A 72,089-nucleotide genomic window follows, 5' to 3' on the forward strand; every position below is an offset into this window, starting at 1 on the left:
AGGTGTCTATGTATGTTGTCATGAAAATATAAGGCAAGTGGCAGCAAATATGATTTAGTGGTCCCAGAAATTCAGTGCTGTGTGCTTTCTGCATGACATTAATTTTAATTATGTGGACACAGAAGGAGAAAATTTAAAACTTAAATGTCTTATTATTGCTAGAAAAATAAAAGTTTTTTCCCTATGAGTTAGAAATCTTGATCTCTGCGTTTTTCTATGGATCGATTCTCAAAGTTTGTGCAAATACAGTTGGTGTTTCTTTCTAAGTGTCTATGAACTAAGGATGTAACCAACTCCTGCATATGAGGTAAAGGGATGAGGCAAGAGAGATCCAGCAACAGGGTGTGGTTTTTTTTCAATCTTTGGCAACATTTTTCTTCGTGATGTCAAAAGTAGTGAACTCCCTGACTAGGGTTTCAGACAAGGGCTGTTCTAATCCACCAAACACCAAAGGGCTGGGGAAGAAGTGATTTGGATATGGATAACCAGTGTCACCTACAACATGGAATGGAGGGTCATCAAAGTGGTCTGAGTCACTTTAGTATGTGGCTGGAGAGATGTCAGAACAACAGAAAGAGCCCTCAGGAGGCATCCCCACCCAAGGTCAGTGAAGCTCAGTGCAGCTGCGGGGTGTGGGGTCATAGGGTGACCAGGTGACAGGGCTGATGGGGAGGAGAAATGCTCTGTTAAGGGTGTTGTCTCTGTCACTTCTTCAAGAAGCAGCACAGTCTCAGGCACATGCTCCCTCCTGTCCCCCACTGCCCTCCCACCGACCCACTGCAGCTCTTCCAAGCTTCTTCCCTGCATTCTAGGACCTCCCCTTCCTCCTGAGCCCCTGTGGCCTCTATCTTACTCCCTCTCCCCAGTTCTTTGTACCTTCCTCCTCTCCCTCACTCATCTCCCCTCCCATGCAAAGCCCCTACTGGTTCCCCCTTCCCCACTTCACCTCCACTCACACTCCATCTTCACCCTCCATTCCAGTCCTTCCCTTCCTCTCCTCACTCTGACTCCCCTGGTAAACTCACTTCCCATCCCCTCTGTCCATGTCCCTGCCTCAGTTTACCTCCCTTCCCCTCTCCTCACCTTCCTTGGATGCACCTGACCACTCCTGCCTCCCTCCCCTTCATGCCCTTCCTTTCTTCTCTCTCCCGTTCCATCTCCTCCAACATGCTCCCCTCCCCCTTTCCTTCAGCCTCTGTTGACCTCTCCACCCTCCCAGTCCCCTGCACTCTCCTGCCAAGGCCATCCTTCCCAGCCATCCCCACCCTCCTCACCTCACCTCGGTTGGCTCCATGTCCCTCAGCTCCCCTCCCCTCCCTCTTCCCTGTCCGGAGAGCCATCTGGGTTTCCTTTCCAGTCTCCCTCTGCTCGTGTGCTTTCTTCCCCTTCCCTGACTTCCCCTGCTTTGTCTTCTCCTCAGTTCCCCGCCCTCCCTCTCTGCACCTGCCCGGTTTCCCCCATCTCCCCTCCATGCTCCCTTCCTCGGTTTCCCTCCCCAGCTCCTGAGTTGGGCCACCTCAGCTCAGCGCCCTACTTCCTGTGCCTGCCCCTGCCTGCTGCCCACCCTCTCTGCACACAGCTCACTTCTCCCTCTGACCCTCTTGCTGAGCAGGTGGCTCCCCCACTGCCCTGGGTCTGCCCACCTTCCCCAGCCCCCACAGTCAAGGCTCTCCAACTCCACACCACCGGGGTGAGGGCAGAGAGGCACCCTCTCCAGGGCTCTGCTTCCTCCAGCAGGTCCCAGATCCTCCCTCCAAGCTAAGCACCATGGCCCATCCCTGCCCTGGGGGTGACACCACAGGGACCTTCTGCCCACCTTTCCAGGCTTTTCAGAGGCCTCGAAGCTGTGGTCAGGCAGGCAAGTGGGGAGCAACCCAGGGGTTACAGATCCAGAGCTTGCGGCAGTCCAGGCAGTGGGGGCTGTGGTCCCCTGTGACCACTTCTGTGACCTTGCCACTTGAACCCTCCAGGGCCTATGTCCTCACCTCCAACGTGAAGATCAGGCTGGGCCATTATTGCAGAGCTGTGCTGAGTGTTGACAAAGGTGCGTGTCACGTGTTATTACAGGTAGCTGGTGTTTCCTGAGCATTTGGAGACAACGCTCTGTAAAATACTGTGAACTAACCGCAGAGCTGGGCACAGCATGCTTCATGATCTTATTTTATACTGACGTGTTTTGTCATCGTGCTGTCAAGTATTCTCCAGCCACATCATTTGTTTGTAGTTTGACCTGCAAAGGAGGGCGGTATCACCCTCCTTCCTGCTGTGCTGATTTCAGCGAGGGCCGCCGGACCAGACCGCCCCGCGCGCCCCCTGTTGACTAACCCGGGAACCGCTCGCCGCCTGCCCTGAGCCTTCCAATGTGGGCCGGACTGGGCTGCCTGCGGGGAGGGGCGGTGCCAGGCGCCTGCTGGGAGGGGAGGGGCCAGGCGCCTGCGGGAGGGGAACACGCCCAAGATCCCAAGATCTAGGAGTAGCTCTGTGCAGGACGGAGCCAGAGTTCACACCCCTGGCTTGACCTGCAAGTAATGTTTTTTTTTTTATACTTTAAGTTCTAGGGTACATGTACACAACGTGCAGGTTTGTTACATAGGTATACATGTGCCATGTTGGCTTGCTGCACCCATCAACCTGTCATTTACATTAGGTATTTCTCCTAATGCTTTCCCTCCCCCAGCCCCCCATCTCCCCGACAGGTCCTGGTGTGTGATGTTCCCCAACCTGTGTCCAAGTGTTCTCACTGTTCAATTCCCACTTATGAGTGAGAACATGCGGTGTTTGGTTTTCTGTCCTTGTGATAGTTTCCAGCTTCATCCATATCCCTGCAAAGGACATGAATTCATCCTTTTTTATGGCTGCATAGTATTCCATGGTGTATATGTGCCACATTTTCTTAATCCAGTCTATCACTGATGGACATTTGGGTTGGTTCCAAGTCTTTGCTATTGTGAATAGTGCTGCAATAAACATACAGAACTACATGTAAATTAACCGGTGTGTGTCAGGCATAGATACCAGCCAAGAAGAAAAGACAAAGTCGGCGGGGGCAGCTCCAGGACAGCGATGACCTGGGTCACTTCATTCTGTGCCTGGGGAAGAACCAAAGCCACTTGGAGATTAATGCCATGACAAAAACGAGGGAAGACGTGTGCAGTTGTGGGTTTCATGTTTACTTTCCACGACTCTAGAGGATTTGTCCACCTGTTCATACATAAACCAGTGCCCAGGGCCCCACTTCCCAGTGAGGTCTCCATCTCCCCCATCACCCCACCCCCTGCTTAGCTCCTGGCCCACCCCAACCATCCCTTCGTTGATGAGTTGGTGAAGCTGCCCCCTTTTTCCTCCCTATACCCTCTCTTCTCTCCCCCAGATCCTGCTGGGCCACAGTCTTTGGTCTCTCTGCCCCACCTGCCCCAGGACCCCCCTGGTCTCTTGGGTCCTCACCTGCATGCTCCCGAGCGCACCTCCAAGTTGATCTGCCCTTCACAAGGCTGGCCCCCTGCAGCCCACCCCTCACCTGCGGCACCAGGGCCATCCACTTCCTCCATTCTCCTCACACCCCCGAAGTGACTCAGAGCTCCCCTGAGCAGCTGGGCTGGAGTCCTCCCACCAGCTCCCTCAGTTATACCTGCTCCCTTCCCCTAAGACCCAGCCCCCCCGGGTCTCCAGACCCATTCATGGACGTGGCCTCCTAGGCCTCTCAACACTCACCTCCCAGCAACCCCTCAGCCCTGCCCTCCCCAGGCACCAACTTGGGACCCCCACAGAGGCAGAGACACCTATTCCCACTTGGGCTCATGTCACCTCGGCTCACTGGGGATGCTGAGCCTGTGAGCCCAATCTTGCTCCATCCCTCCAGTTCCTTTCTCCAATCCAAGTCCTCTCAGACCTGTGGTGTCACTCCCGGAAGCCATCTGGACACCCAAGGCACTGCCTAACGGAGATGGCCATGCTCTTCCCTGTAGGGATGGACAAGGGACACCTGCAGTGTGCAGGTCACAGTCTCAACCTTTGGAATGGTGTGGCAGGCTGTGCCCTACCAGGGCCCCCACCAGGGCCCCTGAATGGCTGCTCCCCATCAGTCACAAGAAAGACCCTTGATGATCATCCCCACTGCCTCTGAGATGGGCCTGGAAAGGCATGAGCTTCTCAAGCACCTGGGTCGCCATCTGGGAAATGGCAGTCATGATCAAGTCAATCCCTTGTGCCCCAGAGACACTGTAACTCCCCAGTAGAAACCCAGAGGGACTGAGGCCACCCTGGGCAACATAGCAAGGTTCCATCTCTACAAAAAATAAAAACGTAGCCAGGAGTGGTGGCACACACCTGTAGTCCCAGCTACTCAGGAGGCTGAGGCAGATGGATCACTTGAGGCCAGGAGTTCGAGGCTGCAGTGAGCAGTCATTTTGCTACTGCACTCCAGCCTGGCTGACAGAAGGGGAGGGGAGGGAGAGGGGAAGGGAGGGAGGAGGGAGGAGAGGGAGGGAAAGGAGGAGAAAGGATGGGAGGGAGAGACAGAAGGAGAAGAGGGAAGGGGAGGGCAGGGGAGGGAGAGAGACAGAAGGAGGGGAAGAACAAGAGGAGGAAGGAGAAAGAAGGAAGAAGGAAGAACAAGAATCCTAGAGAGTAAAGAGCCACCAAGGGTATCCCCACACTCTGTGCAAGCGTCTATCTGCCTGAAACAAACATGTGTAAAACTCACTGTAGGCAGCACAACCAAGACAGAAAATTAGACCGGAGAGCAGCCTCTGTGGTCTTTGAGAGGGACCCAGGGGATGACCAGAGGCAGGGAGGCTCCATGGGAGGGAGAAACACAAGTGGATGGCCTTCTCTGTGGCTTCCAGCCTGGGGCAAAGGGTGGTCAGTCTCCAGATGCCCAGTAAGGGAAGGGCTCGTGTGGGAAAAGGGAAATTGAAAATCCTGCATAGCACAAGGGAAACACCCAAGGCTCCAAAGGGTCATTACTGTGATGTCTGTAGCATAACATCCACATCGCTGTAACATCCACAGGGGCCTCCTTAACACCATCAGGCTCTGGAATCGGAGAGCAGAAGCTTCGTAGCTGGAGCTGAAGTGGATCTGCATACAGACTAATCTCTGTTGTGCAGCTTACTATTATCCCTCCTTTAGGGACATGGTCATTTTAAAATATTTTATTTTGAAATAGTTATAGAACTGATGGAAAACTGCAGCAGCAGCATAATGGGCAACTGCTCCCTTTGCCCAGCTCCCCCAGGGCTTCTAGTTTTGCCATGTGTCCCCACCTCACTGACCAGCCCCAATAGACGGCACCAAAGGCAGGCAGGATCACACACTCCTCTTAGCTCAAACCACTCAGGGTTCCTTCTTGCCCCTCACACCCTCTCCATGCACCCACATTCTCTGCCCAAGGGTGGCCTGGCCCCCAGGCCCTGCCCATCCCCGGCATGTGGCTCCTTCCACTCAGGCTGTGGATCTCATGTATTGCAAATGTAGTTTAAACTTTGAGAATGGCAATTCTGGTTTCTAGGAAAAACTGAGGATCTAGGCCTTTGCAGTCATGCACATGTTCGTATTTTAAATACAGGCCAATGAGCTGCTGCCTAGTGTGCCTACCAGAGACACACCTGTTGTTAAACTACAACTGGATTTACTGTTTCATTCTGCAAGAATATGCCATGGTGCTGTGAAGGGTGCAGTGAGAGGCTTGGAAGAGCCTTGCCACAGGCTGTGTGTGTGTGCCAGCTGGCCATGGGTGGACTAACTGGAGAGGGGCTGGCTCTCAGTTGAGCACTGTTAGGAAGCAGGAGGAGGTATGTATGCACTGGAATCTTCATAAACCTCATCCTTCGGGAGGCCTGACACGGGCAGGACAGGCTGTCACCAAGGCCAAAGCAGCAGTCACCATGTGGGCTGGGAGAGGACACGGCTGGCACTCCTGGCCTGAGAGATGCTCCCATCTGTCTGTATTCAGACAGGATTCTGGAGTGGCTTGTCTTTGTCTTGATCGGACCATCTGGGGTCTTGCCTGCTGCTGGTGTCCTGAGGGATGGTTTCTGTCCTCCAGGAGAGCTCCACAACTTCACTGAGGGTGCCAGCCCAGCTCCTGGGACACAGCCACCCTCCTCCTTCTCAAGCTTTAATGAGAAACGGGCAGGAGGTGGCCGGAGAACCATTGTCCATCTTCCCGGGTGCTAGGGGTGTCTGCTCGCAGTTCCGGTCTAGGGCAAAAAGAGAAGGGAAGGGAAAATCTCTCAGAAAATAACGGAATCACAATGGGGCTGCAGGCGAGATGAGCAAACTGGGCTGATAGCATCCAGGGCGTTAGCAAAGAAAAAAGCACCAGTGTTCAGGCAGCCAGGGAGCCCAGCCGCTCTCTTAGGGCCAACCCCTCCCAGTCCCTCCAGGCGCCACCCTTGCCCCGCCCTGCCCCAAGAGCACACCCCGCGCCCCTCCCCCAGTCCTCTCCCTGCTGGGCTGCCCCCTCCCGCGGGTGCATCCCTAGTCAGTCTCTGAGACCGTCCAGAGGTCAGCCCCTGGGATCAGGCTTGCAGTGTTGGGCCACCCTCCTTGCCAGATGCCGCCCTGGAGAGGGCGAGGGCGCAGAAAGGACTGAGCGTCCCGGGTCACTGCGTGGCCCAATGGCATGTGAGCACATTCCAGGAATACGGAAACGAGAGGAGTAGGCATTTCTACCGTCTAAGGCATTTTGCATGAAATCCCGTGGCACTGGAAAAGTAGTTGAAACAAAGTAACGCTGGCTTTTAGGATGCAGATAAAGGGATAAGCGGCGTAGGACTCAAGTAGGAGGGTTCCATGCACACCAGGCGCAGCCCAGCGGGGATTTGCCTGCGCGTCCCAGCGCACAGGGAGGTCGCCGAGTCCCAGGGAAGCCCCCTGGGGTCGCGCTACACACTCGGGCAGCCTCTGCTCCTGCCTTACCGCTGGGCACGTGCTCCTCCGGGGAGGCACAGCTTCCTCCAATTTCCCACTTCCTCATCCGGCCCTTAATTCACTAAAGACTAACAGGGAACAATGTTCATTACCAAAGTGGGTGCTCCCCCTAGCGTAGCACAGAACGCGGCGCTGTTCTCACTATTGAATTGGAATAATATTTTTAGTATCAAAAATTAATTCTAGAAATCTATTACAGTTCATTTTCCAGAGAACAAGGGTAGCAAAAATAATATAGGTTTGTTTCTTAATTTCTTTATGACACACATCACTGGTTCATGTGATAACGTGTGGATTCTCACCCGGAAGACACACGAGGAAGAAAATCACCCATATTTGAAACTCTATCTCAAGTCTCTCAACATTTCAGGCTGTGCTCATTCACACACTACAGAATGATGAATATTCAGAGGAAACTTTTGCAGAACAATTAAAATTGCAAAATCGGAGCCGGGCGCGGTGGCTCATGCCTGTATTCCCAGCAGCACTTTGGGAGGCCGAGGTGGGAGTATCGCTTGAGCCCGGGAGTTCAAGACCAGCCTGGGCAATATAGTGAACCATCATCTCTAAAAAGATAAAAATAAAAATAAAAAATTGCAAAATTACCTAAAATAAAATGTATACATTGAAATGCACACAATTATTATGAGAATTAAAGTTAATATTAACAACATATGACATGAGCCACAAGATTTACATTAAAATAGTCTAGTTGACAATAACTTGAATATTTAAATAAAGTCCTCTTTATCTCTAAATAATATATTTACAGTCTGCCATTATATGAATCACTTAAAATTCAGATGAGGATATTAATCAATATTGACAATTTCTTCAGGAATATCAAGTGAATAATAATGATTTTACTTTTTGATTTCATTTTGTTTTTGACATAAGATCTTGTTCTGTTGCCCAGGCTGGAGTACAGCAGCAGGATCGTGGCTCACTACAGCCTCTGCCTCCTGGGCTAAAGCAGTCCTCCTACTTCAGCCTCCTGTGTAACTGGGACCACAGACGTGCACCACCAGGCCCAGGTAATTTTTTATTTTTTATTTTTTGGTAGAGACAGAGTCTCATTATGTTGCCCAAGCTATTCTTGAACTTCTGGGCTCAAGCGAGCCTCTCACGTCAGCCACCCAAAATGCTGGGATTACAGGCATGAGTCACCATGCCCAGCATAAAGATTTTATTATGTGGAAATAAAAAGACATTAAAATATAACTTGAAATAACCCATTTCTTGCAAATGTTTATTTTTCCACCAGTTAATCAAATAGTGCCAACACTAGACACCAACCCCACTTCCATTGGTAATCCCACTAACACACTCACCAAGACTTCAATTCCTGACCCCCATGTCTCAGGATACTCCTCAATAGCCATTGCAGTAGTATATCCAAAAACAACCATCATACCCCCTAGATAAATTAAAAAAACCTTTAAACCCATGTAACCTCCCCCATAATTCAGAATAATAACACATCCAACTACACCACTAATAATCAATACTATACCCCCATAAATAGGAGAAGGTTTAGAAGAAAACCCTACAAACCTTATTACTAAAGCCACACTTAATGATAATAAAGCATATGTGATTAATCCCACGTGGATTACAACCATGACCAATGATATGAAAAACCATCATTGTATTTCAACTATAAGAACACCAGTGACCCTAACACATAAAACTAATCCACTAGTAAGTCAACCACTCACTTATCCATCTCCCCGCCCCATCCAACATCTCCATATGATGGAACCTCGGCTCACTTCTTGGTGCCTGCTTAACCCTTCAAATTATTACAGGACTATTCCTAGCTATACACTACTCACCAGATGCCTCAACCGCCTTCTCCTCAGTCGCCCACATCACTCAAGATGTAAACTATGGCTGAATCATCTGCTACCTCCATGCCAGTGGCACCTCAATATTTTTCATCTGCCTCTTCCTACATATTGGCCGAGGCCTGTGCTATGGCTCATTTCTCTACCTAGAAACCTGAAACATTCACATCATTCTCCTACTCACAACCATAGCAAAAGCCTTCATAGGCTAGGTACTCCCATGAGGCCAAATATCCTTCTGAGGGGCCACGGTAATCACAAATCCACTGTCCGCCATTCCGTACGTCAGAACAGACCTGGTCCAGTGGGTTTGAGGTGGTCATTCAGTAGACAATTGTGACACTCTCACACAATTCTTCACCTTCCACTTTATCCTACCTTTCATTATTACAGCCCTAGTAGCCTTACACCTACTATTTCTCCATGAGACAGGATCAAATAACCCCTCAGGAATCTCCTCCCACTCCGACAAAATTACCTTCCACCCCTACTACACAACCAAAGATATACTAGGCCTATTTCTCCTCCTTCTCATCCTAATAACACTAGTACTGTTTTCACCTGACCTCCTAACTGATCCAGATAACCACACCCTAGCCAACCCCCTGAATACTCCACCCCATATTAAACACGAATGGTATTTTCTATTCACCTACGCAATCTTATGATCCATCCCCAACAAACTAGGAGGTGTACTGGCCCTCCTACTATCAATCCTCAACCTAACAGCAATTCCCACACTTCACATGTCCAAACAACAAAGCATAATATTCTGTCCACTAAACCAATTCCTATACTGACTCCTAATTACAGATCTCCTTATCCTCACATGGGTTGGAGGACAACCAGTAAGCTACCCCTTCATCACCATCGGACAAACAGCATCCGTACTTTACTTTGCTACAATTCTAGCCCTGATACCGCTTGCCTCCCTAATCAAAAACAAAATACTTAAATGGACCTGCCCTTGTAGTATAAACCAATATACCAGTCTTGTAAACCAGAAATGGAGACTCTCTCCCAAGGACAACTCAGAGAAAAAGTACTTGACTTCACCATCAGCACCCAAAGCTCAGATTCTAATTTAAACTACTCTCTGTATTCTCATGAGGGAGCCATTTTGGGTACAACCCAAGTATCGACCCATCCCACAGTAATTTTATGTATATCGTGCATTACTGCTAGGCACCATGAATATTATATAGGACTATAATTGCTTAACTGTACATAGTACATATCAAACCAAACTCAACAACAACTCCTCCCCACCACGCTTACAAGCAAGGACTAGAATACCTTAACTAACTCTAACACATTAAACCCACCCTCCAAAAGCAACTTCTCAACCACAAGCATACCAACAAATACTATATATCCTTAACAGAACATAGTATATCTAATCGTTCATCGTACACAGCACATTCCAGTTAAACAAGTCCTCGTCAATACGGATATCCCCCTCAGAGAGTGGTCCCTTGTTCACCATCCTCCGTGAAATCAATATCCCGCACAAGAGTGCTACTCTCCTTGCTCCAGGCCCATAATACTTGGGGGTAGCTATAATGAACTGTATCCGGCATCTGGTTCTTACCTCATGGCCATAAAGTCAAGACTGCCCACATGTTCCCCTTAAATAAGACATCACGATGGATCACGGGTCTATCACCCTATTAACCAGTCACGGGAGCTCTCCATGCATTTGGTATTTTAATCTGGGGGGTGTGCACGAGATAGCATTGTGAAACGCTGGCTCCGGAGCACCCTACGTCGCAGTTTCTGTCTTTGATTCCTGCCCCATCCCATTATTGATCACACCTACATTCAATATCCCAGGTGAGCATACCTATCACAAGGTGTTTATTAATTCATGCTTGTAGGACATAACAACAATCAGTAAACACACCCGCAGCCGCTTTTCACATCAACTCTACAATAAAATTCCGCAAATCCCCCCTCCCCCATCTTTAGCCTCATCAACCCAGGAAAACACATCTTTGCCAAACCCCAAAAACAAAAGGCCTTAATCCAACTCGATCAGAGCCCAAATTTTTATCTTTAGGCTGTATGCATTTTTAACAGTCACCCCTCAACTAACACGTCTTTTTCCCTCTTAGCCTCACTTCACAGACTCTACAAATTTAGTTACCCCTTTTTCAGCCATCCCATTCAACGCACACCCAACGACTGCTAGACCGACACCCTAAACTAACCCAACCCCAAAGGCAAGGCTTTCCCCCCTACCCATTGCTTGTACGCCCATCCCCTAGCCTTGCTTACACTGCAAAATCACACAGTCTATGTAGCTTAATTACCCAAAGCAAGACACTGAAAATGTCTAGATGGACCTACACTGCCCCATAGACAAATAGGTTTGGTCCTAGCCTTTCTATTAACTCTTAGTAAGATTACACATGCAAGCATCCCCGCCCTGGTGAAATAACCCTCTAAATCACTACGATCAAAAGGAGTAAGTATCAAGCACTCATTAATGCAGCTCAAAACACTTTGCCTAGCCACACCCCCACGGGAGACAGCAGTGATAAACCTTTAGCAATAGACGAAAGTTTAACTAAGCTATACTAACTTCAGTGTTGGTTAATTTCGTGCCAGCCACCACGATCATACGATTAACCCAAGCTAATAGAGACCGGTGTAAAGAGTGCTTTAGATTATCCCTCAATAAAGCTAAATTTCACCTAAGTTGTAGAAAACCCTAGTTGATATAAAACAAACTATGAAAGTGGCTTTAATATTTCTGAATACACAATAGCGAAGATCCAAACTGGGATTAGATAGCCCACTATGCTCAGCCCTAAACTTCAACAGTTAAATCAACAAAACTGCTCACCAGAACACTAGGAGCAACACCTTAAAACTCAAAGGACCTGGCGGTGCTTCACATCCCTCTAGAGGAGCCTGTTCTATAATCGATAAACCCCGATTCACCTCACCACCTCTCGCTCAGCCTATATACCACCATCTTCAGCAAACCCTGACAAAGGCCACAAAGTAAGCACAAATATCTACATAAAAACGTTAGGTCAATGTGTAGCCTATGAGGTGGCAAGAAATGGGCTACATTTTCTACCCCAGAAAATTCTATGACAACCCTTATGAAACCTGAGGGTCCAAGGAGGATTTAGCAGTAAATTAAGAACAGAGTGCTTAATTGAATAGGGCCATAAAGCACGCACACACTGCCCATCACCCTCCTCAAGTATATTTCAAGGACTATCTAACTAAAACCCCTGTGCATTTATACAGAGGAGATAAGTTGTAACATGGTACGTGAACTGCAAAGAGCACTGGGATAAACCAAGGTGTAGCTTAACATAAAGCACCCTGCTTACACCTGAGAGATTTCAATTTAATTTGACCACCCTGAGCTAATTCTAGCCCCAAACCCAACTAATTCTACTACCAAATAACCTCAACTAAAACATTTACCCAAATAAAGTAAAGGCGATAGAAAGTATATCTCGGCGCAATAGACATAGTACTGCAAGGGAAAGATGAAAAAACATAACCAAGCATAAAATAGCAAGGACAAACCCCTATACTTTCTGCATAATGAATTAACTAGAAATAACTTTACAAAGAGAACCAAAGCCAAGACCCCTGAAACCAGATGAGCTACCTAAGAACATCTAAAAGAGCACACCCGTCTATGTAGCAAAATAGTGGGAAGATTCATAGGTAGAGGTGACAAGCCTACCGAGCCTGGTGACAGCTGGTTGTCCAAGATAGAATCTTAGTTCAACTTTAAATTTATCTACAGAACCACCTAATCCCTTTGTAAATTTAACTGTTAGTCTAAAGAGAGACAGCTCTTTAGACACTAGGAAAAAGCCTTGTAGAGAGAGTAAAAAATATAACTTCCATAGTTGGCCTAGAAGCGGCCATCAAGTAAAAAAGCATTCAAGCTCGACGCCCAACCACCCAAAAAATTCCAAACACATATCTGAACTCCTCACATCACATTGGACCAATCTATCACTTCATAGAAGAAATAATGTTAGTATAAGTGACATGAAAACATTCTCCTCCGCATAAGCCTACATCAGACCAAAATACTTCACTGACAATTAACAGCCCAATATCTATAAATAATCAATAAAACCATTATTACCCACACTGTTAACCCAACACAGACATGCTTACAAGGAAAGGTTAAAAAAAGTAAAAGGAACTCGGCGAATCTTACCCCGCCTGTCTATCAAAAACATCACCTCTAGTATTACCAGTACTAAAGGCACCGCCTGCCCAGTGACATATGTTTAACAGCCGCGGTACCCTAACCGTGCAAAGGTAGCATAATCACTTGTTGCTTAAATAGGGACTTATATGAATGGCTCCACAAGGGTTCAGCTGTCTCTTACTTTCAACCAGTGAAATTGACCTGCCCGTGAAGATACGGACATAATACAACAAGACAAGAAGACCCTAAGGAGTTTTAATTTACCAATGCAAACAAGACCAAATAGACCCGCAGGCCCTAAACTACCAGATCTGCATTAAAAATTTCGGTTGGGGCGACCTCGGAGTATAACCCAACCTCCGAGCAACATGTGCTGAGACTATACCAGTCAAGGCGAATATCCACATACAATTGACCCAATAATTTGACCAACGGAATAAGTTACCCTAGGGATAACAGCGCAATCCTATTCTAGAGTCCATATCAACAGTAGCGTTTATGACCTCGATGTTGGATCAGGACATCTCAATGGTGCAGCCGCTATTAAAGGTTCATTTGTTCAACGATTAGAGTCCTATGTGATCTGAGTTCAGACCGGAGTAATCCAGGTCAGTTTCTATCTATTCTACATTTCTCCCAGTACGAAAGGATAAGAGAAATGGGGCCCACTTCATAAAGTGCCCCTCCCCCATAGATGATATTATCTCAACCTAATACTGTACCCACACCCACCCAAGAACAGGGTTTGTTAAGATGGCAGAGCCCGGCAATTGCATAAAATTTAAAATTTTACAACCAGAGGTTCAACTCCTCTTCTTAACAACATGTCCATAACTAACCTTCTACTTCTTATTGTACCTATCCTAAGATCTACGGCATTCCTCACGCTAACTGAACAAAAAATCCTAGGCTACATGCAACTATGCAAAGGGCCCAATATTGTAGGCCCTTTGTAGGACTATTACAACCTTTTGCCGATGCCATAAAACTCTTTACCAAAGAATCCTCAAAACCCTCAACATCAACCGTTACCCTCTACATCACTGCCCCAACCTTAGCCCTCTCTATTGCCCTTCTATTATGAACTCCCCTCCCTATACCTAACCTCTTAGTTAATCTTAACTTAGGCCTTCTATTCATTCTGGCTACATCCAGCCTAGCTGTCTACTCTATCCTATGATCAGGATGAGCATCAAACTCAAACTATGCCCTGATCGGCACATTATGAGCAGTTGCCCAATCAATTTCATACGAAGTTTCCCTAGCTATCATCCTATTATCAATCCTACTAGTAAGCGGCCCATTCAATCTCTGCACCCTCATTACAACACAAGAACACCTCTGACTACTCCTACCATCATGAACTCCAGCTATAATATGATTTATTTCCACACTAGCAGAAACCAATTGAGCTGCTTTCGACCTTACCAGAGGAGAATCAGAACTAGTCTCAGGCTTCCACATTGAATACGCTGCAGGCCCATTCGCCCTATTCTTTAGAGCCGAATACATAAATATCATTATAATAAATGCCCTAACTGCCATAATCTCCTAGGTACAATACATAATATTCACCTACCACAACTCTACACAATATGCTTCACCATTAAAACCCTACTCCTAAACTCTCTATTTTTATGAACCCGAACAGCATACCCCCGATTCTGCTACGATCAACTCATGTATCTCTTATGAAAAAATTTCCTACCACTTACACTAGCACTACTTATATGATACATCTCAATATCCGCTACAATTTCCAACATTCCCCCCCAAACTTAAGAAATATGTCTGACAAAAGAGTTACTTTGATAGAGTAAATAATAGAGGTTTAAATCCTCTTATTTCTAGGACCATAGGAATTGAATCCATCCCTGAGAATCCAAAATTCTCCGTGCCACTTGTCACACCCTATCCTAGAGTAAGGTCAGCTAAATAAGCTATCGGGCCCATACCCTGAAAATGTTGGTTATATCCTTCCAGTACTAATCAATCCACTGGCCCAACCTGTCATCTACTCCACCGTTTTCTCAGGTACACTCATTGCAATATTAGGCTCGCACTGATTTTTTACCTGGACAGGATTGAAAATAAACATACTAGCTTTTATCCCAATTTTAATTAAAAAAATAAACCCCCACTCTACAGAAGCCACTATCAAATACTTTCTCACACAAGGAACCTCATCTATAATCCTCATAATAGCTATCCTGTCTAACAATGTACTCTCCGGACAATGAACCACAACCAACACCACCAAACAATACTCATCATTAATAATCACAACAGCCCTAGAAATAAAACTAGGAATAGCCCCTTTCCATTTCTGAGTCCCAGAAGGCACTCAAGGAACCCCTCTAATATCCGGCCTACTTCTCCTCACATGACAAAAATTAGCCTCTATTTCAATTATATATCAAATCTCCCCATTAATAAACATAAACATTCTCCTTACCCTTTCAATCCTACCCATTATAGTGGGTAGCTGGGGTGGACTGAACCAAACCCAACTACGTAAAATCCTAGCATACTCCTCAATCACCCATATAGGCTGAATAATAGTACTAGCATACAACCCAAATATCACCATTTTCAACCTAATCATCTATATCATTTTAACGACCACCACATTCCTGGTACTCAACTTGAACTCTAGCACTACAGCCCTACTACTGTCCCACACCTGAAATAAACTAACGTGACTAATACCCGTAATCCCATCTACCCTACTATCACTAGGAGGCCTTCCCCTACTAACTGGCTTTCTACCCAAATGAATTTTCATTGAAGAATTCACAAAAAATAACAACCTCATTATCCCCACTACCATAGCCATTATTACTCTCCTTAACCTATATTTTTACATACGCTTAATCTACTCTGCTTCAATTACACTATTCCCCATATCCAACAACGTAAAAATAAAATGACAATTTGAAAATACAAAATCCACACCACTCCTCCCCACACTCACTGTCCTTACCACCCTCCTCCTACCAATCTCTCCACTTACACTACCCACCTCATAGAAACTTAGGTTAAACGCAGACCAAGAGCCTTCAAAGCCCTTAGTAAGTTAATAATACTTAATTTCTGCTGCACCCAAGGACTGCAAAACCCTACTTTGCATCAGCTGAACGCAAATCAGTCACTTTAATTAAGCTGAGCCCTTGCTAGATCAATGGGACTTAAACCCACAAAAATTTAGTTAACAGTTAAATACCTTAATCAACTGGCTTCAGTCTACTTCTCCCGCCGCAAGGGAAAAAAGGTGGGAGAAGCCCCGGCAGGATTGAAGCTGCTTCTTTGAATTTGCAGTTCAACACGAAAGTCACCTAAGGGCTGGTAAAAAGAGGTTCAGCCTCTGTTTTTAGATTTATAGCCTAATGCCTTGCTCAGCCACCTTACCCACTAATGTTCGCCAACCACTGACTATTCTCAACAAATCATAAAGATATCGGAACACTATATTTATTGTTTGGTGCATGAGCTGTAGTCTTGAGCACAGCCTTAAGCCTCCTTATTCGGACTGAACTAGGTCAACCTGGCAACCTTCTAGGTAACGACCACATCTACAACGTCATCGTCACAGCCCACACATTCGTCATAATCTTTTTCAAGGTAATGCCTATCATAATTGGAGGTTTTGGCAATTGACTGGTCCCCCTGATAATTGGCGCCCCCGACATGGCATTTCCCCTCATAAATAACATAAGCTTCTGGCTCCTCCCCGCCTCCTTTCTACTACTGCTCGCATCTGCTATGGTAGAAGCCGGTGCCGGAACAGGTTGAACGGTTTACCCTCCTTTGGCAGGAAACTATTCCCATCCAGGGGCCTCTGTAGACCTAACCATTTTCTCCCTTTATCTAGCAGGTGTCTCTTCTATTCTAGGAGCTATTAATTTCATCACCACAATTATTAACATAAAACCCCCTGCCATATCTCAATACCAAACGCCCCTCTTTGTCTGATCTGTCGTAATCACGGCAGTCCTACTCCTTCTCTCCCTTCCAGTCTTGGCCACTGGCATTACTATACTGCTAACAGACTGCAACCTTAATATTACCTTCTTTGACCTGGCCGGAGGTGGGGACCCTATCCTATAACAACACCTATTTTGATTCTTTGGTCACCCCGAAGTCTATATTCTCATCCTACCAGGCTTTGGAATAATTTCTCACATCGTAACATATTATTCCGGAAAGAAAGAACCATTCGGGTACCTAGGTATGGTCTGGGCTATAATATCAATTGGCTTCCTAGGGTTTATTGTATGAGCCCATCATATATTCACAGTAGGGATAGACGTAGACACAAGAGCTTACTTTACCTCCGCCGCTATAATTATTGCCATCCCCACTGGCATCAAAGTACTTAGCTGACTTGCTATGCTCCATGGGGGTAACACCAAATGGCCCACTGCAGTACTCTGAGCCCTAGGATTCATCTTCCTTTTTACAGTGGGCGGCCTAACCGGCATTGTACTAGCAAACTCATCATTAGACATCGTACTACATGATATCTATTATGTTGTGGCCCACTTTCACTACGTTCTAACAATAGGAGCTGTGTTCGCCATCATGGGGGCCGTCATCCACTGATTTCCCTTATTCTCAGGCTACCCACTCGACCAAGCTTATGCCAAAATTCACTTTGCCATCATATTTTTAGGTGTAAATCTAACCTTCCCACAGCACTTTCTCGGCCTATCTGGGATGCCCCGATGTTAGTCCGACTACCCTGATGCATATACCACATGAAATATTTTATCATCTGTAGGCTCATTCATCTCCCTGACAGCAGTAATGCTAATAATTTTCATAACCTGAGGGCCTTCGCTTCAAAGCGAAAAGTCCTAATAATTGAGCAACCTTCCACTAACCTAGAGTGGCTGTATAGATGCCCTCCACCCTACCATACATTTGAAGAACCAGTCTATATAAAACCTAGACAAAAAAGGAAGGAATTGAACCTCCTAAGGCTGGTTTCAAGCCAGCCTCATAACCCCTACAAATTTTTCAACAAGATATTAGAAAAACTATTTCATAACTTTGTCAAGGTTAAGTTGCAGGTTAAACCCCGCATATCTTAATGGCACACGCAGCCCAGCTAGGTCTTCAAGACGCCACATCCCCTATCATAGAAGAGCTAATCGCCTTCCATGATCACGCCCTCGTAATCATCTTTCTTATCAGCTTTCTAGTTTTATATGCCCTCTTCCTAACAATTACAACAAAACTAACACTAACATCACAGACGCCCAAGAAATAGAAACCCTTTGAATGATTCTACCCGCCATTATCCTAGTTCTAATTGCCCTTCCATCCTTACGTATCCTGTACATAACAGATGAAATCAATGACCCTTCTTTTACCATTAAATCAATCAGACACCAATGATACTGAACCTATGAATACACCGATTATGGAGGATTAATTTTCAACTCCTATATACTTCCACCACTATTCTTAGACCCAGGTGACCTTCGACTTCTTGAAGTGGATAATCGAGTAGTCTTTCCAATTGAAGCCCCTGTTCATATAATAATTATATCACAAGATGTCTTACACTCATGAACTGTCCCCACATTAGGCTTAAAAACAGATGTAATCTCCGGACCCCTAAACCAAACCACATTCACCGCCATACGACCAGGAGTATACTACGGTCAATGCTCAGAAATCTGCGGAGCTAACCATAGTTTCATACCCATCGTTCTAGAACTAATCCCGCTAAAAATCTTCGAAATAGGACCTGTATCCACTTTATAGGCTACCGCCCACTCTCTTAATAAGGTTCACTGTAGAGCTGACCCAGCATTAACCTTTTAAGTTAAAGACTAAGAGAATCACTGTCTCTTTACAGTGAAATGCCTCAACTAGACACCACCGTATGACCCACTATCATTGCATCAATACTCCTCACATTATTCCTCATCATTCAACTAAAAGTACTAAACACAAACTATCATCTGCCTACCTCACTAAAAATTATTAACATGCAGAATCACAATAATCCTTGAGAGTCAAAATGAACGAAAATCTGTTTACTTCATTCATTGCCCCCACAATTCTAGGCCTGCCAGCTGCAGTGCCAATCGTTCTATTGCCCCCCATGCTGATTCCAGCTTCCAAACACCTTATCAACAACCGATTAATTACCACTCAACAGTGACTAATTCAACTCACCCTAAAACAAATAACAACAATACATAACATTAAAGGATGAAACTGATCCCTTATGCTAATATCCCTAATTATCTGCATTGCTACAACCAATCTCCTCGGGCTCTTGCCCCACTCATTCACACCAACTACCCAACTATCCATAAACCTGGCCATGGCAATCCCCCTATGAGCAGGTGCAGTAATTACAGACTTCTGCTTTAAAACCAAAAATACCTTAGCCCATCTCTTGCCACAAGGCACACCCTCACCCCTCATTCCCATACTAATTATTATCGAAACCATCAGCCTATTTATCCAACCGATAGCACTAGCCATGCACCTAACTGCTAATATTACGGCAGGCCATCTGCTCATACACTTAATCGGAAGCGCCACACTAGCACTATCAACTATCAACTTCCCCACAACCTCAATCATCTTCACAATTTTGATTTTACTGACGATTCTTGAAATCGCTGTCGCCCTGATTCAAGCCTATGTTTTCACACTCCTAGTGAGCCTCTATCTACATGACAATATATAATTACCCACCAATCACATGCCTATCACATAGTAAAACCCAGCCCATGACCTCTAACGGGCCCTTTCAGCCCTCTTAATGACATCTGGCCTAGCTATACGATTCCACTTTTACTCTACCACCCTACTAACACTAGGCCTACTGACCAATGCACTAACCATATACCAATGATGACGTGATGTTGTAGGAGAAGGTGCATACCAAGGCCACCACACAATACCCGTCCAAAAAGTCCTTCGGTATGGAATAATTTTATTCATCATCTCAGAAGTCTTTCTTTGCTGGGTTCTTCTGAGCATTCTACCACTCCAGCCTAGCCCCTACCCCTCAACTAGGAGGACATTGACCCCCAACAGGCATCACTCCACTCAACCCGCCTAGAGGTCCCACTCCTAAACACATCTGTATTACTCACATCGGGAGTTTCAATTACTTGAGTTCACCATAGCCTAATAGAGAACGATCGTAATCAAGCAATTCAAGCACTACTTATCACAATCTTACTAGGCATCTACTTCACCCTCCTAAAAGTTTCAGAATACTTTGAAGCTCCCTTTACTATCTCCGATGGTATTTATGGTTCAACATTTTTTGTAGCTATGGGCTTCCACGGGCTCCACGTCATCATTGGGTCAACATTCCTTACTGTTTACCTTATCTGCCAACTATTATATCATTTTACATCCAAGCACCACTTCGGCTTCGAAACCACCACTTGATACTGACACTTTGTAGATGTAGTTTGACTATTCCTATATGTCTCTATCTACTGGTGAGGATCTTACTCTTTCAGTATAGACAGTACCGTTGACTTCCAATTAACTAGTTTCGATAGCACTAGAAAAAGAGTAATAAACCTGGCACTAGCCCTAACAGTCAACACCCTCCTGGCCCTATTACTAATAACTATCACATTTTGATTACCACAACTTAACGTCTACATAGAAAAGTCTAACCCTTATGAATGTGGGTTTGACCCACTATCCTCCTCTCGCATTCCCTTCTCCATAAAATTCTTCTTGATTGCTATCACCTTTTTATTATTTGACCTAGAAATTGCCCTATTACTACCCCTACCGTGAGCCCTCCAAACAACCAATCTACCACTAACAGTTGTATCATCACTCATATTAGTTACCATCTTAATCCTAAGTTTGACTTATGAATGATCCCAGAAAGGGTTAGGCTGAGTCGAATTGGTAAGTAGTTTAAACAAAAACAAATGATTTTGACTCATTAGATTATGACAGTCATACTTACCAAATGCCCCTCATCTACATAAACATTACATTAGCATTTACTATCTCACTGTTAGGAATACTAATCTATTGCTCACACCTAATGTCCTCCCTACTATGCCTAGAGGGGATAATATTATCTCTATTCATCATAAACAACCTCATAACCCTAAACACACACTCTCCCTTAATTAACATGATCCCTATCACCATATTAGTCTTTGCTGCCTGCGAAGCAGCAGTGGGCCTCGCCCTACTAGTCTCAATTTCTAACACATATGGTCTAGATTACACACATAACTTAAACTTACTCCGATGTTAAAATTAATTATCCCTACAATCATACTACTTCCAACAACATGACTCTCTAAAAACTATATCATTTGAATTAACATAACCACTCACAGCCTAATTATCAGCTCTATCCCGCTGTTATTTTTCAACCAGGCCAATGTCATTCTATTTAGCTACTCTCTGTCTTTCTCCTCTGACCCCCTGACGACACCCCTTCTAATACTAGCAGGCTGACTTCTACCTCTTATGATCATAGTGAGTCAATGCCACTTATCAAACAAGTCCCCCTTATGGAAAAAACTTTACCTGTCTGTACTAATCACCCTTCAAATCTCCCTGATCATAACATTCACGGCCACAGAACTAATCATATTGATTATTAGTGGTGTAGTTGGGTGTGTTATTTTTCTGAATTATGGGGGAGGTTGTATGGGTGTAATGGGTGTTTTAATTTATCTAGGGGCTATGATAGTTGTTTTTGTATATACTACTGCAATGGCTATTGAAGAGTATCCTGAGAAGGCAGGAATTGAAGTCTTGGTGAGCGTATTAGCGGGATTAGCAATGGAGGCGGGGTTGGTCTTATGAGTGAAGGAGTATGATGGGGTGGTGGTAGTGGTCACATTCTTTATTGAACAAACGGTGCCTTAAATAACTTCATACAAATACTACTGGGAAACTTAGCATTTTATTAAAATGTTTAAATTTCATATTTTTCAAAGTCTAACATATTAGTAATTATATATTCTTTTTATTCAACTTTAAAGTTCTATTCAAAATAGCAATTTATAATTTTATATTATTAAATGTCATTCATACAGTTTAATAATTATTTTATGACAGCATTAATGAAACCAGTACAGACAGTATAATGTTCATGATATTTTTGTTTATACGTTTAACATACACATACATAATTCAACATTAATGGCTTCCTTAATTACTCTACCATTAATATTATAATTTTATATTATCATTTAAGGTTGCCCTTCTATTTTAATATTAGATGTTTTAGCATCCATCAGTTCTATCAAGCTCTTCTCACTGGTTCTTCTTTGAATTCCAGACCTGGCCGCAATCTTCTCTTCTAAAATTCTAAAATCTGAGGGCTCTTGCTGGCTGGGTGCTGCTGGAAGAACTGTAACTTGGTTGTTACCTCAACCGTATTTTATTTTAAATGTTTTAATTAAAAGAAGTTTTTAAAAATGTGGAAATCCCTGAGAATATTCACTTCTTTAAATACAATGGGAATAGGTATGGATGAAGTCTGTTTCTCCTCATTTGATCCAGGGGTGCTTCTGAGAACTCTTCCAAGTGCCAGATCCTGGGCTGCTGGCAGCTTGGCCCCAGTGGCAATTCAGTTACCCCATCATGGCTGGGGCACCAGGGGAACCCCACAGGTGGGCGAAAATTACCGTAGATTAAAACCTAGGCAGTTTAACACAAGCAGCCAGCACCAACATCATGGTACTCGATCTTCCAACTTCCTGCACTACCAATTCTATGTCTCATCACATTCTCCTCTGGCCTCTCGGTCCCCAGCACGCAGGCTTCAGCCTCTGTTTCTGCTGAAGCCCTTTCTTCATACACCCTAGAACACAGAACATAGGACAGAGAGAGAGACTTTAGTAGGAATGCTGACATTTAAAAACTTATCAGAGATATGAAAAATCAACTACATGAAGTATGGCGGTATATTAAGGCTTTGTGAATAAAACACAGTAAAGGGTGGGTGTGTAAAGCTATTTTCCAATCATCCTTCCAAACCAAGGCTTTTGAGGGCACAAGTCCTCCCAGCAGGTGGCAGGATGGGCCCAGCAGTGTCTTCAGCCCATTGCTGTCATGAGTTAGGAAAGGCTGAATTCTATTTTACATACAAAAGAAAACATTTATTTAATTAAAGATTCAAGCTACAATACAGTTCTTCATAAAACACTAAAATATTCTGATTATCGATATTTTTCTGTTGCTTTTTCTCACGAAACATGAGATTTGCCTTTGTGAAATCTGAAGTTTCCTGTTCTATCAATGAGAAGGTGTATCAAATGGATAGTCCATCCAGTGTATCCAACATCAATTACAAAATGTCTCTCTTTTTCCTAATTTTGCCTTTTTTTCCCTTTGTCATTCTTGAGTCTCTGTTAGTGCACTGAGGAAGTGAAGACGTGTACTTAAAAGAAATGCCAACATCTGCTGAAGATCAGATTCCATATTTTGTATTTTAGTTGATGTAATGATGACTTTAGTTATAATGACTTTAGCTGATGTAATGATTCTAATGAACAAGAAAGATTTTGTTTCCCATTTTAAAAGATACCATTAAATCATGCTGAATATTTTTCAATTTATTATGGATATGTATTCAAGGGGTTGCCATTTCATCTGCTTCAGTCTTCCCTCTAAACCAATCCTAAGACATACCTAGGCTGAATTAATATCACATGAAAATTCATCACATGATGTCCTACTAGGTCAAAAAGTATAAAAACTGACATGGAGAAAGACTTCATTGAAACCAGGACAGAAAGACACTAAGGCACACAGTGCTCAGAACGGCATGCTGACAAGATCTCTGATGGGAGGCCATTGCCTGGACACCTGCTGGGTTTTGTCCTGGACACCATTCATTCACTTGAACATGTTTGGTACACAGGGTATTTTTAAATAACAGGCAAAATAGAATGTGTTCTTCAAACCTTGTGGATTTTATACTGAAAACTTCCAGAGATATATCTTAGGTAATTATAAGACCAAGCACAACAACAACAACAAAATCCTAACTTGAATCCATCAGTTGCAGATTTCACGGCTGACTACATCAAGAGGAAGTTGCAAGCTCTAAAAGCTGGAAGGCCAGTCAATATCAGGAACTCCTCAGAAGTGAAGGAAAAGCAGTTTAAATTTGTTTAACAAAACCATGTTTTCAAACTAACTTTAATTTATGCATGAGGGCCATTAAATTTGTTCTTTTTAAAAAGGAAACTTCTTAATTCGAACTAAATCATTCATTATTCACTGTGATACAGGTTATATACCCTTAGGTTCCATGTGATTATTCACATGTTCAGCTGACAGAAAGGAGAAAAAGCTATTCTAATGACTTAGCTTTGCTTTGACTCACTGGTTTTTATCTCACTTTAACTTCCAATCTCGGTTACAGAGAGTGTTAAAGCTGGAAGAAATAACATTTTGGTAGATGATAAAGGATAAGTACGAGTCATTTCAAGTTGTTGAAGCTTTCATTAAATAAAGCAGGCTATTTGAAATCTTAAAGCTATTTAAATAAAGGGCTAAGACTTTTCTGTTTTATTTACTTAAGAGCTTAAAAGATACTGTTGAAAATTTAACAGTTAATCTATTGTAGGGTGTGGTTAGACATTTATTTTGACAGTGCTCACTGAAAATTCAATTATACCCCCAGAGTCAAACTTGCCCGTCATCAAAATGTCTAAAAATCTGAGTGTTTACGGGGTAATAACAAACCCCATACTAAACAGTTTGCCAGAAATCTGTCACTACAACATCTAAACAGAACAATTGGGTGGTTGTCTAAGACACCTAAACTCAATATGACATTTCAGCTAAAAAGAGTGAACTTGTACCTAAGCACTTCATGCAAGTTACCAAAAGAGCAGATATTCTTTAATAAAAAAGTACATTTGTAGAATCAAAGAATCTCAGTGTTGTAAGAAATATTTGAGATCATTTCAGTTAGGCTTTTCATTTCTTAAATTCAAAACTGAAGCTGAGATTAAACAGCTAATAAAATGACAAAGCTGATCTATGATATTGGTTTGGGCAATGATTTCTTAGATGTGACCAAAAACGCACATACAACAAATGAGATTACATCAAACTGAAGAGCTTCTATACAGCAAAGAAAACAATTAACAGAGTGAAGAGTGACAACTCACAGACTGAGAAAAAATATTTGCAAATCATATGTCTGATAAAGAGCTAATACACAAAATATACAATGAATTCAACTCAATAAAAATAAAACAAATAACCCTGTTAAAAAATGGGCAAAAGACCTGTACAGATATTTCTCCAAAGAAGACATACAAATGGCCAGAAGAGATATTAAAAGGTGTTCAATATCACCATTGATTAGGGAAATGCAAATTAAAATGAGATTTCACCTTACTCATTTTAGAATGGCTATTACAAAAAAAATGAAAGACAAGTGTTAGTGAGGATTTGAAGAAAAGAGAACACTTGTAAAATGTTGGTGGGAATGTAAATTAGTGCAGCCATTATGGAAAACAGAAGGGAGGTTTCTCAAAAATAAAAATATATAATTACTATATGACCCAGAAATTCTACTTCTGGGTGTATACTCAAATGAGTTAAAATCAGTATGTTGACTAGATATCAACACTTCCATGTTCATTGCAGCATTATTCACAATAGCCAAGATATGGAAACAATCTAAGTGCATATCAAGGGATGAATGGATAAAGAAGATTATATATACATATTTATAGTGTATACACACAATGGAATACTATTCAGCCTTTAAAAAGGAGAAAATTCTGTCATTTGTGAAAACAAAGAAAAATCTAGAGGATCTTATGTAAAGTGAAATAAGTCAGGTACAGAAAGACAAATACATCATGATCTCACTTACATGTGAAAAGTAAAAAATGTCAGACTCAGAGAAGTAAAGAGTAGAATGATGGTTACCAGAGGCTGGAGGAGGCAGGATAGACAGAAAGAAGATTAATTTGTTAAATGGTACAAGGTTCAGCTAGATAGGAGAAATAAGTCCTAGTGATCTATTGAGCCATAGGGTAATTATAGTTAATAATAATGTATTATATATTTCAAAATTGCGGAGTATATTTTAAGCACTCTCACCATAAAGTAGTGATAAATATGTGAGTTGAAAGATATGTTAATTCACCTGATGTAAATGTTCCACAACGTATACATACATGTATCTAAACATCATATTGTATGCCATAAATACATACAATACTTAATTATCAAATAAAAAGTTAAGATGGAGCTGAGCCAAGAATCCAAGACTCTGAATTTAGATTTTTCATTTTCTATTATGCCAAAGTGTTTTCTGAAAATTAAAATCGAATATGGTATGTCCAAAAGAATATGTCATAAGAAGACAGGAATGGGGGGACTGCTGCATATAATCTCATATTTTTAGTCAGTTGTGTAAGATATTATTAGGAGAAGAAAATCAGATACTTTAAGAAAATTCTTATAACTCCTGTAATACTGAAATTTTATGGCAAACCTAAAACCTTCAAAATATAGTTTTTTTAAAAGTGAATCATATATACACAAAGTTTTTATTGAGATTATTAAACAAAATCTTTCAAAGTAGCAAAACATAAGTATATGTTTTAGACTGTACTATGCAGAATAGCAGAATGGTGTCAATTGCAAAAAATCTTTCAAAAGACATAAAAATTATTGAAGTCTCATCCCAGCTCTACTAATCTATGTCTTAGCAACCTAGTGTAATTCCTACAAGTTCTGAACACTGCCTTTAATGTATCTGCATGGTTCCCATATCATTTTATAAACTTCAAATATTCACACTTTATAATTGAAACAATATACAACTTTATTATTAAATAAGCTGTGGGATGATATTCTCCATCTACCCTATAAGGATACTATCTTCCTGTCAGAAAATCTGAGACTCTCCAATACATATTTACTCCACAGATCTTTTCCTTTTTTGTTTTTTTTGAGACGGAGTCTCTCTCTGTCGCCCAGGCTGGAGTGCAGTGGCACAATCTTGGCTCACTGCAAGCACTCCCCAGATCTTAACTGTGGAATCTCCAGACCATGTGCAGTCAGTAATCCATTATTGGTTTTGCCTCATGTGCCCTAACCACCTTCTCTTTACCTTCTATTTAAGCCCCAAATAAAGGTTACTATTCTTGGCTCAATTCTCCAAATCCTTTGAAGGTAACTGGTGACACCATAGCCTTTCTTTATGTGCCACCTTGTGATCCAGGCTTCCTAGTTATCTATGAATATTCACATCAGGTTACCTGGACTCCATGGAGGCAGCACCAACAGAAAACATAATTGGGATATACACCACTTTTAGACTTTCGAATACATGCCCCACCTTATAATGTGTGAACTGATTATTCACTTCTAGACATTCAACTTTCAAACAGGTATGCTCTGTATTAAACACCAACATCCTCCTTCCCTTTCACTCAAGGGACATCGGGAAAACAAAAAGATGCAATGCAAAGTTCACATACAAGGATAGTTATTTGTGATAATGGTGACAATGATCCCTATTTCTTTTCCTGCTCTTATGAATTTGCAAATGTCCTACAAAGTGTATTAAATGAGTCTGTGAAAGTTCATCTAAGTCCCTTAGTATTATTATTTTTTAACTCTCTAGAAAGTCCTAGCCACGTAGCTCAAAGCAAAATAGAAAAGATCCAAATCATTCATAGGACAAGTGTTGAGGCAACTTTTAATTACTAAATATATTTTTAGCCATTTAAAACTAAAAGAAAAGTAACGTCTGTAATCCCAGCACTTTGGGATGCTGAGGCAGGCGGAACACAAGAACAGGAGATCAAGACCATCCTGGCTAACACGGCGAAACCCCGTCTCTACTAAAAAAATACAAAAAATTAGCCGGGCGTGGCGGCAGGCGCCTGTAGTCCAAGCTACTTAGGAGGCTGAGGCAGGAGAATGGCTTGAACCGGAGAGGCGGAGCTTGCAGTGAGCCGAGATCGCGTCACTGCACTCTAGCCCGGGCAACAGAGCGAAACTCCGTCTCAAAAAAAAAAAAAAAAAAAAAAGTAACAAAACTCTTTTACTCCTTTTTATGATTTAAATTTTATTCTAGGTTTGAAAAGTGAGATATATATCACTTAACAGTCAGGAAGCGTGTAGTAATCTCAATCTCTGAACTGACATTACCTAAAACAGAGATGTTCGTTTTCTCATACTCATCTCTAAAATAGAGGTAGACAGAGAAAGTGCTTCTTTTTCCGAGACTGTAATGAATTCAAACCTATTCATTAACTTTATAGCAGTTATTTTGGTTTCACAGTGAAACATAAAAAGTTCTATCTTAATGGAAAGAAAACCAAGTAGCTATCTAAGTAGTTGATGAGAAGGAATTTGTTCTAGTGTTTTAAGCACATAAGGGATAAAGCAAGACTTAGAAATATTTTTGTTAGACGATTTCATTTTAATAGTATTTTCTATTATAACAGAAATGACCTACAGTAAAATAATTCAAAATACCCTTACTTCTGAAGGTTATTTCCACATAAAATTGTAACATTACCATGATCTAAATTTAAATAAAATTTTCTATTGATGTTAAAAGTTTGATAATATACAGTTTGTTAAAGTGGTTTGATCACTATTTGGGTACGATCGACGTCAAACCACAGAGGTGTTTAAATGAACCAAAGTCTTTGGTTTATTTCTACAGCTTTTTGTCTAATTTGATTAATAACTAGTATACCAGTCATTCATATATAGTCATAACTGGCCAACCAAGGTTTACTTGGTAGGAGGGTGACAGTTTACCCTTTAATACCACCTGATCAAAATACTCAAGATGTTCTACACAAATAGCAACAAATTGTTTATTTCTAAGAACATAATTTTCCTTTGATAGGAAGCTCTCAACATTAATTTGGAGTCACATTTTAATTTTATAATGTGATAATTCAATAAATGGTCATTAGATATTGGGTTATCTGGAAAATTGCAAAAAATCAAACTTCTGACAATATCCTTTAAAATAATTAACTCAGCTGGAAATAGTTAAACAAGACTTAAAAATACAAATCATAATGGCCGAGCATGGTGGCTCACGCCTGTAATCCCAGCACTTTGGGAGGCTGAGGTGGGCAGATCACGAGGTCAGGAGATCGAGACCACGGTGAAACCCCGTCTCTACTAAAAATACAAAAAAACTTAGCCGGGAGCAGTAGCGGGCGCCTGTAGTCCCAGCTACTCGGGAGGGTGAGGCCAGAGAATGGCGTGAACCCGGGAGGCAGAACTTGCAGTGAGCCGAGATCGCACCACCGCACTCCAGCCTGGGGTTGACAGAGTGAGACTGAGTCTCAAAAAAAAAAAAAGAAAATATAAATCATAACGTGAATATTCAAATGATTGTACAGTGTAACAATTGTATGCAAATAATTAAGAACGGTGACTATAATAAAAAAGTTTAATAGATTTGACATCAACATTTAAACAATATAACTTACATATATGAAAATAAGCCATCAAAACTTGAAGCTGTCAAATTGTGAAAAACAGTAGTAAACAATAAAAATCACTTACTCATTGGAAACACTGCAAAATGTCATGAAATCATTTCAGAAATGAAGGTACATTAATGAAAAATAATCATAGTTTTAAATTCAGTCTCACCTCACCTTTAAGAAACAGTGTAAAACAGCAATAAATGGGATAATTTATATTACTGCAATAAAATGCAAATATATATATATTGTGTACTAGCACCCTCTCTTCAATGTATACTTTAACCCAATAGCTTTCTACCACTGGAAATTTATCATAAGAAAATAATGGTGGCTTACACCTATAATACCAGCACTCTGTTAGGCTGAGGCAATAATGTCAGTTGAGCCTAGGAGTTCCAGATCAGCCTGGGCAACATAGGGGATTCTGTCTCTACCGAAAAAAAAAAAAAAAAATGCCAGTCATAGTGGCTGGCACCTGAGTCCTTGCTGCTTGGGAGACTCATATGAACCTAGGCTGATGTGAGCAGCAGTATCATTTGAGCACAGGAGGTCAAGTCTGCAGTGAGCTATGATCATTCCATTGCTGCAGCCTGGGTGACAGAGCAAGACCCTGTCACACACAAAAAAGAAAATAATTCAGAATGTGCACAAAAATATATAAAGATATTTCTGAAAGCTGCATTTGTAATACTGCAAAATCAATGCCACATTGAGACAGGGGTACCAAGATTAAGGTAGAGTCACCAGTGACAATTGAAATCTGCAGTCAGAATGCTGTATCTAAGTGGGACAACAGTTTCTCTGCTGCAGCCTACCATTACCACGCAGCAAAGTTGCTCTATTACTTCTGAATTTTCCACATTCTTAAAGAAAAGCAGAAAATCCAATTTCTAAGACAAAAATCAAGTTACCAAGTATTGACAGAAGAATCACTTTTAAATAATTGTAAACAGTAACAACACAATATAACAGTAAATCTAATTCAGCCTGATACCAGGCTGTACCAATAGATACAATGAAACTGCATAATATTAGTAAAACAATTGCATGGTAGAAAAATACTGGCATAAAAATGTTCATAGCAAATTCATAAATGGAAAAAGTAGTCTGTTTTATTTAAATAAAAAGGAGCTAAATGAATTGCAGACAACTACAAATTAAGTTTATACTTTTCAATTTTAGAATTAATGATATATTTTTCTTTATTTTTTGTTTTCATTATTGTGATGTATTATGCTGAAATTAGCAAAAAAAAAAAAAAAAGAGTAACTATCTGACTGATACAGAAATTTGTAATGAGAAGTAAGGTGTGTCCCTAACAAACCCACCTATGAGTCAGTTTGAAGGTAGCAAGAAAATTTTTATCACAGTCGGGGAGAATGGGAACCTGTGATATGTGGCAGTGACATATTGATAACACTGCACTGAGCTGACTTCGGAAGTATTTGTGTACCTAATGATTTCCAGTGTCATAAAACATAGGTAAGAACACTGAATATTAGCACTGGTTGATATTTGGTCTCTACAATAGTGAGTATGGTGGTTAATTTTAGATGTCAACTTGAATGGACTAGGGGTTGCCTAGAGAGCTAGTAAAACCTATTAAAGTATTATTTAATATAGTATTGTAGAATATACATTAAATACATTATGTTACATGTATTATAATGTAACACATTATAATATATTAAAGACATCATTACATTAATACAGTACTTAGTATAGTATTACTTAACACATTAAAATGGTAACTAACCTTGACGAATCCCTGAGCAAAGCCAGTTAGACCTCATAAGCAGCCTCTCAACCTTGCTTGCTTTGCAAACATAAACAAAACTTCAGGTATTTTTTGTAAATGCCTATATGAAAGAAAAACAGAACTTTCTTTTTCTTTCCAAATAGGAGTGTTTACTATAGTTTTCCTGTTCCTGTATCACATTACACACTGAGTGTGTGGGAGAGCAGAGAGATTTAATTTACAAGTTTTAGATCAAGAGAGCGTAACCAGATCCCAGGTTAAGACTTAACACTACAGAATACTCATATTAGTAATACTTGTCTTATAAAAAGATATACTCATCACTGTAATTGCTGCAAACAATAAAATACTGTAAAATAATATGCAGTGTGTTTGTGAAAGGTCAATAACATGCTAATATTTTTGCTGTTGAAAAACCACACAAAAGCAAATGACTAGAATAGTAGATCAATTAGTATCAGTAGAATTATCATCAAACATTCCACTGAGCTTGAATGTAAGATCTGACATAACTAAATAATTCCATGGCAAGGCAATAAACTGCATTTACGTTCTCTTTCTAACAATTAGTGCAAGCATATCCAGATAAACTATATTGATTCTACATTATCTTAGAGTGAAATCACCTAATAACTTCTTCAGTAGTCTTTCTTTTAATTTTTATCCTAATTATACGTCTGAAAATGATCTTTAAAATTGGTAAAACTCTGATTACATTACATCCTTCAGTTCAGAGTAGCATTGGGTAAAGACATTTTGGCTTCAGACAAATCACTCTTTCATAGTCATCAGCTTTCAGAACATTCTAAGATTTTATTTTCCATCTAAACTTTTCAGTTAATTTTACTATAACTATTAATTGATGTTACTGAGCAGCAAAGGAACCTGAAGGACACTGCTTTGTTTTGAAAAATGAAGAAAGAAAGGAATGTAAATCCTGTAAATGTAATTCTAATGAAATCAAGATATAGTGTTTATAAAATGAAATACAATTATTTCTAATAACTGTACTTTCATTTCAAATAATTTTCACAAGTTAGTGATGTAGAATAAATACAATTCCAGAAGAATCCAGGATTTTTTTCTATTGCATTTTTTATTAAATTATAGCTACTTGAAGGCTTTGAAAAATTGAACACCAGTAAAACTGCCCTTCTTTTGTTAATATGTTTTGTTTTCTTGTTTCATTTTTAATTCAACTAGTCATTCACCAGAAAAAAATTTACTCAGGTAAACTTTTTTGATTATCCTTTCATAGCATTTAACGCACGTTATTTGTTATAGTCTTTTGTCTATGAATCTATTAATGCTAAGAAACTGAACATTCCTAGGAGTGTCCTAATAAGAAAGAAAAATTAACAATTTCAGCTGTATTTTCACTTAAATAAATATTCATATAGTTTACCTTTCAGGATCATAACAAACACTTTGATTATATAAGAAGGTCTTTGTATATACATCAGACTACCAAGAAGTCATATCTGATTTTGTGCTTTACTACTACCCTTCCCCCAAACTCTTGTTCAAAAAGTTTACTTTTAAAGGGTCTGAACTGTTTGTCAAGCACTGACGTCAGCATGTTACCTGAATTAATTCATTAAACTCTTGTGATACTCATGTGGTATTAGCAGTGAAGAAACTGAAGCACAGAAGATTCAAGTAAAATGTCCAGTTTTAGAGCAACTGAACAGTAGAGTATGGAAGCCCAGTTACTGACCTTGTACCATTGCTCAGTATTGTGAACTGACCTAAAAAGGCCTATGAGATATCAACCCATTAAGATCCATGGCATAAAGAAAATTGTTTGTCCTACAATATCCCAATCTGGATGAAGGCACATAAAGAGAATATGCTTAAGCATGATGACAAAAAAATAAGAAAGAACTGTGAATGCACTTTACAAAACAAAAAGGAACATAAGGGACTTTGGAACCAAGTTGAAAATTAAATATGTTCATGTGCACATAACAAAAGAGTGATCGTAAATAAACTGTGTCAACATTGTACTATGAAGGTGAAACTTTCTTTTTAGGATTAGCTAAACCTTGTATAACTTGTAAAAAAATGCAACCACATATGTTGATGACTAAACCCAATATTTCTTTTGGCTTATATACTAAAAACAGGAATTCCTTCCTGTAATGAAGAAAACAACACAGGCATCAAGGAGTAACAAAATTAATGTCTTAGAATGTAAAATATAGAAACACAAATTAAGCCTTTTTTTTTTACATAATACATGTGAAAACTGCATCAGAATTTTAAAAAAAATCTACGGCATAATTGGTTCTGACAATAAGCAATCACATTCTGCTGGAGGTAATTTTAGTAATGTCAAGCAAAAGTCTTAAAATTATGACAGGTGGTATTCATTTTAAATACTCTCAAGAGCTCTTAGAAATCAAGAACACAGTATCTGGACCCTTGATTTGAATCCACACTCAATCTCTTTCTAACTGGGAAATTTTGGACAAAGTTTTAAACTTTCCTGAACATAAAATGTCTAGCGAGCAATAACTTTAGAAAATACTAGGAGTTTGTAAAGTTACAAGAATCAAATGAGTTAATAAATGTAATGTACTTAAAGTAATAACTGGCACAAAATAATTATAACATAATTCATTATTATTTTTTAATATCTAAATTCTCTAGCTTGTAGCTATTTTGAACAGATATATATATATAATTAAAATTTCTAATATGTGTTTTTGATTACTTATCATGTAGAAAAATATAGCTTTCCAGATGAAAATATAGTATCTAACGTACAAGTCACAAATAATATTTATTAAACTGGAATGCTATCATTTTAAATTATTTTGAAGCTCATTAAAGTAAGTCCGCACTGGCCAACTTTTAATTTATTAATGAAATTTTTGCCTAGCACAGTTAATCTCCTTTTCTAAGACTTAATTCCCAAATCAATAGTCTTTCTTTTCCCATTTGGAGATGGGTGGGAGTACTGTTCCTTTCTTGCCCATCCCTTCCTCTATTTTCATTATAATAACCAATATGCCCTTGCCTAAGCATATGCCCCCAGTTAATAATACAGATTCACTGTACTGTTTCACCAAATGTAACCTGTTATTTTTGGAAATAGGGTTTGCTTAAAAATGGTTTTTTTTTTTAAATCCATTTTTTGTTTAAAAATGGGTTTGTTATTCCTTAATACATGCCAAATGTCATCAGTATATCGTGGTCCAGATGTATTCTAAATACCAACTGAAAAACATTCTTAAAGCTAAGAACACAAAACATATTTCACAGAAGTGAACAACTGTGAGAAGCCTGGGGATTGTGGGCATTCTTGAAAAGTAATTTTTTTTTTTGCATTGTGTTACAAGCATTTGCATAGGTTATATGTTTTATAGCTCTAGTTATAAAAATAGAGAATAAATAATATTCCCTCACATCTGTACAAAATAGCAAGAATACACATCTACAGAAGTTTAAAGTATTTACTTTTTTTTTTAGTTAATACATTTCAGAACCTTAAAGAGAGCAAATCATAATACCCATTGATTATAATGTCACATTTTAGTTATTACATTATTACATTTACTTATTATAACTTTTAGAATTTTAGGAGGAAAACAATAATTCTGAGTGTGAAATTTGATTATTTGCACCCTAAAAATTTCCAATTCCATTTTCAATAATTTAGTAGAATGTTTCTTAGAGAAATAAGAAGACAATTAAAAACATGAAGTACTAGGTTTTCAAGTATATTGCAAAGCCATAAATAATATATAATCTATCAGTGGTACAATAATGAATATATTTTTCAATTATATTAAGTTGTAAGAACTCAGTGCTCCTAAAATTTTTAAATAATACTATATAAAGTACAACTCAAATGATATCAGCTCAAATTCATGTATTCATCTTTGCAGTTAGTCTTTTAAAATTAAAAATAATTAAAAATTTTGTCATACATTTATGAACCCATTTTAAAGAACATAACATGTCATACAAATGTTAATTTAATACATAATGCATTAGTAAAAACTTCTGTATACATATATTATGTTTACATTAGAAAACTTTTTAAACAGCGATTAGATTCTATTGATTCATCAAATTATTAAATCACAACGTTGCTAAACTCAATTTTTACTCTCCTAAGCATATTGGAATCTATGAGAATATACAGTAGAGATAATAATTTGAATAGAATTTAACTTATATGTTTTAGCAAAGAAGAAATAAAAACTGGAATATTATGGGTTTCTAACATGCCTATTTGTTTGTTAGTTGTCCTTTTAAAAATTTCTTTATAGAAGCATTTTGAGTGAAGCCCACAGATTATTTAATAAGTTATTAGTTATTCAAAAAAGTCTGTCCTTGTTGGCAATGTGGAAAGCACCATAGAGCGGGGTCCCCCACCCCAGGAGCTGCAGACCAGTTACCTGCTCATGTCCTGTTAGGAACTGGGCCTCACAGCAGGAGGTGACCTGCGGGACAGGTAATGCTGGGTGGCATTACCACCTGAGCTCCGCCTCCTGTCAGAACTCAGAGCGGCATTAGATTCTCATAGGACCAGGAACCCTACTGTTAACTGCGCATGTGAAGAATATAGGTTGCACACTCCTTATGAGAATCTAATAACTAATGCCTGATGATGTAAAGTGGAAGAGTTTCACATACCCCCCATCCCCACATCTCACTCACCCAGCCATCCCTGGTCTGTGAAAAATTTTCTTCCACAAAACTGGTCCCTGGTGCCAAAAAGTTTGGGGAATGTGGTGTTAAGGTGAAAAAGGGTACATGTGGTAATTGTAAAAAAAAAAGATCAATAAATATAGGAAAAAACTCTAACATCATATGTATATGTGGACATATATACTTACATATACATGATTTTCTGATTTGAAGAATGTATGAAAAATGAGAAAATGACATTGAAAACCTTTTTAAGGATCATAGTTAAATATACTCTCGCTCTCTCTATATATGTATATATAATATATAGTATATATAATATATAATTTTTATATATATTTAAAATATATATTTTATATATATTTAAAATAATATATAATATATAATATATATTTATTATATACATATATAACATAATATATATTATATAGTATATATTGTATATACCATATATACAATATATACTATATAATATATATTATTATATATTATATTATATATAATATACTATATATAATATATAATATATTATATTATACTATATATAATATATAATATATTATATTATACTATATATAATATATAATATTATATATTACACTATATATAATATATAATATATTATACATTACACTATATATAATATATTATATATTATATATACATATATTATTATATATTATCTATTATATATTATATTATATATACATATATTATTTTATATATATTATTTTATATATAATATATTATTATACATATATTATTATATATTTTATATAATATATATTTATATATGTATATATTATATATAATTATATATTATATTATATGTATTATATACATATATTATATACATATCATATTATTATATTATATTAATATAATATATTATTATATTAATTATATTAATAATAATTATAATTAATATAATATTATTATATTATATATACATATAATATTATTATATTATATATACATATAATATTATTATATTATATATACATATAATATTATTATATTATATATACATATAATATTATTATATTATATATACATATAATATTATTATATTATATATACATATAATATTATTATATTATATATACATATAATATTATTATATTATATATACATATAATATTATTATATTATATATACATATAATATTATTATATTATATATACATATAATATTATTATATTATATATACTTATAATATTATTATATATACATATAATATTATTATATATACATATAATATTATTATATATACATATAATATTATATTATATATACATATATAATAATATTATATTATATATACATATATAATAATATTATATTATATATACATATATAATAATATTATATTATATATAATATATAATAATATTATATTATATATACATATATAATATATATATAATATATAATACATATTTTATATATAATTATATATATACATTTCATATAGACAAGGTCTCACTATGTTGCCCAGGCTGGTCTTAAACTCTAGCTCAAGTGATCCAGTCTTGGCCTCCCAAAATGCTGGGATTACGGGCATAAGCCACTGTGCCTGGCGCCCATAGTTAAATTGTCTTAAGTCAAAACTGATCACTATACTTCCTTTCTCTTCCTCGCTTCATTCTTGAAAGGAATTCAACACTGAAAAAGAGGTAGAGACTTAACTGAGTCATTCACAAGTAAGAACTTTAGAAAAGTGAAAAAACATAGTTATATAAATCATTTCCAATGATTTGTTCATCTTTAAAACATAGGCCAATATTTCTATTTTACCCAACTTTCCTCAGCTGTAGGATGCAGTCCAGAAACATCTTAGTGTAAGAGTATTTTTTCATAAAATGTAAGATATTTTATTTAAATTGAATGGCTGATCAACCATAAGAATTCCACTGTAAAGTAACCAAAGAAGTACAATTCTTACAAGACAATCATGAAATAATAGTTTTAAGAATTAAAGAAAAAGTAATCACTTTTCACCAGGAATCAAACTTTTAGTTGACATAGCATAAAATAATTTCTCACACTGGCAAAAGAAATACCTCCAGGAACCTGCAGGCAACTGTCCTCTCCCCACTCCCACTCCTAAAGAAAATATGGGCTGGACGGAGGCACCATGATGTCTCCTGCCCCTTGGATTTGCTCTCTGTACCACAGAGCTGTCTTCTAGTCTAATCCCACTCATAAAGCTGAGCAAATGGCATACCAAGAAATGGCATACGAAGACAGAGGATCTAACATTTGTTTGACCTTTCTGAAGCATCTCAAGTCCCTGGATTCCACCTCCTGTTCTCCGTGTTTTCAAACATGTTCTCTAACATGTGTTTGACCTTTCCAAAGTATCGCTAGTCCCTGGATTCCACCTCCTGTTCTATATATTTTGTAATGTTAATGTCCCATTTCATTGTTAAAATGTGAGTTTCTACACAAATTGTTTCTTATTTATACCTGAAGACTTTGAATAGGCTCTGGCACTCCCAGACATGGGATATCAAACAGATGCAGGCCTTAAGTAGGTCATAGGACTGGACTTACATAAAAGTGGCTGTGGTTTGTGAGACTAGGATGTAGTGGTTTTTTTGTTGTTGTTGTTTTGTTTTTTCATTTTGTCTAAGGACTTGAAAACCTTCAGGGGAGATGTGTGTTAAGATTTCTCTTCTTCTAGTGATCTGCTTTTAAAACACAAATCAATCCTGTTAAGGAATCCATTAAATTACTATTAGTGTGAATGGACTTTTTTAGGTAGAATGGATGAATTCAATGTAAATGCAAATGCAGTATGTGGAAGAAGAGTCATTCTCATTCTATGAACATAGGACAGGGATGAGAATATATATAACACTATAGTTAATGAAAATATGTATTTCTGATTTATGTGAAATCAATTTAAGAGATTACATATATATATTTTATAGATATGATTTTCATCAGAGCACAGAGGATGAAGAGAGAAGAGAAAAGATAGGAGTGGTGGCTACTAGATCCTCTTGGGGGATTATTTTTAAAAAGGCAGTTTTTGGCAATAAATGGGCACTAACACCTTCTAATAGATATCCATTGGCTTGCAGAAAAAAAAGTGTCAGAAAATTTATCATTGGAGAAAAGTCAATGTTTCCATTAGTATTAATGTGGCTAAAGATGGCTCAAAGGTAAAATTATTCAAAATACTATGCATCGCAATAGTGCCATCCTGTAGACTACTCTCTCTCTCACCCTGTGGGGACAGGGGCTATGTGAAAGGAAAATGAATTTCTAGAGAAGCAAAACAAAATTCTTTATTTTTTTTACATAGAAATTGATTGTGTTTGCTACCAGTGATGTAATTATTTTACAAAGAAGCCCTTGAACTATGGCAGAAATTCTGGATGCTCTGTCACTATGTGTCAATCTCAATGTATCAATCATAACGCGTGTGATTTGGGGTTAATATGAAGCAAAAACAAACTTCTCTTAGGTTAAGTATATTTTCCGAGATTTAAACTAGTTTCCTAATTTTTTTCCCCAGGTTTCCAAATTCTTAGTGTAACACCAACCAAATATCAAAGAGATTATTAGAGTTTCAATAAAATAAATAAAATTAAAGAATAAGCTTATAATTCACATTATTCCATTACACGCATTATTAGACAGGACATTTCATTAAAGCATGCAAGCTGCATTTTTTTTAAATTTTGACATGTAGATAATTTAAACTAGAAGCCAGCCAACACTTTGATATAGCATAAGACAACTGGGAAATGTCAGTTGACTAAAGTGGTTATTTAAAGAAAATAAGCAAGCACAATATTCTTTTTGTCTATTGATATGTGATGCTGTACTGTTATTGGGCAAACTTTTTAATTAATAGAAAACTCTAATGCTTACAACGACAAAAGCATGTTCTGTAAAACAGCACTGTATATGAAAATAGTACAAAAGGGGGAGATTAGAACTCTGACACCACAGTGTCAATGAACATCACACAGATTGAAGATCACAGTAATGAATGACCAACATCATTAGGCTGCAAAGAGTGGGAAAAATTAAGAATTTCATGGAGATGTTATTTTCAAAAATAGACTCAATAAAATGACCAGACTCACCATTGGGTTCAGAATGTGATCAATCATCTCTTTCACTTTTATGTTACCTTTGTGGAGTTTTATTAATGGAAATGAAGAAATTTACTAGAAAAAATGATTGTAGGCACTGTTAAGTTTACTTTCTCTTTGTATAATTTCATGAAAGTGACCTGAACTGCTTTGCAGCATTAGTAGGGAAAAAGATAAATATATGAAATTAAAAGGTGAGAATAAATAAAAATTTTTTATCTCTCCAGTAAGAAAGTGGTAATCATAATGTTTAGTTAAAGCTATCATCTAACCAAACCCGTCAGTACACTGATTTTTTTTAATTTGAGATTTTAATAACGCTGAAGCATTTCTGTCACCTCAGTATTAGTGCTTCCTTGTTTAAATCTCAAAGGGCCACCATCCAAGGCTGCAAATATACAAATGATAAAATTTTGGTATTTGAGAATAACCATCTACTAATAGGACAGCCATGACATTAATAATGGCATTGATAGAAGAAAACAAGAAAATTTCAAGAAGATAAATACTAGGGAAGGTTTTTAGATTAACATGCAAGTATGATACCCTCCCTCACAAAAATCAAGTTCATTAACACTAAGCCTGTAAATTTCATAGAATACTTCTTGAACTAAAAGAACTGGAATCACCCATCCTGTTAGAATGCAATTAATTCGACCCTCTTGAACCAGTATCTTGTGTGTTAGGAGTTGTAAATCTCAACTGTCAAGCATTTTCAGGCACTAAACAAGATCTGAATACTAATGGCTTCATTTATTTCACTGATTACTGTATGCAGATATGAAATTCCAGGCACTGATTTTTCATTAAACCACTCTCTTAAGGTTAACTTGGCTCTCTTTTCACCTATGAACCCATATGCTTACCACGTAAATTGTAACATTGATTTTTAACATTTCCCCACAGTTCAAAAATATTGTTTGCAAAAAATCAAGGGCCTTTTCTAACAATTCATGTAATTCCTGTTATTAGCTAATGTGTTAAGAGTAGGGAACAATTAAACATACTGTATACAAAATCTTACCGTGCTGAATTGCACCCAAGATATTAGTTCTGTCATCCTTCTAAACTAAATCCTCACAACCAAAAAGGATCAGATACTTAAATAAAAACTTCAGGCAAGGTAGGAAAGAAGTCTTTTATCATCGCTGTATATTGCAAAAGTGTTCCATTCTTTCTAAATTCACATTATATTTATTAATGAGCAGCACATAGAAAGAAAGAAAATGAAAGAGACAGAGAAAAAGAGAAGGAACGAAGGAAGGAAAGAAGGAAGGAAGGAGAGAAAGAAGAGAAGAAAAGATAAGGAAGGAAAGAAGTCAGGACAGAAAGAGAGCTAGAGCTAGAGATAACGATGAGAGAGATAAAAGAGAGAAACTCTAATGTCTTTGATATCCCCTAATTTAAAAGAGAAGGATGTGACCCCCCCCCCCCCACTGTTTACATATAGTGGAACAAGCCAAATGTACATTCACTACGTGTGGACAGTAAGAAAACTTGCATGGGGAAAACTTTTGGGGGGAAATGAAGGTGATTTCCGAGCTGCTACTGCAGTTGTATATGACACTGACATTTATTTCCCATAATTCTTGCCCACAGGAAACACATCCTTTAAGAAACTGAATAAAATCAAGTTTGACATTCTCATAATCTGCAAGGTATCAACTTCCCTGAGAAGCTCACATTCCCCCAAAACACACACATATATGTAAGGAGCGAGACATTCAGGCGATGAGCTGTGAAAAGTACTTCCACATTGTGAGGGTGCCAAGGATTTGGTTATTCCTGAACCTGAATCCGAAAAGCGAGGGTGGGGTGTGCGATGACAAATGAGGGTGAGAAGAATGTTTCAATGAAACCAGACACCCTTTTGGAATCTAGGCTGAGAATCAGGATCCCACCCCCGTGCCTACCGCCAGGCGCCAGTAAGCAACCGCTTGGCGTCCTCCCCTCTGCTCCTTCCGCAGCAGCAGACATAGGGATCCCGAGTAGCCAGGGAGCTTAGGTCCCGCCGAGAGCTCCTGCCAAGCGCTTCTCTCTCGACTAGTTATCAATTGAGAAAAAAAGATCAGAGACACACAAGGATGGTGATCAAAATCCAGTGTCAGGCACCAGGGTCCCAGAAGTTTCCGGTTCCTCTTCTGCGCCCTTACCCAGCTCTTTTCGCCTGGCAAAGGGTCACCCAGGGAGCCCCCAGCAGCAGATCCTTCCCTTTTGCTCCTCCTGATAGCACCAATCTTCGCCGCCACTGCCACACTGCGCCCCCGCTATCCACTCACCGCACACCCAGAAGGCCTGGCGGAGACAGCGCAGGGGAAGGAGGGTGGATTAAAAGGATAGATTTTTGGAAGGGTAAGGGAGAAAAACTTTGATGTTGTAACCACACACAGGACTGGGAAGAAACCAAAACAAGTTGCAGCTTCGGGAGCGGGGAGGACGCTTTCGCCAGCTTGGAGAAAAAAAAAAAAAAAAAGGAAATCACCCCCTACCAAAATCAGGGGGAGGAAGCTTCCTGCTCCTTGAGCGATCACCGAGCGCACCTCGCAATCTCTGATCTTCGAACCCACTGAAAAAGCACAAGGCATGGGGAGTCCTGTTGCTTCACGCCCGGGGTGCGAACACCAACAGCACCTCCCTCTGGAAAGGCTGCAGGAAACTCGAGGCAAAGACAGAGGCAAACGCAACGCTGGGAAGAGCCAGGTGTGCTGCAGTCTGCAAAAGCTGAGACGCGTCTCCCTTCGGGCAAAGTGACTGCTACAAAGTCTGTTCCCTCCTGCGCAGAGACAGTGACATTTAAAGGCCTGAACGGACGTCAGCACCATTCGAGCTCGCTGGGTGAGCGCCAGGTCTCCCCGCCCCAAGGATAGCGCGCACAGGGCGATCTACTGCTCGCGAGATAGAGAGTGGCTTACTTGGGGAGAAAACAGAGCTGGTGGCGCTGCGGAGTGTCAAATCCTGGAGCCCATCGTCAAGACGTTATACTGGTGGCAGTTCTGCTGTGAGTGCACTTGCCGAATTGAACAGAGCCAGAGCTGCGTGGAGAGAGGTCTGGCCACTCTGCGCGCGCGCACCCAATATTGGGTTACCAAGGAGCTCAACACCTGGTTTTTAGAAAAAAACACTTTTCTCTTTAGCTCTGGTTTGAATCAGTATTCTGATTCGTTTCTCAAAGTTAGTTGAAATCCATCGAGATGTCTTTTACAAGAAAGGGATTAGACTTTCTCGTCCTGAAATTCCAATCAAGATAATACTTAATCTTTCCTTAACCCCCACTGTCTACTTCCTACCTCAGTCACAATGGATGAAAGTATTCAAGTGTCTTCAAATGACCATTACCCTGCATTCTAAGATGATTTGCATACTCAGATGCCCTTTATTAACTGCAAATTCTATTTTTTCAAGTTCGTTTGCCAACTGGCTTCAGATCAGGTTCAGTCAATGAAAGCTGGTGTGTAAGAAATTGGCCGTGCCCAAAGGGTAACAGCTAGGTTGTTCCTCCTCCTTTGCCTCTGCTATCGGTGACATCTACACCATTACCTGTCCTCTAAGTGGTTCTAGCTTCCATCAGGGAACGCTGCCTCCTTGTCTTTAGTAGCTTGACCTTCCCCCTTTATACTTTCAACCTGTTTCTGATTATAATTTGACTTCTCATATAGAGTAATCAGAGGGAGACAATTTACTGATTTCAACCAATTACTATTCTCTATATTTTATTTATTTATCATACTATAAGACTGCATTTTATGTGTATTTTAAGCATGATTCAGCCACTCAAAATTTGACCAAAGCAGCGTTGATATCTTCCAAAAGGAAGGTCAGATCCTGATGTGTGGTAAACTAATTACCATGAGATCTACGACCCACAGGCTTAGGGTTTTACTTTGATGACTGTTATTTTTATAATTCTGAGTATCAGTGTTCAACATATTTGATGGCTATCCTCATCAAATGATCCTAATTTATTTATTCACTAATTTATGTACTCTTTGAAAATATGTATTGACATCTTCTGTATCCCTGTCCTCATACATATCTCAGTTTTGTTGCAACAGAGGAAAGCATATGGTGAAACAAGGAGTTGGCCCCTTCTTGACAACTTGTGCAGATACAAGTGCTTTGAATGGGGAAGAGCCTGGGAATGCAATTTTCTTAGTGTGGTGAGCTATTCTGCAATATTATAACATTCAATAAAGAGCAGCAACTCAAAATGAATACAATACATTGAAGTGCTGTGATTTAAGTGCAAATTAAACTCTCAAAAACATTAAAATACAGGTTTTGCCTGAAATTAACAAAGAGTGTAAATCTTATGTGGTAATTAGATTGGTCCATGGTAAAACTGAGGTAGCTGGTAATTTATTTTTCTATGTTGGGGAAGAAATTTAAAAACAAATATAGTAAACAGCAATTAATGTTTTATGATTTGTAAATAAAGTTCTATTTTTAAGATTGAAGTCTCTCTTACCATTCTCGAAGAGCCATTTCAAGCCTTGAATCTCTCAGGGCTTCAGTTTGAATTATTATAACTTTCCAGTTTGAGAACATTTTTCATTTATTCAACACTTAAACTGTATGAGATTATATTTTCAGGAACAATTATTTTTATTTTTATATGAAATAAAAGTGGACAAAATATTAACTGATAATTTTAAAACTATTATTACAACAAATACAAGGCATATTATAATTGTGTCAATAAAAAGAGAAATGCCTGTAAAATTATAATAAATCATTCAAATATCTTAAAAGCAAAATGCATAAAAGGTAGAACGTATATATTTCCATTTGAATGACCTTTTTTTAATTAAAAGAAATAAGAGGATTCTTAAAACATTCAATTAGAAACTAGGGATTTTCAGCTTTTCCCCTGATTCTATTAGAAATGTAAAACAAAATAAATTTAAATTCAAAAACATGACGGACCCTTCATAATGTATTCTCTGCCTACTCATTCCATGTCACTTCTAATTTCTCCCTCCATACAAAATACGTTGAAATCATACTAAATCTTTGCCTTCTGTGCTTGTATCGTAACACACTCCGTCATCTTTGCAGTTGCAATTTTCTGTTCATATAATTTGCCTTCTTTCTTCCACTTTATGGCTTAGCATCTTTCTATCTTTCTTGGATCATCTAAGGCTTAGCTTTCTTGTGGAAATCTACATTGGCTGCACTTCCTAGATATTCCCATTGGGCATTGATTTCCTCTTATAGCACTTCCTCCACTGCGATGTGTTGCCACACTTACTAACATAGCTAACCTGTTACACAGTAAGAACTGTTAGGGGAGAGTTAGGATAAAAAGACTAAAGTGGGTAGAGTTAGGGTTTGGGTTACAATGCTAGCTGTATCTCGATTTGCTAGCATAGCATACATACTAGTCAACAAGTATGTATGTATTGAGTATATCTATAAATAAATCAATAATAACTTTTAAAACACAGACCTTTGGTTTGTATCTTATAAACAGCTTCCCTAAAACGTATGAAAGGTCTCACTGACTTTATGAAATATACATTGCTCTGATTTCTTATTTATTTATTTTCATTTATTTATTTATTTATTTTGAGACAGAGTCCCTCTGTCGCCCAGGCTGGAGTGCAGTGTCACAATCTTGGCTCACTGCAAACTCTGTCTCCTGTGTTCAAGCAATTCTCCTGCCTCAGCCTCCCGAGTAGCTGGGATTACAGGCGCATGCCACCACACCAGCTAATTTTTATATTTTTAGTAGAGATGGGGTTTCACCACGTTGGCTAGGGTGGTCTCAAACTCCTGGCCTCGTAATCCGCCCGCCTTGGCCTCTCAAAGTGCTGGGATTGCAGGCGTGAGTCACCGTGCCTGGCCCCTTGCTCTGATCTAAGTCTTCTTAGGCTCTGGTCCTTAATATTTGAGAATGTCTGATAGGACCCATGAATTTTATTTTTTAAAAATTGTAAATGCCCAAAATTTGCATGCAGCTTGTATGGAATTTTGCAAAATGTATGGAAATCCTGAAGTCTGGCTTTTTTTTTTTTTTTTTTTTTTTTTGGCAGGGTCTCATTCTGTCACCCAGGTTGGGATGTGGTGGTATTATCGTAGCTTACTGTAACCTTGAACTGCTGTGCTCAAGCAATCCTCCAGGCTCAGCCTCTGAGTAGCTAAGATTAAAGGCATGTGACACCATGCCCAGCTTATTTTATTTTATTTTTTTCAGAGACAAAATCTTGCATTATTGCCCAATCTAGTCTCAAACTCCTGTCCTCAAGTGATCCTCCTGTCTAGGCCTATTAATCCCAAAGGGCTGGGATCCCAAACATGAGCAGCTGTGCTCAAACTTGAGTTTCTGGCTGTAATCTGGCTGTTACTTATGGAAAGAACAGAAGTTCTTGGTATTACCAGTCATTCTTCTTGAGAGAGTCACCCCACAAGACTGAGAAGAATATAGTGAAGAACCCAAAATGAGGTCATTATGGCAGAAGAGAATTGATAGTGCACATTAAAAGACATTACACACTTTGGGTGATTCAACTAAATCATAGTCTGAAATGCAGTTACTAAGTGGTAATGTTCAAAACATCATCTATTAGTCAAAGTTACAAGAAAAGTCCTGGTTATGTTGGTAAAAATTGATATCTGTGATTATCCATCTTCAAATGATTTGTTAAATATTTATTAAGATAAAAAATTACATTTCAAAAGTATTTATATTATTTGTCAATTCCTCCATAACAAATTATCCCAAAATAAAGTATAATAATAAAATTTAAAAAAAGATGAGAAACACATCCTTCACTACAAAAAAAACAAAAAACCTTTATTATCTCAAAGTTTCTGTGGTGCAGGAATCTGGGCGTGGCTTAACTGGGTCTTCTATTCAGAGACTCTCACAAGTTATAATCAATCTCACTCACATGCTTGATGGTGTATTCAGTACTTTGACAGCTGTTGTCCAGAATTCCATATAATGTGAGCCCCTTCAGTATGGGAAGGTTTCTTCATCAAAATGTGTGAAGCCAAAAAAAAAAAGAGCCATTGAAAAGAGTCCAAGACAGAAGTCACATCTTTTGTCAACTAATCACAGAATCAACCTCTCACCATGTTTGCTGTATTCTATGCAACAGCAGCAAGCCTATGGATCCAGCTGACACCCATGGGGAGGGTATTAGACAAGGGTTGGAATCCCAGGAGATGGAGACCATTAGAAACTATGTTAATCTGCTGATTACAGTAGTTTGCCAAAGAATCCTGAGATAATTCTGGGCTCAAAGTTCTTATGAGGCACTGAGGCAGGACAATAAAGGAACAGAAAATAATACTATATTAATTTTAATGATTTACTAATACTAATATACTGGTATAACGTACCAAAATAGTATACTACATTTTTGGTAATTTGTCCAGGAGTAATAGAAACAAATCCAAATATTAAATATGAAAGCATATTATAATTCAATGATAGTCAACTCTGTAATTTAAAAAGTCTAATATAGGAATATACCAAACAAGAAAGTTTTAAAAATATACTTTATTTCCTAATGCATCAAAATGGAGACTTCACATATGAAATTAGTAAAATATTTTTGACCTAATAATTTCATTTTTAGCTTTTCTCTAAGAAGTCATTTGCATTGTTTGCAAAAATGTTATGTACCCAAGGAGTTTATAACACGCAGTTGTAGTCAGGAAAAATTTTAAATTAAAAATGTGCAATAAATATATGTAAAAACAGAATAATATAGGCATCTAAATAGCCCTATATAAAAAGGCAAACATAAAATTACAAACTAGCATTAACCAAAAATATGCTCTGAAGTACATCCCTTGATTAAATTTACTTGTTTCTTTTGGAAAAAAATAAAAATAATTGTATTTGCTAGTAAGAGAAGGTAGGACATTATTTGCCTATTTGTTTTCAGAAGTAAAACAAGACATTTATGTTTTCAGAAGTAAAACAAATGCAATATTTTCTAAGTAATAAGGTTGAGACAAGAAAAAAACAGCAATGAGTGAAAATGTCTATTTACATGCTTTTACAGGAAAACAAGACTTAGCTACTTTCTTCCAAAAAAAAAAATTAAGTAGAAATGTTATTGTTTTACTAAAAGTAAATACATTTTACATACTTCTCTCATAATTTTAATCTGGAGTTCAGTTATGGTGATCATATTAGTCAGTGTTTTCCAGAGAAACAGAACCAATAGGAGAGAGAAAGAGACAGGGAGATGAAATCAGGCATTGTTTAGCATGATTATGGGGGAAAAGACATCCCAAGATCTGCAGTCAGCAATCTGGAGACTCAGGAGAGATGGTGGCATAGCTCCAGTGTGAAATCTGGCAGGCAGGTTTGACACTCAATGAAAGCCAAAGTTTCAGTTTGAGTCTAAAGGTGGGAAGAGACCAATGTCCCATCTCAATGCATTCAGGTAGGAGGAAGCTCCTTTTTACTCCTAGGAAAGTCAGCCTTATTCTATTCAAGACTTCCACTGATTGGATGGGACCCACCCACATCATTGGGGAAGTCTACTTTACTCAGTCTATGAATTCAATACAGAAAAAGATATACATAAGATGTCATTTAAATTTTTTAAAAATCATTTCTAACCAAAATGTAGCATTTTAATTGTGTTTTTAGAGTTTTAAGTGTCCTTAATTTTTCAGCTTATTCTTAAAAAATCAATTTCACTTTATTCAAAATTCCCTTTTGGAAAACATTAAATGGTGACCCATATAATCTTAGACTTTACATGCTTTTTGATAAATGTAACATTAAAAGTAGCATGGGTAGTAATTTAAATTACATATATAAGATGTACATATATTATTCTCCAGAGGAAATAAAACTGTTAAGAACTCTGATTTTAGTTAAGGTTCTCCAGAGAAACAGAACTGATAGAAGATGTGTGTCTGTGTGTGTATACATATATACATATATATATATATGTATATATGAGAGAGAGAGAGAGACAGAGAGTGAGAGAAGAGGTGAAGAGAAGACATTTATTAGGAGAATTGGCTTATCTGATTTCAGAGGCTAAGAAGTCTCATAATAGGCCATGTGCAAGCTGGAGAACCAAGAGAGTTGTTAGCATGGCTCAGTCCAAATCCAGAGGCCTTTCCAGACTTTACCACTAATCAACGCACTATATTTAGAAAGGTATCATAGTAAGTCTCTATTTCAATTTAAGATTCTCTATTTTCAGTGACAATGAAGGACAAAGGGTCAAATTTTATAATTACTGTGAAAAGAGATTATAGAGAAAGGGCCTGGATAATACAAAAATAGAAGAAAGAACCATCTATCTGGGGCAGAGAATTAGCAGTGATATTACTCGAAATATGGAAATTAATAATATGTATGGTTGAGTTTAAGGTCTAAAACATAAAAGTTAAATCTAAATCTAAAATACGTGATTTAACTCTCTAGAATATATCTACGCAATTATATGAAACAAGCAGGCTGATTCTCAATACTTTGTCAATAATAAAGGTTTTTCCAAATAGTATTGAATAAATATCAAAGTGTCTTAAAAAAAAGCCTTAGACCATGAACCATAGAGAAAAAGGCAAGGTTTGCCATGAAAAGTGAATAACCTTTTTACTTCCAGTTGTGATGCGATCATACAAACCATTAGCACTTTCATTTCAGTGAATTATGCCAGTTCTTGCTTTACCTTGTCAAGATTATATGTATGATTATATAAGCCAAACATGCTTCCAAGCTGTAACTCACACCAAAATAATAAAGACTGTGAATGAACTGACTATATTCTATACAAAACAAAATCTTACACTTATTTTAGATTTGAAAATATTTGGGCAATAGGTTAATTAGATCTCTTTTGAGTGTTTTGTTTGGGATGTGTGTGCGTATGAATATGAGTGTATGTCTTTGTATGTGTCATCAGCTCAACCTACCTTGAAGAAAAAAATGATAAAATAAATAAATAAAATATATATTATCAGAAGTCGGTAGAGATAAAAAGTACAAAATTTGATGAAGATCTCTGTCTTGTTTATCATTACACAAGAAAGGAAAAAATTGGAATATAAGACAAAAATTATTTTTTTCATACTAGCTACTTTTGAACACTGCCCAACAATTTTTCATCCATTAAAATAAATATGAGAATCAAATATTTCAAAGCAATGCTATAAAATACTTGTATGTAGAAGTTTGTTGATACCCTCCTCAGCATCCTGTCCATGTCTTATTTTATATCAGCACAATTCACAATTGCAAAAACATGTAACGATCCCAAATGCCCATCAATAAGTAGATTAAGAAATTGTGATATAAATAAATAAATAAATATATAAGAATACTATTTAGCCATAAAACGAAAAAAAATAATGGGATTCACAGCAACCTGGATGGACTCAGAGACTATTATTCTAAGGGAAGTAATGTCTGAATGGAAAACCAAACATTGTATGCCCTCTCTCGTATTTGGGAACTAAGCTATGAGGATGCAAAGGCATTAGACTACTACAATGGACTTTGGGGACTTGGGAGAAAGGGTGTGGGGCATGAGGAATAAAAGACTACAAATTGGATAGTGTATACTACACAGGTGTTGGGTGCATCAAAATCTCACTAATCACCTCTGAAGAACTTATTCTTATAATCAAACACCACCTGTTCCCTAAAAACCTATGGAAATAAAACAAAATGAAGAAATTTTCTGTATGCATACCACATATTTTTAAACTTTTTTCACAGGTTCATTGAGACATAATTTATATATTATTTAATTCACTCATATAAGGTATAAAATTCAATTGTTTAGTGCATTAAGTGGGTGAATATGCAATCACCACAGTATAATTCTAGAACATTTTTATGCTCCTTAAAAGAAAGCTTGCACCCATTAGCAATCTTTCCTCATTTTCCCCACTCTTTCTTTAAACCCCTCCCAGCCCTAGGCAACCATCCATCTTCTTCCTAAGGATTTGCCTATTCTGGAAGGATTTGCCTATCCTGGACATTTCATGTAAGTGGAATCATAATATATAGTTACATGTGACTCGCTACTTTCACTTATTATGTTTTCAATGTTCATCCTTTTTGGAGCATGTATTAAATACTTTTCTTTTTCATTGCCAAGTAATATTATATTTTATGGACAGGCCACAGTTTATTAATCTACTCCTCAATTGATGAACATTTCTGTTGTTTCCTACTTTTTGTTGCTATAAATACTTTTATGCTACTTTTTGTGTAGACGTTTGTTTTAATTTTTTTGGTGTATACATAGGAGTGAATTACTGAGTCACGTGGTAATTCTATACTTAACCTTTTGAAGAACTGTTTCATTTTTCTGCATGTTGCTTGCCAATTATCCCAGCACCATATATTGAAGAGTGTCCTTTCCCCACTTTATGTTTTGTTTGCTTTATCAAATATCAGATCTGTAGATTGTTTTGGGTAGCACTGAGATTTTGACAATATTATTTTTTGAATTCATAAATATAGGATATTTTTCTATTTATTCATGTCACTTCCAACTTCTTTCATCAATGTGCTATAATTTTCAGCATACACATCTTTCACATCCTTCATTAAAATTACTCCTTAGTATTTTATTTACTTATATATTTGTTTTGATGCTACTATAAATGTAATTACTTTATTAATTTATTTTTCAGATAGTTTGTCATGGGTGTTTAGAAACAAGAATACTATTTGTATGTTAATTTTGTAACTCTCAACTTTATTGAACGTGTTTATCAGCTTTAACGGGTTTTTTTGGTGGAGTCTAAGATTTTCTTTATGTTAGGATTACATTTTCACAAAACAGAGACAATCTCACCCCTTCCTTTCCTAGTTGGATGCCTTTCATTTCTTTGCCTTGTATAATTACTCTGGCTAGTAGATCACATACAATGTTTTCAGCATTTGTAATGTGACATCAAATCCATCTGTTGTAATACATTGATTTTCACTTTTCAACTTGAAAACCTGGACATTTATCACTACTCTCCCTTTCTCTTGGTCTAGTCCTTATTAAAAAAAAAAACCTACCAATCTAAACTAGAATAATTATTTTTCTATAAAACAATTTCAAAGGCATTTTAAAAATTTAACAATTTTTAAACTTTCTATGTCAATGATTTTAAATTGTGGTCTCTCAAAACAAATCCAATACCTTTAGTAGGAAAAATTATGTTAATTCTTACACTATCGTTGGGTCCAGCCAAGAGTTGATATTAATAGATATGCTTATTTATTACCTTGTTCTAACAGTTGTAGTGAAAGTCTTGAAAATCAAGTAAAAATTTGTAAAGATTGTAATTGCACAAACTCCCTCTCATGAGTCACACAGTTAATCCAAAATATTATTTCTAACATCATAAAGCCAACAAGTAAATATGACAGTGTTTAAAAATAATCCTAATAAGTATATTCTAGAAATGAAACATTAATTGATACTATTTATTGACTATCTCATATTTATTTACATAGAAACAAAGGAATCAAAAGCATATTATGTAACATGCAAATGACTAAAAATACTTGAGATAGCATTGCTACATAAATGCTATGTAAATGCTGACAAAAGTAAAAATGCCATTTGCTACATTTGCTAAATATATTGTGACACATTATAAGTATTCTAAAGATATATCACTAATGCTTGGGTCAAGTGGGCAAAAATGATTCTAAGTATTTAATTGCCGAAAAATTTAGTACAGGGGATAGTATTCATGTGATGGAAAAATTTTAAGTGGAACTGAGAGATTAGAAGCAGCAGGAAGTTTTAATAACATACCAGGTGCGGTGTATAGGATACAAGACAGAACTGTAGGGAAAATCTGACCCTTTCCAGCATAGCTAGGAGACATGGCTAACTCCACCTGTCCCCAGGCCTTATGTAGAAGTTGAACAGCTCCAAACCAGGTAAACACAACAATTTTCCAAAGTCAATCAATTTATGACATTAAAGCACTTCTAAAATTTAACTTCTGACTTAAATTAGACAAAATGGATAAATTTTGACGATTTTTCTTTACCAATGATTTTAACACAGTCTTTATTTCCCAAAGATTACTGAAGGCATGTGAAATCATTGGAGATTCTATTTTTCTGACAAAATATTTAAGAGCCTTCCTTTTCTTCTAAGCCAAGTAATTAGGGCTCCTTTGTATATACATCACATACACAACACTTCTAGACAGGAAAAGATCTAGCAGTTGTAAGTTTTTCTTTCTCATTTTATGAACCCTAACACAACTTCCACAGACCATCTATGACATGAACTTTCTGACTTTTCCTGTATTTCCCTCTTTCATGATTAGTCATTCCACTTTAGGACGAGAATTTGCCATACAAGATCCTCTCTCACATAACATTTCTTTCCTTCATAACTTTTCTTACCATAAATACATCTTCATATCCACAACTTTCTTTAGATCTCTCTCCCTGGCTGATTTCTGATGCCCACCCACACCTAAAAGGTCAGATAACACAAAGCAAAACAGAGAAGAGCCTTAGATTTTGAGAGAGACCTGTCTGCCTGAAGTTCTTGGGATTCCATGACGACAACAGAGGTTTCTCCTAAAATGGGTTTTTGTAGCACCTTCTGTTTTTCTTTAAGGAGTCCCAGTCTGTCAGAAATTACCTTAGTTCCTCTCATGTGGGCACTGAGTGGCAACAAGACAGACTAGGGAACAGCTGGCAACAAGACAGACAACTGAGCAGAAAGAGAAAAACTTACTACAGTCCCCATTGTAAAGATGGATAAACTGAGGCACCATGCAGTTTAAAAATTCATGTTTACATAGAGTTGGGCTCCACAGCTCACTCTCTTAACCATCCTGTAATTTTGCCTAATCTATGCCCAGTCACTGATGCACCTGTATGGTACCTCATGGCCCCCTTAGAGCTTAGAATCTGGGTTTCATTCCTGCTCTACAGCTATATAATTTAACAATTTTCCTCTGAATTTGTTGGATTCTAACCCTATATTTCTAAAATTTTATTAATATTACTGAATCTTAAAGGGAGCTTTAAGATGTCTTTAGTCTTTAGAAATATTAAACCTATAAACAAAGGACTATATGAAGTTAAACTGTATTCAAATTTCTACATGTTTTAAGACATTGAGGCAACATGTTAAGAAACACACCTAAGAAACTGCAACCAATCTACTCTGGACAAAAATTTAGATACAATCTCTTCAAAATAAGCTGCCTAGTGGTATTTATACACATTCTTCCATATATCAACAATATCTTACATGCTCATAGCCTTAAAAATAACGAAAAAGTGTCAGAATTATAGGCCTTACACATTTCTGTTGGCTTGAAAAAATGATACAAAATGCATAAACTTCTAGAGTGATCAGTTTAATAAAGGAGTTCATACCAAAGGTGGTAATACTAGGAATCAAAGAGGGCTAAACACTGCAGGTTCTTAAAGGTGAAAGTTAATAAAACCTTGTTTTTGGTTGTGAATCTTTGCCTTACAACATTATACACATAATTCTCCCCACTTTTTTCCTCTTGCAAAGATGTGGTGATGAACCAGGTTTGCTCGTGCAGATGACAATACTCTTGAAAATCCTGGCAGAGAAAAAAAATGAAGGGATTATGGTTCACTTAATCATCTCATAAATTACAACTTATTACTCCTGTGACTCTTGCATAGCTCCAGAAAAAAATATGTGAGAGACATGAAATGGCTGTTTGCTACCAATATTTTATGTGATGTTTCATTTTTTGATTCCTTGAATAACACAATGCATTAGCCTATTTATGCCAGAGGTTACAATTTTTTGAATTTTTGCATAAGTGAAAAATCAGACCTTGTCGATGACATTTAGCAGTAGGATATAAGTAATTCCCACATGCTTAGCATGGAACACTAGGCATAAGTAGATTAACACAATTATTAAGGCATAGCTATTCAAGTAACTAATTATACAACTTTTTTTTTCCTCATCTCTAAAACATAGTAAGGGATCAGTTATTTAAAAAATACAGTGACAAGTATTTTATTTTTAACTCAGTTTTGGTTTGTTAAGGCCATTGCTTGGCATAAAAAAAAACAAAACAAAAACAGGAGGAGAAACAAAAATACAAACATGAAATAGAAGCAGTAGCAGAAGAAAATGAAGAGGAACAATGAAATGAGAAGAAAATATACAATGGAAGAAAGGAAAAAGAACAGGTGTGGGAATTAAAAGGCCTATTATGATACCTTTTATCCCCTCCTCGATTCATAAAATTTGAGTAACTCCAAGAGTATCACAACAAAAAACAAGCAAAAGGATACACAAATGGTCACCCCCTAAATTTTGTTAAGAATGAGATAATGCTGCCATTCACACCTAGCTGAGGCACCAGCAGGAGGAGGGCACCCTCCAGAGATTGCAGGAGAAGGAGGAGGACTATTCGCCCTAGAAGTACCACCACCACTGCCACTGAGGCCTTCGTTACACCACCCACAGTTTCCTCCCCACCCCAGAATGAGATGGGCCCTGCAGTGCTCCTACTCCCCCGTCCCGGCCCCCAGACTTCCTACTGCTACCACCACTAGCGCCGATGCCAATACAACCACTGTCACCCTCAATGAACCAGCCCACCCTACCAGGCTCCTACCACCTGGTCCCCGTGGGTGTCCTCCTACCGCTCCAGTGGAGCTGCAGTCTCCATCTCCACCACCAACTGCATGAGGAAAGCTGCAGAGCCATGTCATCTGCTCGACCATACCACTGGCGACTCCTCCTCCTCCTCCTGCAGCCTGGCTTGGAGCAGCCAGGCAGGCAAAGCCAGAAAAGCCCAAAACGGGACTCAGGCAGTGGAATAGTTAGAGCATCACCTTGTCACGCTGGTGACTGGGTGGCAGGGATCAGTTTCATTGAAGGCACTCACACCCACCTTCCAAAGTCCAGCCTCTCCTTCTGGCTAAAGCTGGCCAGGAACTGGGGCCTGCGGTTGGAGTGAGTGCCTTCACTGAAACCAGCCACTGGCCAAGTCCAGCTGTCCAGGAATTGCTGGGCCCACCAAGGCTGCCCTCTTCAGGGAGCCCGAGTAGGAGAAACTCAGACCCAGCCAGCCCTTCCCACCCAAGGGCTGGTTCCCATTCCTGACACCTCCACCCCCACCGAAAGTGCCCTGTACCCCACTTCCCCCATGGTGCCTACTACTCCCTGCCCGTTAGTCCCAGATGGTCTTCCCAACACAGAGCATGAGGGTGGGCCGGGAAACCACAGTGGGTGTGGGGGCCCTGCCGTGCAATCTAGCTCGGGTGGGAGAAAATCGCCTTGTAGAATCTGGAGTCTGGAAAGAGGAGAACAATCCCTTACTTGGAGACAACCAGAAGAAGGAGGCCACTGCTGTCACTGCTGCTGCCACCTCCTCAGCCCGCCAATGCCGCTGGCAGTGTAGCCCCCATAGCACCCCTAATCTGCCCCCGTCACTAATAGTGTAACCCCCGGATAGCACATCCAACACACCCTAGTTTCAGGCAATGTAAACCCAATATCCCCCCCAAAGCACTCCCCTCACACCTCAGGGAGCATACCACCCAGTAGTGCTCACAATCCGACCCAGCCACCCACCAGTTCAGCTCCTGATGACGCACCCCCCCAGTCACTGGCAGTGCAGCACCCAACAGCGCCCCTAAACCACCGCCCACTGCCAGCATTGTAGCTCCGGATAACTCCACCCAACCCACCACCTGCCGTGGGCAGTGCAGCAGAAGTTAGTGCACCTAATCCTTCCCCAGCCACCAGCAATACACATTAGTGTACACAATCTGCCTCCTCCCATCATCTCTGCCACCATGGGGAGTATAGCCCCAGATAGCCAGCCAACCTGCCCCACCACCAGCAATGCAACACCAGAGAGTGCCCCCAACCAGACCACTGCCACAGGCACGGTAGCCTCTAGCAGTGAGCCCCAATAGGACACCCAACCCTTGTCCCCAGAGGTGTACAGGGCATCCCTGGAAAACTCACCTACCCCATCACATTTCTACCACTGTGGCCGAGCTGCAGTCTCCGATGTCACCACCAACCACAGTGAGGTGAGCCATGGTGGCACAGGCTCCAGCCTCCAGCACGTGGTGGTGCCTCTTCCTTCTAGTCCTCCAGCCTGGCAGGAGAAGCTCCTGCTGCCGGCTGCCCTCCTACTGCTCTGTTGCCACCACCAACCACAGCAAAGTAGTGTCCCAGGCTCCATCCATCCTCCAGCCTCCAGCAGGCGAAAGGTTGCGGCCTCTTCCAATTCTGTAAGTTGGGCACAGAGTAGCTCCTCCACTTCACACAGAAGACCCTGAAATGAGGTGATGGGACCTCAGCATGCTTTATATACCCAGGTTAATGCAAATGTGGTTCATGGACTACACGTTCTGATTGGACGAGAGAAAAGCCTCTAGGCCTACTCTGATTGGACTTTATTTTCATGCTGTGATTGGTTGTGTTAAGAATTGCTCTCATCCAATCAGAACATGACCATAAAGTCCAATCAGAGTAAGCCTGGAGGTTTTTTCTCATCCACTCAAAACATGCAGCCCAGGAACCTCCATGGGCATAACTGCAGTATATAAATGATGCTGAAGCGAGAAGAGGGTTTTTCAGGTTCTTTCATCTTCTTGTGGGGTTTTTCACTGCGAAGTGTAGAGGACTAGGAATTAGGAGTCACTGGCCTCGTATGCTGGAGGCCGGAGCTGCGGGAGCGCCGCTCGCCTCGCTGCGGTGGTTGGCAGCGACGGAGATAGCAGCGAGGCTGGAGCGGTAGGAGAAGGAAAACAGTTTTGGGATAGATGGAGGGGAGTGAAGAGGGTAGATAGTGCCAAAGGGAAAAAAGGATAGCTTAGTTGGGGAAGGAGATGCAAAAAGTTGGTGGTGAAAAGATGGTGGGGAAAAGTGTTTTTGGGTAGATGGAGGCGGAAAAACAGGGTGGCAAGCAGGACAGAAGGAAGGTTTTGCAGAAAGAGGGTGGGTAAAAAGTTTAAAGGTAGATAGAGTGGGAAAAGAGGGTGGCAAGTAAGAGGAGGAAAGAGAGGGAGGTGATGGGGGAAAACGGGGGCGAGCAGTAGGGAGAGAAGGTTTTGTGAAAAGAAGGGTGGGGCAAAAATACAGTGGGGGGGACAAGTTTTTGGGTAGAGGAGCAAAAGAGGGTAGCAAGTGGGAGAAGGAAACAGGGTAGCCAGCAGGAGGAAGACAAGGTTTTGTGAAAAGACAGTGGCAGAAAAGAAAGAGCGTGGAGAAAGAAAAGACGGTGGGTGAAATGTGTTTCGATAGATGGAGTGGAGAAAGAGGGTGACGAGGAGGAAAGAGGGTGGTGAGAGGGAGCAGGGATAGAGTGTTGGGAAAATGACGGAAAAATAGTTTGGGGTAGATGGAGGGCAAAAAAGAGGGTGGCAAGCAGGATGGGGAAAGAAGAGCACGAGTGGTAAAGGGAAGAGACTTTGAAAAGATGGTGGGGAAAGTTCTGGGGGGTAGATGGAGGGGGAAAAGACGGAGGTGAGCAGGAGTGGGGAGAAGGCTTTGTGAAAAGACGGAGGGGAAATGTTTTTGGGTACATGGAGAAGGGAAAGAGAATGGCAAGGAGGAACGAGGGGAAAGATGATGAAGAAAACAGTTTTTGGGTGGATGAAGGGGGAAAAGAGGGTGGTGAGCAGCAGGAGTGGGGAGAAGGTTTTGGGAAAAGATGGGGGGAAAATGCTTTTGCTTGGATGAAGGAGCAAAAGAGGGTAATGAGAGCGGGAGGGCGAAAAGAGGGGGGGCTAGGGATAAGGGGAAAAGACGGTGGGAAGAAACTGGGGAACGGGTTTGGGTAGATGGATGGGGAAAAGGGTGTTGAGCAGGAGAGTAGAGAAGGGTTTGTGAAATGTGGGTGGGCAAAAAATGGTGAAGTTTGGGGGCAGATGGCTGAAGAAAAAGTTTGGCGAGAGGGAGAGGGCCAAAGGCGGTCAGGAAAAGAAGGTAGGGAAATAATTTTGGGGGACAAAGGTTTGGGATAGATTTTTTAAATAAGATCTTTTGTATTTTTGCTTGTGATGAGTTCCTTATTTTGTGTATGAACACCTTGCCTGATGCATAGTTTGCAAATAGCTGCTTCCATTTTCTGGGTTGTTTCTTCATTTTTTAAAAAATTTATTTTAATTTAATTTTTTTTAGACGGAGTCTCACTCTGTCGCCCACGTTCAGTGCAGTGGCACGATCTCGGCTCACTGCAAGCTCTGTCTACTGGGTTCACGCCATTTTCCTCCCTGGGCCTCCTGAGTAGCTGGGACTACAGGCGCCTGCCACCATGCCCGGACAATTTTTTTGTATTTTTAGTAGACATGGGGTTTCACCGTGTTATTCAGGATGGTCTCGATCTCCTGATCTGGTGATCCACTGGCCTCGGCCACCCAAAGTGTTGGGATTACAGGCGTGAGCCACTGTGCCTGGCCTGGAAACATAACTTTATTTTTTAGTTTTGTATTGTATATATACTTTAATAGCCCTGAGTTTTAATAAAGTTGCCTTTAAAATATGTATCTTATTTTTCAGAAATATACCGTAAGGCATGTGATTAGTTGGGTGGCATGTTCTGTAGTTTTTACAATTGAAGGATTGTCATTCCTTTATACAAGAAAATAAATAAATAAAGGTGAATTTTTATCATATGCTAGAAGAAAGAAGGCAGATACTAAATAATAAATACTGTATGCTTCCATGTAAATAAAATTTGAAATTATATAAAGACAGAATAAAACTTTTCTGGGGTTGAAGTGGGGAATTTCATTGGCAAAGGTCATGCAATAAATGTGTAGGTGAAGGGAATATTCTATATTTGATTGTGTAGGTGATTATCTAGATTTATGAATTTGTAAAACTGAACTGGACTAAAATGTGTGCCTTATATGCAAATTATAATTCTATAAAATTGATTAAAACTAGTTAGGAGAGAATCAGTCAAGGGGAAAAGAGACAAAATGCATGTGAAAAAATAATGCCAATGCACTAGAATTATCTTTGGTGACATTAAATATAGCCTGGCCTTCTCTTAATTCTTTTCAAAATTAATGTAGATTTCTCAATCCTTTGATACTTTTTACTCAACACATCTTATATTCTCATACATGTTCATGTATGACTACATAGGAGAGGACTCTTACAGTTGGACTGGAACAGCTTGATATTTATATCTAGAGATGTATTGGAAACATAACACTGACCCGTGAGCAAGATGAAAATGGCATGTGCTAGTTAGTGATTCATTAATATGTTGCTTGAAGTTTAGTGCCAACTGGTCTACATCATTGAGAATGTTTAGTTTGATGGTTTACACAACTTGGTTTAAGAAGTATATGACCAACAATGTATGAGAGAGCCTGCTATAAAGATTTTTCTGCACTTCCCTTAAATTATTACAGTAAGCTCAAATCTTGAAGGTTAATATACAGATAAAATGTGTCCGTGAGACTGAGAAAGGATCTTTAGGGAGAAAGGCTCTGTTCCCGACAGACAGACTTTCAATGATTTCCTGCATTTTATTTTTGTTGTACTTTACCTTTACCTTTATTAAACACTAATAAGGTGGTTCTTATAGGGCCTCATAGGTCTTTTTAGTTTTCCAACCTATTCATACTTGGTGCAAACCTGGTAATTTTTTGCATGATAGTATTGGGATTTTACTCCGAGGCTAGGCTTCACACTGTAAAAACAGCTTTTTGGAATTGTATCATTTCAGTCTTTCCATCGTGTTCCACTGTCCCAACCACACGCACACCAGATATGAAGACTACAAGCAACCTCAAAAAGTAACACATGTATAGTAGATGTTTTTACCTCTTGTAAAAATCTAAGGAAAATACACTAAAAATGAAGGTATCAGTAAAACAGTATCATTTTAGGTTGACCTCGAGTATTTCAACATCAGTCTGGCTTCAGAATAATACATTAGCAAGGAGAAACGGGGTACTTTTGTGGTTTTTTACACCTGTTATTTCAATTGAAATTGAAAAGAACTTGAAGTAACTAACCATAAGAAGAAGGTTTTATCAGTATTGAAATAAAATAACAGAAAATGCATTTGTGGGTTTGACCTCAGGACGGAATTTAAATAGTCAATACTACCTCTAACTCTCATTCCCCCTTCTCTGAGCATCAGCTTTATTCTTATTCCATCTTACTTAATTTGGCACTGACAGATACAGACTCATTCTTACAACGTATACCATCAGAAAGTGAAACCTTCACACTCTCCAACTCTTGAAAAATCTGAGATGCACTTTGACTATTCTCAGATCATGGATCTATTACTTGGATCAAAAAGTACTGCACAGGAAAGTAGATACTATAGTCTCTGACATTACAGTTTCAAGCTTGGAGTGAGAAAGGGATAGCTCCCTAACAAGGGAGTATCATAGAAATGATATTTTCATGGTCATACTTTTGTGAACTGGGCAGACATCCCTTTATGTAAACTACATCTCTACTTTGAACAGATAAATATCCATGCATATACAAAATTATGCAGTAATATAAGCATGACTTTTCATTAAAATTTTTAACCAAAACAGTCTATTTAGGTGAATAAATACTGATACAGGAGATAGTTCTGCTTGAATGATCTTTACCCTTGGGGAGACATACATAAAAGAATGTCATACTTTATTATGATATGACTATCCAGTATATTTATGAGTAAACTTTCATAATACATTTCTCTATTGTCTAAAATAAGCACAAAAACCCTTATAGTTAATTAATATCCCTTTTTAATATACAGAATGAATATAAGAAAATAGCACAAATGGTATTATGCCAGCACACAGAAAGTGTTCCAGTTAAAAGTCAATCCTGTATTTTGAGAACTTGACAAAATCATAATTGAAAATAGTGTATTATCTTACATGCAGATGTTGTGTAATCAGGGACATCCAAAACAACTTACATCCAAATATTTCACAATGAGTTTTTGACATATTCTGTGAAGTATTATAAAACCATGCCCTCAGGAATATAAAAGCACAAAGGGAGCCAGGACTCCAAATAGCCATTTATTCATTTTCTGAGGTTAGATACAATGAGGACTGCATTTTCAACATTATCAGGGCCAAAGAGACGTTGGAGCTTAAAGGATGACATCCAATTTCATAGCAATCTGTTAAACTATAAGCCAGTCTAATGACCCAAATGTTCACCATATTAATTACCATCTTGAGTGATGATGCTGTGAATACAAAGGAACACTGCATCTCCAAAATATACTACGTTTATATGACATCAGACCAATTTGATGGAAAGAAGGCGAACTGTGAATGGTAATTTTGTTTTTTAATTGTTTTCATTGTGTGTACTCATATCTGAAAATATAATACCATGTAATTAGAAAAGTTATCACAGAAAATAGACTGGAAGCCTTAGCTGTTTATATCAGATATTTTGCACACAAACATAGCGTTTTACTGATGATCTATGGCTCCAAAATATTGGTAGCTATAATTATGCTTTGTAAAACAGAAGCTATGAATGACTTACTACAGAAAGACACAATCATTTCCTTACTCATTCACTGCTAGTAGACCCTGCGGCACAGCATTTCCTGCCCAGATACCTGATTATTAATCCAGTTTTTGTTAGGGGTATACTAACATTAACTAACGGAGATCGTTGTTTAAACCGGTTAATGTAGAGAAATGCTGTAGGAACCGAAATATTCCTTTTAAATTAACAAGTGTTCTTTCTAGGTAGACAAAGTTACATGAGGCCCCAAATGTATACTAGAAAATCATTTGATGAATATGGAATTAATAAAAGAATGTTGTTATATGTTTTTAGTACTTTGTTGGTGCCAGGTTGAAGACATGTGGCCCTAGATAGGATAACTCTACAGAAGAGAATTTAATTTGTTTTCCTGCTTCACCAGAAATCCAACAATTAAGTCAGTGACTCTATTTTCCAATATTCATTTCCTCCGTTTTCTTATCTCTTTTTGATGGTATCATTTCTTTATTTTATTTTCATTGACATGGAATTCATTTTGGCTAAAATGACTTTTTGACTGTATATATATATATAATTTTAAAATCAATGAAAAATATTGTTTCTCTACATCCAAGATTATCCCTCTATATTCTCTAAAGTTGATACTGTGAAACAGTGCAGATGTAAGTCTAGGAATGGCAGTATGAAATACTGTAAAACTGGAAGCAACGTTTTAGGTAATCCATAGGGAAAATGAAACTCAATAAAATTGACTCTAGTTAATGTAATGATGTGTTTATTTTATATTTTTCATACAAGTATTTTTTCATATTTTAAAATTTCAAAGTTAAGTATACATGTGATTACAGTTCCTCACAACTTCTTTAAGGTACTTTATCTGGCAGTCACTAGCAGATGTGTTTGTCTAATTCTTAGGTTTTTTTTTTGCCTCATAATTTTGTTCACATTTGCTGTGGAGATTTTAGAAATCACTTAGATTGTTTGGTACAGGAAAACCAACCACGGGCTGCCAATTACTGACAATCTTTGTTTTTCCTTGGATACATTTTCACCCTTACATACATTGATGGTTTTGGTTAATCCTTTCCACAGACAACCATACGTCCCATGATAGCTTGCTGTATATTAAATCAAACTTTTTATATTGAAAGTGGATAAGGTAAGCCAAGGTGTTCCAGAAGAAAATATTTGGTTAAATATTTTTAAAAGTAAGTTATAGCTTGAAAGTTTCACAGGCAGTCCTAACAAACGAATTGGGAGAAATAGTCCAAATACATGAAACACATAAAAAAATGAATCTATATCAAGTGTAATAAATTGTTTACATCTCAGGTTTTTTCTGCTTTGAATTTTGTCTTGACATTTGACCACATACGTTTCTGTTGTATTCACTTCTAAAAATAGAACAGGAAAGACGTGGACAACAAAAATAGGATATGAATTGAGAGAAGACATGAACTTTCAGAAGAGGAGAAGCATGAAATAAGGATAATTAGCATCGAGATATTAAATCTCAACAAACTAGGTCATGGTGGTGTGGATAATGATGAAAGCATGCTTGATATGTAAACTAGCAATTTGGTCGAGCGAGTAATTTTGACATTCAGATTGAATACAAATAGTTTAATAAAATGAGACTGCGAACTGCATAGTGTGCTCACATAATTGCTTTTATTTTTTCAAATGTTTTCCTTGCTCTGAATTCAGGTCTGACAGAGGAACAGATGATACAAATAACAGTTGATCCCCTTACATCATCTAGCTAGGCAAAACGATGTATATATACTACTATCAATAGAAGTTTTCTTCTTTTCCTTATATCACTAATCTTATTTTTAAATTTTATCTATTTCAATTTATACCTTTTATTTTTCTTTTATTACCTAAAAGGTGCTATATGGATAACTTTCAGGGAAGCTTGGATTACTGCAACATTTGTTCAGTATGTGACATTTCCAGTTCCTCCATAATATTCCAGTTAAGTGTGTATGGCCCATTAACCACCTCCTCCTTTGTGTTTCAGTGCACAGACTTCTCTCATTAATCATCTGTACAACTAAAAATTCAGTTCTTTTTTAAAACTCACATCAGACTAAAACTTTAGAGATTTGACAAGCACTGGATACTTTTTTATTTTCAAAAGAATAATCAAAATGTCTCATAATTATCAAAATGAGGCTTAGATGGGGGAATATGTTTAAGACAGACTGACTGAGGGGGAAAAAAAGAGAAATAACAAATCCTTGGGTCCAAGTACTCTAGTGACAAGCTTCAAGTATAAATGCGAATCCTTTTAGTTGAATGAGTCACTCATTCTAGTTTAAGCAGATAATGCTGATATCAGACATTTTGGTATTTTATATATAATTGGTAGGATTGATAATTCATTTTATAGAAAATTGGCTCATTTATCTTTGGGATAGCATGAGATACGAAAATTAACTCTAGAAAACAGAAAATAATTTTACTTCAATATTTCCAGTACATCTTTTGGGGCGTTTCATTTTTTAAGGTACTTTTTTTTATAAGTACCTATAAGCATATGATAACAACATCAGCACACTAGCAAACACACTGTTAAATTTTGTGTAAAGAGTTATTGGCTTATGGATTCAAACATTTACAAGGCTACTATATACCTCACTAAGAAAGCATAATTCATTTGTCACTGACAAGATAGAATAGTATGCCTTTTTTTTGAAAGCCCAGAGATTATATTAACTTAGAGAATGAATATAAAATTGCTTTGCATTTTATTGCTATAGGAATAATTTTATTTAAATTGCTTAGTGACTTTTTGCTATTTTGATTTTGTGGTGGTGGTGGTTGCTGTTAAATTCCTTCATTCTAGCCATATTTTCTCCTCCCAATTTTTTCATTCGTTTATTGATAATATATTTATTAATTCATTTATTCATTATTTAATTCATTTATTATGTGAGTAAACATTGAGTTGGACCACCTGATGTAGATATAAAAATGAATTAAATTTTTCTTGCCATCAAGCATAATTGAGGCAGACATAAAAATATTTGACAAATATTATAATTGTTACAGTCGAAGTCACTGTTAAATAACAAAGTAGCACAGTTTGAGCTTAAACTTCACCTAGAGAGTAGAGGAAGGCTTCATAAAAGCAGGGCATGAACTCCTCAACTTTGAAGGTTGAGGAGGCTCACTTAAGGCTGGGGGGTTGGCAGCTATATACAAAGCCTCAGAAAAGTATAACCACATGGAGTAATTGCAGAAGTTGACATAATTAATTTAATATTGCTTTGAAATTGCATAGAAGTGGTTACATATAAAACTGGATATGTCAGATAAAGGTCAGGTCCATATGTTCAGCTAAAGAGGTTTAACATTGTTTCTTGAGAAATGGGGAGTCATTTAAAAAAAGAGGAATTATATAAATAGATTTCTGTATTAGTGAAATTATCCAAGGAACAGTGAAGATGACTGAGTTTGTAGTCAAAACTGGAGTCGGAGAGACAACAGAATAATTCAATCATGTATATATGGGAGGAGGAGAGTCAATTTAATACAGGCATAGTGGAAATGATGAGCAAAGAATAAATATAAGAAATCATAATAAATTTCAGAGATTATGAATCTGGAGTCAGTATACATACAGGACAAATAGAAGTGGTGGATGCATAAGAAGAAGTAGTTTGACAAAGATCAATTTTCTATGAAAGAAGAGGTGCAGTGCACATTTTGCCTTAAAGTAGCTGAGGGTCCTTCGGGTAGAGATGTTTAGCGTTCACTAAAATATACAGCAAAATTCTAGAGTAAAGATAATAGAATTAACAAGATTTTATGCTGCAGGTATAGCATTAGCAATTTTCAGTGCACAGTTAGTAGTCAAACTCTACCCACTTCACAGTAACTATATTGTATTTGACTAGAAATGATTTTTTTGAGAAATAGATTTTCAATAAAAGTTATCTTTAGCTAAGAAGCGAAAAGAGTGGGTATCTAGAATCTAAATAAAAAAGTATTACTTCCCTATGGAATAATTTTTCTTTCTGTCAAGCAACAGTTGAGTAATGGGAGTTATATTGTCCCTCAGGGGCCAAAACTGGCTACGTAAAATAATAATAATAATAAGATTGTACTCTTATGTATAAAGTACGGATATAAATACAGTAAATAAATACACAGTATAACTGTGGCATTAAAATTTAATGGAAGGCAATGACTTGGAAAAAGAAAGTTCATGAATGCTCCTAGGAAAAGGTAAAAAATGAAGTTGAGAAACAATCTGATAGAGGGATGTGTCTTCCTTTTTTTAGTGAAGGTATTTCTGAGTGTCATATGTAATTTGTGAAATCAGCTCTCATACTAAAAGTGACTTAATGGCCACAAAATCACAAAGACTAGTGATCTCCCCCTCTTAACATTCTTACATCAAGTTCAGTCTGACATTCTGACATAGTCTGCACGCTCAGTTGCTGTGGAGTTGCAGCAACTCTGTCGAGTCCATATCCCTAAGGGATCATAAGCTTTTATTTCTGAGTAAGGCAGAAAGTTATTGCCAAGATAATTAGTGTTAGTTATTGGAAGATCATTAATGGCATCAGCATCAAAAATCACTCCAAGTGGGAGAGCTTCCTTTCTCTTATGGAGTTTTCATTTAATAAGCCATGCTTCCACTTAACATCACCAAAGAAATCGGTTGTATTTTATAAAAATTTTTTTTAAGAATGTTTATACTTTTAAAGTGAGCATAGATCTTATATAGCGGATATTTTTAATTGTATATTAGAAGTTTTTTTCTTAGCACATATAGTCTTCTGCATAAAGAAGCCAAGAAGAAACTATAATGATAAGACTTCTTTGGTACTATCACATAAATAATGAGTTGTAAACAAGCTTAAAAAATACATATATACTATATAGAATATATACTATATAGAATACTTAGGCATGCACTACTTAACTAAGGGGGTACATTCTAAAAATTGTGCCATTCAACATGGTGAAACCCTGTCTCTACTAAAAATACAGAAATCAGCTGGGTGTGGTGGCGCACGCCTGTATTCCTAGCTACTGGGGAGGCGGAGGCAGGAGAATCGCTTGAACCCATAAGGCAGAGGATGCAGTGAGCCGAGATCATGCCACTGCACTCCAGCCTGGCTACAGAGCGAGACTTCGTCTCAAAAAATAAATAAGGGCTGGGCGCAGTGGCTCACGCTTGTAATCACAGCACTTTGGGACGCCGAGGCTGGCGGATCACGAGGTCAGGAGATCAAGATCAGCCTGGCTAAAATGGAGAAACCCCGTCTCTACTAAAAATACAAAAAAATTAATCAGGCTTGGTGGCGGACTCCTGTAGTCCCAGCTACTGGGGAGGCTGAGGCAGGAGAATGGCGTGAACCCAGGAGGCGGAGCTTGCAGTGAGGCTAGATGGCGCCACTGCACTCCAGCCTGGGGGACAGAGCAAGACTCCATCTCAAAAATAAATAATAAATAAATAAAATAAAATAAATATACATAAATAAATAAAAATTTAAAAAGTGCCATTAGGTGATTTTGTTATTATGCAACCATCATTGGGTATACTTATACAAACCTAAATGGTATCGCCTACTACATACTTAGGCTACATGGCAGAGCCTATTCCCGTCGACTACAAACCTGTGCAACATGTTACTGAACTGAATACTGTAGGCAATTTTAACGGTGGTATTTGTGTATCTGAACATATTTAAACATAGAAAAGGTACCTAAAAATACACTATTATAATCTTATCAGACCACTGTTGTATACGCATTCTGTCATTTAGACTGAAAAGTCATTGTGTGGTGCATGACTTTATTGTTTAAAATAAACAAGTGGCTTCTCTGCCTAACGTATGCATGATGCGAGATCTGAGATTTGTAATCTAATTCCTCTCATGCAGAGTCACTTTGGATAGATAAGAGTAGCCTAAACCGTAGCTGAGGTTAAGAGCAAATGGGTTTGCACCTTTAATTTCTAAATTCTAGCAAGCAAAATTGTTTAAAGTATGTGAAATTAACAGTCTGACTTTAAGTTGTACTTTCGCTGAATTATTTTATTAACAAATGAATTTAAGGATTTTTAAAAAGTATCAATTGACTGTGACCCAGTAAAATTCCATCCAAGAAAGTCAATTTCTTTCTTTCAGTCTTTTCTTATGCGTTCACTAGAGATCTAGATCTGGGGTAGAAAATGTAAGGTTTTCCTTTCTAACATTTTACTTTCTTATATGAGAAAAGTTTTAACTTAGGGTCCATAAATTGTTGCTGAAAGCAAGGGTCTGTTCAGCTGCAAAAATGGTAGAAAAAATATGAATGTGTGTTCTTTTGTTTATTTTTCCCCCTTTAGGAGAGATTTTTCAAAGGAGTTCTTGACTTGCAAGCATTAACATTTATCTGGTGCTTTTTCGGTTCTCTCTTTCTTTTGTGTTTGGAGGGAGGTAGTATCATTCTTTATTTGGCAGGAGACAGAAAAGTCACCTCCATCACATATTTTTATGGTTCCCCTTTAGCCAGGCTTATGCTTACTGCAGTGACAGCCAATTTCACTTGCTTAGCACAGGAAGAGGGAAGCTGAATTGTGTTGGCTTGCTCTCTCTCCACATCCACTTCTCTCCTCATTGTGCCTGGCCAATACTAAAATCTGTTTGATGAGGCCAGGAAATCTCACATAACCTAACAAATTATATATAATTTTTAAATAAATTTGGTATTAATCATAAATGTTTCATGCCACAGGCATTATAATGAATTTCACTAGAATATTGGTAATTTAAGAACTGAAACATCTATTGTGCCAGTTTGTTTTTTTCTTAAGTGTAAATTAATAGAATTATTTAATGACGTTATTGGAAGTGATTATGAAAAAAAACACAAGAAATAAACCATGAGATAAGAACATTATTCCTTTGCATATTTCAATATGGACTGAAATGCAGTAATACCTTAAAAATCTGATAATAAATAAAACCAGAAAACATTGTCAGCAATCTTCTTTGGGGAAGAAGAAAGCATTTACTTTTGCCATAGAGTATAATACATTTACATTATAATAACACCATACCTGTGTCTTTTATAACCTAGAGAATTGAACTGTTACATGATGCCACTTTTTAATAATGCAGGAAGTTCACCTTGAGAGTAAATAGTAGCTAGAGCTCAGTAAATTAACTGAAGGAAGAGACAAAAACATATGAATAGACAACAGAATGTTTTCCCTTGAGGGAGGAGAGCAATAGAATATTCACAGAAAAGCAATTACTGTGAAACATAGTAAGGTATGCAGAAAAAGTGAAAGGAAAGTTGAGTTTAATAGAACGATGGCAATAAGAAAAACAGGTTATTAAAATGTTAAACTTATCAATACATATCTATATGTAACATCTGTAGATCATCTGCTTCTTGAGTGCATTTATATGCACAACTTACCACTTTTGCTAGATTGTAAACTACATGAGAACAGAATCTGTAATATATTCATTTTAAAATAACTGACATCTCCTGTTAGAATGCCTGTCCTGGGGTTCAGATCTCAGAAACACATTCTGTAATTAGGGTCTATGCGAACATCCAGATCCAACACATATAAATTGCCTGAGAATATTTCCTGATCTAGGTCTAGGTTGTCACTTAGAGGTTCTCTTGAACTTAAAAATCCAGCTCAGAAAAGACTTCCATATGTCTCTCCCCATGATTCTCTGTGTTAAAACATCTGAGTCCCAAAGGCTAATGATCATTCAAATAGAAAGACAAAATAAGAGCCTTAGCAAAAAGTATAATTTCTAAACCATGCTGCAGCAAAGATTCCCTGGTAAATGTGATATTTAAGGAAATAAGTCTAAACTTTTACCTAATCTAAATTTCAACGGCATAACATTTTTGCCATCATAAAGGCAAATGCTTTGCTAGTTTGGCTTAATTTTTTAAAGTATTGCCTTAATGTCACAGGACACCAACACTTACCCAAAGGTGGCGATTGGGTCAGGGTTTCTGCATTAGAGTCCCTTCTGTAGTCACCAGAAATATGTTATAGGAATAGAGATCTAATCCAGACCCCACGAGAGAGTTCTTGGATCTCATACAAGAAAGTATTCAGGGTAAGTTCAAAGTGAAAGCAAGTTTATTAAGAAAGTAATGGAATAAAAGAATGGCTACTCTATAGGCAGAACAGCCCTGAGGCCTGCTGGTTGCCCATTTTTGTGGTTATTTCTTGATGATATGCTAAACAAGGGGTGGACTATTCATGTCTCCCCTTTTTAGACCAGATAGGGTAACTTCCTGATGTTGCAATGGCATTTGTATACTGTCATGGTACTAGTGGCAGTGTAGCAGTGAGTACGACCAGAGGTCACTCTCATCGCCATTTTGGTTTTGGTGGGTTTTGTCTGGCTTCTTTATTGCAACCTGTATCATCAGCAAGGATTTATGACCTGTATTTTGTGCCAACCTCTTATGTCATCCTGTGACGTAGAATGCCTTAACTGTCTGGGAATGCACCCATTAGTTTTCAGCCTCATTTTACACAGTTCCTATTCAAGATGGAGTTGTCCTGGTTCATGTGCCTCTGATATTAATGCTGTGCCTTAAACTATTATTGCAAGATATCAAGAGGATGTTAATATTCCCTTCAGCATGACTAATCTTTAGATAGGATTCTTCTTATTCTAGGCCTCTGACCTCTCTTTTCTTAGAACATTTACATTGGAACACTTACCATTCCATATTACCTCTTTGCCCCTTTGAGATGCAAATCTTGTTAAAAGCATCTTGCCAGTTTAGAATTTAGGAATATCTTCCTAAAGGATCTGGGAACCATCTCTTTGAAATGTAAATATTTGAGGAGATAGCACCCCAGTTTCCAATCTCCTTGGAAGGGCAGACTCCTAACATCAATGGGTACCAATTAGCACACACAGATGGATGACATAATCTCAAAGAAAAACATTTTGAAAACTCAGGAATAACTAAATGTGCTCCATACATCCCACAGATCAGCCTCCCTTCTAACATCTTGCAGTGAAAACTGCTTACCCTAGTATATAAAAACTCTCCCACTTGTTGTTTCATCTGAGTTGAGTTCAGAGTGAGTTCTGTCCTCTAACATCTACTGCAATGGCTTTGAATGAAGTATTCCTTGCCTATTGAACTTTATCCAGTGCAATTTTTGATTTGACAATAGTTAAAAAAATTAGTCATATCAAATTGATTTTTCATTTACCCTGTAGTTGTTATAAAATCTATTACCTGTGGACTTTGTTTTTGCTGTTTTGAGATAGAGTTTCACTCTGTCACCTAGGCTGGAGTGCGGTGGAGTGATCTTGGCTCACTGCAACTTCTACCTCCTGTGTTCAAGCCATGCTCCTACCTTAGTGTCTTGGACTACAGGTGTGTGCCACCATGCCTGCTAATTTTTGTATTTTTGGTAGAGATGGGGTCTCTCCATGTTGCCCAGACTGGTCTCGAACTCCTCAACTCCAGCAGTCCACCAGCATTGGCTTCCCAAAGTGCTGGGACTATAGGCATGAGTCACTGACTTGGTCTATTAACTTGTTTTGTGATTGAGGGTCTCTGTGTTACAGGATTCTCTCCTTAGTTCAGTTAAAGATGGGATCCTTGTCACATAACCATAAAAAATTAGTCTTGCAGACAATTTGAAGGGTGAAGAAAGTGGGATTTA

The 72,089-nt window shown here is 38.3% G+C and overlaps 2 pseudogenes; both read left to right on the top strand.

The window, feature by feature from the left end:
• Positions 1-18,070: 18,070 nt before the first annotated feature.
• LOC134760476 (cytochrome c oxidase subunit 2-like) lies at positions 18,071-18,750 on the top strand (annotated as a pseudogene).
• Positions 18,751-19,009: 259 nt separating this feature from the next.
• On the top strand, positions 19,010-19,724 carry LOC134760475 (ATP synthase subunit a-like; annotated as a pseudogene).
• Positions 19,725-72,089: the final 52,365 nt, after the last annotated feature.

The sequence above is a fragment of the Pongo abelii genome, chromosome 19 (assembly GCF_028885655.2).
Source record: "Pongo abelii isolate AG06213 chromosome 19, NHGRI_mPonAbe1-v2.0_pri, whole genome shotgun sequence".
In the NCBI taxonomy this organism is placed as follows: domain Eukaryota; kingdom Metazoa; phylum Chordata; class Mammalia; order Primates; family Hominidae; genus Pongo; species Pongo abelii.